General features: G+C 39.8%; 3 protein-coding genes across 7 annotated transcripts; 2 read left to right on the top strand and 1 right to left on the bottom strand.

Annotated features, from left to right (window-relative positions):
* Positions 1–2,231: 2,231 nt before the first annotated feature.
* On the bottom strand, positions 2,232–10,669 carry RAD51AP1 (RAD51 associated protein 1). Of its 3 annotated transcripts, none has more exons than XM_068402014.1 (9): positions 10,582–10,669; positions 9,664–9,713; positions 8,209–8,338; positions 7,304–7,413; positions 6,896–6,970; positions 6,075–6,224; positions 4,849–5,004; positions 3,816–3,929; positions 2,232–2,942 (listed from the first exon to the last, which is right to left on the bottom strand). In XM_068402014.1, the coding sequence occupies exons 1-9, from the start codon at positions 10,599–10,601 to the stop codon at positions 2,815–2,817; spliced, it is 933 nt and encodes a 310-aa protein (XP_068258115.1). In that variant the 5' UTR covers positions 10,602–10,669; the 3' UTR covers positions 2,232–2,814. The 3 variants fall into 3 exon arrangements, with proteins under 3 accessions (XP_068258115.1, XP_068258113.1, XP_068258112.1); XM_068402012.1 differs by having other exon boundaries at positions 3,816–3,950; XM_068402011.1 differs by having other exon boundaries at positions 3,816–3,962.
* Positions 10,670–10,698: 29 nt separating this feature from the next.
* FERRY3 (FERRY endosomal RAB5 effector complex subunit 3) lies at positions 10,699–34,591 on the top strand. 3 transcript variants are annotated; one of them, XM_068402010.1, is made up of 14 exons: positions 10,699–11,014; positions 12,111–12,305; positions 12,581–12,726; positions 14,107–14,288; positions 16,702–16,801; positions 16,896–17,017; positions 19,258–19,364; positions 20,103–20,300; positions 24,023–24,151; positions 25,272–25,340; positions 26,910–27,112; positions 32,050–32,107; positions 33,333–33,400; positions 34,341–34,591. In XM_068402010.1, the coding sequence occupies exons 2-14, from the start codon at positions 12,128–12,130 to the stop codon at positions 34,431–34,433; spliced, it is 1,653 nt and encodes a 550-aa protein (XP_068258111.1). In that variant the 5' UTR covers positions 10,699–11,014; positions 12,111–12,127; the 3' UTR covers positions 34,434–34,591. The 3 variants fall into 3 exon arrangements, with proteins under 3 accessions (XP_068258111.1, XP_068258109.1, XP_068258110.1); XM_068402008.1 differs by having other exon boundaries at positions 10,798–10,882; XM_068402009.1 differs by having other exon boundaries at positions 10,798–10,882; positions 24,023–24,130.
* A 24,784-nt stretch (positions 34,592–59,375) lies between these two features.
* Positions 59,376–67,029, top strand: FGF6 (fibroblast growth factor 6). The gene is made up of 3 exons (XM_068401263.1): positions 59,376–59,893; positions 60,799–60,902; positions 62,949–67,029. The coding sequence occupies exons 1-3, from the start codon at positions 59,554–59,556 to the stop codon at positions 63,123–63,125; spliced, it is 621 nt and encodes a 206-aa protein (XP_068257364.1). The 5' UTR covers positions 59,376–59,553; the 3' UTR covers positions 63,126–67,029.
* The last annotated feature ends 4,364 nt before the right edge of the window (positions 67,030–71,393 follow it).

A 71,393-nucleotide genomic window follows, 5' to 3' on the forward strand; every position in this document is an offset into this window, starting at 1 on the left:
TCCCCATGGGCACAGCAAACGAACCACTCACACAGCCATGCAAAGGCAGCTTTCAACTCCTGTGCAGTTAATTCCACCTCTAGGAATATTCCACAACCAATGCTGGAAACGCCCTCTGCAAGAGGTGATCTCTAGATCAGACAGGGTATCTACCCACAGTAGTGACTTTGAGGGTGTTGGCAACAAAGTCTACATCTACAAACAGCGATCTCTTCTTTAACAATCTTGTTCTTTTTTACTAATACAGATGCGGTTCTGAAACAACAACTATGTGAAAACTGTAAACTCTGACACGCAAACCGACACACTGTCTCATTGCTTTACAAATTGAAATCAAAACGCATTTCATGTCATACCATTGTGCAACTATTGGAGAAATGATGCACGGACAATTCTATGTAGTGTTGTTTAAAATTTAGAGCAACAAGGGAACTGTACATGTTATTTTCAGCAAAAAATTAATTTCCCAAGGTTGAAAGCTGCTGGAATAATACAGTCAACCTTTCTGTCAGTAACAGAAAAAAATAATTCTGTAACAATTACAGCCCCTAGATCAATTTGGCTGCTTTTGGCTGTTCTTTAATAACCCAGGACACAAAGGAAGTCATCTTTTACAAAAATACTCTCCACCCACCAGCAAGATCTGTTTTCTTCAGGTCAGGTACAGAGTAGCTTTGAAACACAGTCAAGAACATTTACTACTTCCCTTTCAAAGACATTTTTTCTAATTGCCTATGTGGAATTTCCATCAAAAAAAAAAAGTAGACAAATACTAGAAAATCCTTATGAACTGGAAACCCACACAAACTTAAGGAGGGGCTCAAGGACAGCTGACAGACTGAAAATGATGTAGTTTTTGAAAGATGCCAAGATTGAAACCAGAGGAACACAAATCTCAAATATATGTTTTGTGGAGAAAAAAAAATGGGATGAAAGGACAGTGGGAGGAAAAAGGGGGTTACTAAATGTATCAGCTATAGAAATATTTTCCTGAAGCACAACGCTGAGAAAATACTTTGCATTGTTACATAAATTTCCCTGTAGCAAGAAAATGTGCAACCACATGAAATCTGTATTTATCCCTGAAAAAAACATAAAAGCAGAACAATTCATGACAGCTTGTTTGTGTGACCACTCCTAGTGGAAAAAAAAAAGGACTGAAGCATGAATGGGGCACAACGGATTGGAATGCTGCAACGAACCACCCTGGGGCTCAAGGGTCTCTGTGCTCACCACTTTGCTGCAGCTGCTTATCCCCTGGACACCTCAGAAAGGGGCTACCTAAGTAAGCACCAAGAAAGGGAATCAAGGAGAGGAGTAACATAACATATGTCTTACATACTAGTTGTCACAAGCATTATTCTTGGATACCTACCTTTGCTCCTCTGGGTACTCCTGCTTCACCCTTGTTTGGAAGCAGTTTCAAGCTCATCAATGGCAACATGCTGCAAACTTCCGGTTTTCTGATGTGCCATTTTAGCAAGCTAAGACAACTCATGAAGCAGTCAGACAAGCACTAGAGACAGCAGGCACATGCCTCCCCTCCTAAACTCTTAGCCCAGCTCACTGGACCACACTTCACTCAGAGCTACATGATTCTGTGCCAGGAGTCAGGCATCCAAAATGCAGATGATGTGAGATTGTATGTCACAATGCTGTTTCCTGGTTTTCGAGAAACAGATTTCTCCTCATTCCTTCCATGAAGCAATATGCATGTTGTTTTTAATAAATATGCAATTATTAGTATCTTGTTTTAATAATATAAGTACTATACAGTTAAAGAGTAATTTGTCATACCATGGCTTTACTTTAGGCAGCACCATGCTTTTGTCTGTGTAATTACACTGAAGAGGGCTATATACTCCTTTGTTAATGCAACTCACTCAATCATGACCAGATCCCTTAAGTAATACGGGGACAAATATATCACTGTGGCATCTGACATAGTCAATATGCTCAGATAGGAAATTATTTATATTGTGGACTAATAGGTTTGAAAGCTCAGTCTCATTACTTGGTAACTATCTCTTCAATGCTTTACAAAATCCAGTAACTATTTATGGTATCATGGTCTTCAATGAAGACCAAGGAGCTCAAAGCAAAATCCTCACCGTCTGCATTTGGCTAATGCTGTTGACTTCCAATAAGAGTATGCACATGCAAAAATATTTGCCAGACTGTACCCAAAATTTAGAAGTGATCTTCAAAATTAATAAAGTCAATTAATATGATTAATTAGTATATATAAAGTATTTTATTTTAGTTTTTTAAAAAATACACCATTCTAAAAACCATTTATATCTATAATACATAAAAATTCATTAAAATCCACATATAAGATATGCAAACATTAACAGATTTTGAGACAGTGGTGACAAACTTTCCAAGAAGGGGGTGGAAGGTGATAACTTCACTCTTCCAAGAAATATTTTTTAAACTGTGACTTTCACTTGTGTTAAGAATCCATTTGAGATATCAAATTCTATAATTGACATAGTGCTGTCTAGACTATTTTAATGCCAAGGGTTTAGATATCAGAGAATTAAAATGATCACAAACCCACATCTCTGAGTATAACACATAAAAGAGCTGGTGACCTAGGTGTCACCTTGATTAAATAATATTATTATTCAGTAGCACTTAAGGATGCCTAGCATTGTGCAGAATAACAAGTCATTATAAAATTAGACACATACAGAAACAACAGTCCTCCAAAATGGACGATGCCATGAAGCTTTCGCTGCCCACCTACTATGTATACGCAAAACACTTTCCAAAGTCTTTTCCTTCGTGTGGCCGCTTGTCACTGACCACTTAACTGCTGGTAGCACTGGGATGCAGTGGTTTGACTCTTGCTAGTCTGGAGAGGCCGAGTCTAAGACACTGAGTAGGTGACTTAACCGAAACATATTTCATAGAGTTATTACTGCTTCCTGATGCAGCTGAAAATAATTTTAAAACAAAAAGAAGGTGTAAGAAGTTTAGAGGGAAAAAAAATCATGTAACTGTTGCCTTTTTATAGCTCTCATAGCAGAACAAAATAAGTATTCTAAAGACATTGCAAAAGGTCTGAACAATATACCACAGAAGCACATGAAAATCAGCATACTCACTGGGAATCAGTTTGGGAGCCACTACAGCAGGTATGGTGCACACTTGTAAGTAACCAGCAACACACTGGAGCAACACTGGACAAGCACATAAAAACTGTTCCCAGTGTACTGTGCGTTTTTGGGTGCTCCACAGAGAATCACACAACTGAACACAATTCTAAACGGGAAAGGAAGGCTTGAAAGAAAGGAGCCAAGCAGAAAGAAATGTGTACAGAAGAGTAAATATGAAGAAAAATTAAAGTAAGAGGCAGAAGTCAGCAGCAGCATGCTCAAACACCATAAGAAAACAAAGCTTCTAAGCATTTGCTTTATTAAAGCAGTTAAAACACTCCAACATTTTTCTAATATTATTTGTTTAGATTAGATAATAATGCAGCATGTACCAGAGATAAAGAAAGCTCTTATTAAGGAGAGAAATGGCCACAAGACAATCTCTTGATTAATATTTGATCCACACTCTGGAAAATATTTTATTAACCTCCTCACATATGGGAGGTAAGGATAATGCTGTAAGAGGAAAAGAAGCAGGGAGATAGGTTTTCTTTCTTTTTTTTTTTTTTAATCTAAGGTCAAACAAATACCTTTCCTTATAAGAAGGCAGTAATTTTTCTGAAACACTGTTTGTTTGTTTGCTTTTAGGAGAGATCGCTAAAAACATAAGTCTATTGAGGTATCTGTTTATAGTTACAATCTTACAGGTACCTGGTGGTATCCATTTAGGCTTCTTCTCTGTTACTGGACTTGATGTATGTAAAGGCCTCCCAACTGGTTCTGAAGAACTGGACATCATCTTCTGTATTGGCTCAGATTTTTGTTCTGTTATCCGTGAAGGAGAAACTACAGGTGATACTTAGTTGGAAAATAAAAGCGACCTTAGAAAGGTACTCTTTAACAGAGAAATCATCACACTGGATAAGATGACAGATCATTGTACGGCACGAGATCTCTGCATTGAGTGAAATAATGAGTATGTTACTAGATTGTCACATCTTTAACAGTACGTATTTATACAGTCAGTCCTGTTATACGCTGGAATTTCAATCCTGGTTTGAAAATAAGCAGTGTACCAATCTCTTCTTGAAGACCTGCTAGATATCGAATTTCTAAGAGGGAAGATTCTTCTGTCAGCTACACAAAGCAAACCATTCCTTGTGATAACTAAAACTAATTTTAAACTAAATTACATGTTGTAAATTCAGGCCTGAAAGTAAAACACATTACTGAGTCAGACACAAGATTAACACCATGATAAGGATTTCCTTAGGCTATTTAAAGTAAATTGTGTTAGCAACACAGTGAACAATTAACTCCGAAGAGCATGCATATTTAATGTTTTTTGCCAAGTGGTTAGTAGAACTAGCATTGTTTATCTGTCCTTGAATTAAAAATTCATAAATGCAACTGCAAGAGGAGGCTCTGAGATTATAATTTAAAAAAAAAAATCCTCAGATCACTCACTGTTATTAACCTCTTCTTAAAAGCTAGATATATGTATATAAAAAGAAATGAACTCTGTCTATTCACTTTTGTCTGCTTTTATTGCAAGGAGTTTATCATAAAGTGTTTTTTCTTTCAGGATTTTTTTCTACTCTCCTACCTTTACTCTGCATATAGTCACTTTCATCATAACCCTGCACAGTCAGTCTATCAGCCAAATTTATCTATTCCTTCAGTGAAAATAAAAAGGAACTTTTATTATAAAGAAGTCTATTTCAAATTCATAGTACAAACTTACCTGCAGTATTAATCCTGGATTTGGGAGTTTTCTTCTCTCTTTCAGCTGGCATCTTTTGCTTGGTTTTCTTTTTATTTCCTCTGGCTGTCTTCTTTTCCATAGCAAAGTCTTCATCATCACCTTCACTATAATCTGAATCTTCTTCTGACTCCTCACCTGCAGCAGGGAAAAGGGATGTAATCTCTTTACAGGAAATACAATTTACTACCACTCCAGGGCCTTCTAAGCATATTCTGGACATAAAGAACCAGGATATCTTAAGGATACAGTAAAACAAATTTGCAGATATTTATATGCTGATCTGAGAAATAGCCTCCATAAACTGCATTTAATAACGATTTTAACAGCAGAATTACCAGCATTCCATGTGTGCAAAATGAAAAAGTTAAAATTATTTGGCAGGGCTTCTGATTTTTACATATTCTTAGTCACGACTATGTAAAGTGGAAAAACGCTATGTTCAATTTCAGCTGTAAGAAAGATTTTATAATTTATTACTAAAAAAACCCCCAGACATTAGCAAATCTGAAAAATAGTTCTCTATCAGGAATATCTGGATTATTCCCCTGATATTTTATTTAATTGACAATTCTAGAAATCTTTTCCAATAAACCTTGCAGTAAGGAATAAAAGAATGGATACAGACACGTTAGCCATTGGGGAATGAGAGAAAGACGTCTATCGTACTCTGCAGGCATTCAATACTGGGCTGCTACCAGAAGCAGAGTATGAGGCTAGGCTGATCTCCAATCAAATGCAGCACGGTATGCTAAGAGTTGAGAACTGGAGGAAGGAAAGAAGGGAGGCAACTTACTTTTTAAATAAGCTTAAACAAAGCCAATACTGAAAGCACTAACACCTGACACTACTCTGGAGTCACTGTTTTGATGCAAACACTAGACAACAACTGGAAAAATTAACAGAGGATCTTTAAGAGACAAAACTTTCCTGGACAAAGAGGGCAGAAGAAATTTGTTCTGACGTACTGCAGCAAATGCAGAGAAGCAGCATCATTTTTGCCAGTTTGGGGAATGTGGATGAATGAGCTCCAATGTTTAGATTTAGTATCAAAGTGCAACTGAGATGCCACTTGTATTAGAAGATAATGCTTCAGTAAGGGAAGATACAGTAGAAACAGTATGCATTTCACTGAAAATATAAACTAAATGTAAGGCATTGCATTCAAAGTGCATCTAAGGAGAGGGTTTTTGTAGAGAAGAACTTACTGGGTACAGTCTCTAGCTCAGAGTCAGTAGCATGCTCTCCGTCATCACTGTCAACAGTCAGTAACTTCTGATGTGCTGGGACTTTTGATGCTGTTGTCCTTCGCCTATAGTCACCCCTAGGTACATCATCATCCATAACCTGATTGAGACCTAGAAAACAGAAGGTGGTCTAATTAATTCAAATTCACAGTGAATCTATTCTCCTACTCAAAAACAAGCAGGTATTTGAGTCCCCAGAATTCATTTTTGTGATTTTGAAGTATACTATACAGAAGCATATTATTGTCACTTGTTTTTGTGTGATTCTCATTTCACTCTTTTAACTGACGAAACTGTACTTTCTGGTTGTGAAAGTTATCAATATTTATCTGTAATCAAGCTAATGAAAGGACAGAAGACCAAAAATAAAACTGGAAAAATGAAACAAAGTTTCCAACGGCACAGCAAATGTTTTGGTTACGTTTATTTGATGCTTAGGCATCATGGACCCATTAAGGAGTGGAGAGTAAGTGTAGCTTCTTGAAGAAGTAAATAAACTCAGCATCTAAAAACATCACATGTCTGTTGCTTTTTTCAACTAACTTCTAGTGATCTGTAACAATCTCATTCAGCAGTCCACAGGTTTTCTCATTTTAAGACTGGGACCAAATTGTTAATGAAAATATTAATGCATCCTTCATCCTTCAGTCTTTGTTTAAGATAAACACTCTTTTTTCCATGTAAGTGAAAAACAGAAACCAATGGAAACAAAGAAGAGATAAGCTACTTAAATGTATCTTGAAATGCTATTTCTGAAAAGACAGAGCATGAGAACAACTTACCTAGAAGTTCACTGTCTACACTGCAGTTGGAAAAAAGGGGTCTCCTGTGTACATTTTCTGATTCAATATTCTTACCTGTTTTAGGACCCAGAAAACAAACAAAAAATAATATAAAATATTAGTATTCAAAAATCAAATTACAAAAAGTCAAGATATGAAGAAATGAAAATAGCTAACATTTTTATCTGTCTCAAATCAAACTATGTTTGGAAGATCTTACAGAAGAGATATTTTTCTCACAGAAAAAAACAAGAACATAAGAAGACAAGGCACTACCTAGAAATTCTCATTTCCTTATCATGACATCTTGAAATAAAACATGACTTTCAACCTATTTCACTGTGAAATAAATTATGTTCAAAATCACTACATATAAATAAACAGTGTTGCATTGAACTGTAAAATAACCTTGTTCTTCTGAATTTTGCACCTCAAGGATATTTGCAGGTTTTTTATTGACAGGTAAGGCTAAGGCAACTTCCAAATCTCTTTGATAAAGTTTGTCATCCGAGAATATCCTAGAAAAAAAAAACACACGATATACTAAATAATAAAACGATGACAGTGTTATATATCTACTTCTGACTCAATGAACTTTTAAAAATTCAAATACTTGTAAAGAGATTAACATTTTTAATTATATTTATAGCATATCATATTATGAATATTACTTCCTAAAAAGATATATAGACAAAGTACACACTAATATTTAAAGCACACTATACTTAAAAAGTATTATGACTGCAAAACATTGTATATATATGAACTAATAACTTGCATTATCACAGAAAAAGGTGAATACACTTGTTTGAAATACACTGAAATGTAACATACATACACAACTTTACCAGAATAATCAGATTTGTTTTTTCATTGACATTGACTTTGTATTTTCTATCAAGCTTTCAGTACATTCTTTTTTAAAGAGTCAAACTTGTCTTTATATTTCTCAGTTTTAGGAGCCCTTAAGTAACTCAGAATTGCTAGTTATTTTGCACTGTAGCGATATCAAGACAAGATCAGACACCAAACCTGTTTCTGAGCCTATGCAGGCCGCTTGCTGGAGTTTTTTAGAGCTGTAACAAAATACACATAGCTCACCCCTGAACTCAGGCAAGTTTTCCTGACTCTATGCATAATTAGATTATTCCTGATTTGCAACTATATGAATAAAGCTGAAAATCTTTATCATACTATATATGTTACTTGTTTATTCTCAGCTACTTAAAACTCCAGGGAAAAAAAGGAAAACACAAACACTATTATTGAAATTCAGCTTTGCACAGAGTTGACCACATTTCAACATTTCGTACCTTTTACTACGTGTCTGCTTTTGTGACGGAGTCAATTCCTGGTGTGGCTTTTTTTGCTTCTCTTTTATCTCCTTCTTTGGTTCCTTGGGCTGTGTTCTGGACTTTTTGCTTGAAGGTGCAAAGTCTTCATCTGTTTGGGAAATGGCAACAAGCTTTAATGAGTTTTCATATATTCTTCTACGTGGCCAAAAGAAGTCATTCAACTTAACTTCATCACACACTGAAAATATACCAAAGATAACCTTTTTTTGTTCTTTTTTTAAAGAACACAACTACAACTATACTATTCTTAAATGTATTTTAAATTAAAATTTAACAAGACCTCTTTTGCACGTACTTTTCTTCAGGAGGCAATTATTTCAATTTTTATTACGAATATAGCAATAAAGCTTCAATGTCCAATGTGTTGACAGATTTTCAGTAACTAGAAGTTCACCTTTTGATATAGTGAACAGCAATCAATTGTAATATAATCACCATCATTAAACAGCTTGAGAGTTCTTGGTGTTTTTGGAATCATTCCCCTTCTTAAAAAATGCCGGCTGCTCCCCTTTTTCTACTATTTTATATTGCCTCTTACCAAATACAATGCATTTCTCCAATTTTCAAAGCAAATTAGAAGGCATGAAAACTGCCTTTCTTCCAACTCAGGACACTACATATCACAGTGCAAAATAAGGAAAAAAATAATAATCTTCAGTATTCTCTAAATGATGGAGAACCTTAGATAAGATCACTCATGTTTCCGAGAATTTACACTTGTCTTTAATACTACAAGCGGTCACCTATAAACTAAGAAAAGTCATGCACTACATCTAAACTAAGAATCTGCATTAATCCATACGATTCACAAGAGACCTTCAACATTATTCACTTTTGCTCTCCCCTTCCCACCAGTTCAAACTGTTCCCTGGATCCTGGAAACAGCATGGGAAAAAAAAACAACATGAAAGCACCAAATTCTGTAAGAAAAATATGTAACACCATTAGGGCTTAGGAGTAAAGGAGGACTGTTGGGAAAACAAATAGCGTGCAATCTATTTTTCTAATCAAGGGAACTCAAAATTCGACTGCTATGTCCTAACCCAAAACCCATGAAGATACAGAGCTGAAGGAAAAACATTAGATCCACATACTGATGGTTCACAGCTCCGTTATATTCTGATTTACAATTGTGTGAACTGATCATCAGGAGGACATGGAGCAAGCAATTAATCCTGAAAACTGAGACAGGGCGAGAAATAGATTTTCCTGCAAGACGACACAATGTATTCTGTGGTTATACTCTGCCTTAGAGCATCGTATTCTTGTTGAATTAGGATATTTAACAGGTGCCCAGATTACTTCCAGTGAAAACAGTGACAGCCTTCTCAATGAACTCATTAAAAACACTCGGATATTTTGGGTGGTTACATTAGCGTTTGGCATTTTTGTTACGTAGAACATGCCACTTACCATCATCTTCCAAATCCCCAAACTGAGAATAATCAACAATTTTCTTGTTCCTGTGGCAAAAAACGATACGCTATTAATCCTTTCAGATTGAGCATCTTGACTTGCTAACACTCAATTTTTGGGTAAGTCACGTTTTACAAGAAAAAAAGGAATGTATATCCAAATGTATGTATAACTAGTGCTATTGTATACAACACGGTTATTAGGAGTAGCTTCTAGATTTTTTTTTAAATCTGAAAATAACAGTGCTTTCTGTTGTCGTTGTGGGAGCACTGTATTCTCCTTGCGTACACACTGCCTTAGAGCTGCTACTGTGCAACCGGAATTATCTCCTGGGTCACCTCTAGGCACTCGAAATGTGTTTTCCGTGCACCTCCCGGGCCGTTTCCCACGCGGCACTGCCGTCGGTGCAGGCGTTACCCTAGCCAGGGCGGGCTGCGGCGGCACTTCCAAGCCCACCCCTCAGCCAGGGATCCACCCGAGGGACGCCACCCGCAGAGGCTGCTCTTCGCAGGCCACAGCCGCCGCCGCCGCTGCCCGCCCCAGGGAGAAGCCCCGCGCTTCCCTCCGGCTGGAAGGGAAACAGCGCCAGGCCCGTCCTCAAGCCCCGCACTAGAACAGGGCCACGGAGAAGCTGGGTCCCGGAGGCGCGGGGCTCTAACGGGCCCGCCCGAACGGCGGCTGCGGCGGTGCGGGGCGGCGGGGTCCCGCCCGCTCCGTCAGCGAGCAACCGCCGGCGGGGCGGCGCGCGCGCGCCCGAGGCTTTCTAGGAAACGTCACGCAGCGCCGCTGGGCGCGAGCTCCCGGCGTCCGCGCGCCTCGGTGCGGGGCGGGGCGGCCCGGCCGGGCGGTGGCGGCGGCGGCGGCGGCAGCGGCGGCTCGCGCCCCTCGCCCCCCACCCCGCGCCGCCCCACGCACCTCCTCACCGGCCGCGCCATCCCCGCTCCCGGCGGTGCGCGGCGGCCCAGGGCCGCGGGGGCGGGGCACACGCGCGGGTGACGACACTGCTGCCCCGCCCCGCCCCGCTCTCTCCTTGAGCCCCGGCCCGGCACATTCGCCACGAGGCGGGCAGGGGCCGAATCTGCGGCTCCGGAGGTTGTAACGGGGAGGCGGGAACCACCCGGCGTCACCGCCTTCCTCAGCGGCCGAGCCCCCCGGTGCCGCCGCCCGCTCACCCGCCGCGCCTCCTCACCTCCCCGCCTGTCTACCCGGGACCCAGGTGAGGGCAGAGGGAGGAGGACGCCGTTCCTGCCCGTCGCGGCGGGGGAGGCGGCCCCGGTTGCTGTGGGCGCTGCCCCGTCCGGGCTCAGGGGCTGTGTTTACCGTGGGGTTTTGGAGCCTTCCTGGGCGGGTAAGGGGGGATGGGATCCTGTAGGCCTTTCCCTCCCGCCGCCAGCTTCGCTTCTGCTTTTTCAGGAACGGGAGTGAATGTCGCCTCTCTTGGCGTGGGCCACCGGGCTGTCACCCCAGAGCCCGCGGTGGGGCTGAGGGCACTAGCGCCGGTTTTGGAAAGGGGGTTCGGCCCTCCCCGCTGGGGCAGAGTGGCTGCTCGGCTGCGCTGGGGTCAATGGCGTTTTATTATTATCGTGAAGCGATTTGTAACTGATTTGTTTCATCCGTTTCCAACATGTAGGTTTGTTCACAAAAACCCCACAAACCTATAAACTGGTCCCATGAATTTTGCTGTGGAAAATACACTTTTTTTTCCTTTCGTTTACTGCTTTTCTTCCCCTTAGACAGTGGGTTTTAGCACTGGGGAGACTTCAGCTGGAGTAATGTGTCCAGCTTTGCAGGTAATGTTCAAAAAAGAGGAATGCAAATGAGTGGAGGTAAAAATGACTGGTAAGAGTATGTGCTCCCATCCTGTATTTTCATCTTGTAGACAGTTCTCTTGCTTTTCTTTTGGCTTATTTTTTAATGGTATTATTTAAAAATAATGACAGTCTATCCTGAAGTAGGTTACAAAATGAGAAAATAAGCTTTTTCTAAAAATGATTGCAAACTTCCTCTCCTTGTCAAGTCTACCACCTGCAGAAAGGAGGAAATAAAATCCTAATGTACCGTGAAAGATTTCAGATTTTGAGACGTGCATGTCAGCAGCTACAGTGTCTCAGTTAAAGTTTGCTGTTTATGAGGATTTCTCCTGTCATGGTTCTGTCTTTAAGTCAGGAGGCTTATACTGTAATTTGAAGAGTAATTACCCATATTGAAATATTGATACACCCAATTACAGTTCATTAGCATTCAGTGTTTTGGAAACCGGTATTTATGCTTCAGTTCCAACCTATGTATTTGGAAGTCAAAATTGAGGTATCTTTGAAAAATTTGAGGTTTTAAGTTTTCCTGACAGAAGCTGTTAATTATTAACAAAGCCAGGTTTTTAGTTAGCATTTTTTACTTATGATTTTACAGGAATGTAACTCCTGTTACTTTCATTTCTAATGCAGGAAATCAACGCAAGAAGATGAAGCCTAATAAAGGAAAGATCTGCACTAGGGAGAGAGACTATGTGTACGAATTCAGTGCTGGAAATCAACATTTAGTGCTTACTGTGCCTCTCAAATTCCCTGTGCAAGAGAATATTAGTCACTTGCATGGACGTCTAATGCTTCTGCACAATCTGCCGTGCTTTATAGAAAATGGTAAGGATTGGTTTCTTAAATTAACGTCATATATCCATGCCCGTAAGTGTCTTACAACCTGCTTTAAGAAGCCAAAAAGGATATTTACTAGAACAGTCTTAAAAAATTTGTTTTTAAAACAGCAAAACATTAAAGAAAATTACTGTCAGTACTAGCAAATAAGGTGCCCAAGTAAAAGGTTTTCAGAAAAACTTTCTTTGTATGTTTGGTAGATGATTATTCATGCTTTCACTGACATGTTTTGTTGATGGACCATTCTCTTCTTGCTATAATAGACCTGAAGCAATCTCTTAATAAGTTCATAGAAGAGGAAACTATAAAAGATTATGATAGAGAAGCTGAAATGGCTCTGGAAGCAGTGAAATCAGGAAAAGTAGACATAAACCAGCTGGCAGATACTTGGGCTAAAGCTTATAAAGAGGTAAGATTAAGGCTGAAAAGTTAATATTCAGGACTTGCTTTGTGAGAGTGTGTGCGCATGTACAGTGAGAATCATATCCGTGAAGATGCAAATTACATTGAAATTCACTTTTACTGATCAATTCGTACAATTTTTCCTTTTATCTGAAAGTGATCATTAAGTCTTCATCCTACAAGTTCTCAGTCACATTTTTCCTGAATTTAGTAGAGTCAAAAGATAAAAAATTGAGGCAAATTGCTAGTGATAAACAAAAAGACCTAAGGGTTATAGTGCATTAAAATCAACGCGAGAGATAATAAAGTGGTACTCCTATCCTAAATCCAAAAATAGCAATGAAGACTCCAAAGAGAGACTGTCTAGTTGCAAGAGACTTTTCAGCTCATTTTCTGAGTTCATGTGACTATTTTACATTATTTAGTGATGATGAGGCTTTAGCTGGAGTAATGCATCCAGTTTTGCATGTGATCTTCAAAAGAGAGGAATGTAAAAGAACTGGAGGGGTCCTAGTGAAGAGAAAAAAAAGAACGACAAACTGCAGCATTAGAGGAAAAGTTTATAGGAATTGAATTTGCTTATCATGGAATACAGAAGAATGTTGTGAAAAATTCCAAAACATACGTATATTATAAAGAGAATTGGAAGCAAATCATCTGTCTTAATGAACATCAACAAAATGAAATTAGCTAAACCTTTAAGAATGAAAAATCTATTGGGTGAGCGTGGGAGTGTGATAAAATGTTGAAAGAGTTTACAGTCTTCTGTGCTAGCGGTTTCTATGAATAGGTTAGCCTGAGTTGCAGGGATTGGGATTAGATCATTTCTTGACATTTCTAGCCTACATTTCAATGATACAATCTCAATTTGTCAGCTGAATCTGGTGGGAATGTAAGGAGTGTTTCAGTATAAAGGAGCCTGCAAAACTGGCATCTTTGGGCCATTCTCTGTTCAATAAAAATTGCTTTTCTTAAATCAGTGTTGGTGATCAAATTCTAGTGACATCAGAGGTTACCCATCCTTTCTAGGAAAACATTTTTATTTGCACAGCTGGTGTTTTGGGCCCTTATCCAAAATTAATTGATTGCAAATACTGTTGTAGATATTATTGTTCTTTCCAAGTTGGTGATGGCTGAAAATCCTCACTGTAGTCAAAATGTTAATGTTTCTGCTGTTGGTTGGTTTGAAAGAGAAAGAATATGGAAAGGGAGAAAATGTTAAATCTAAAGCAGAATACAAAAAAGCTCAAATGAGGAAAGACAATTCATGTATGTGGAAGGTTATACAACAGTACACATGCCCAGCTGGTTTTGCCCCACCATTGTGGATGGATCCTTATATGTCCTAAAAGGTACTATATGGTTTAAAATCTCTTATAATTTTTAGACAACATTAGAATATGCAAAACCTGAAGAAACCAGCTGGGATGAAGATTTTGCCGATGTTTATCATGATCTGATACATTCTCCAGCTTCTGAAATGCTGTTAAACCTGGAACACAATTATTTTGTTAGTATCTCAGAATTAATAAGTGAAAGAGATGTGGAACTGAAAAAACTACGAGAAAGGTATTCCTTCTTTTTTTTTTTTTTCTATCTTATTAAGTAGGAGTGTATGCCACTGGGTGTATACAGCTCATAGGACAATGTGTGTCGACTTGTTCTTTGTGAGCCCTGTTTTAGTTTTATGTTTACCTCTTGTCAAGGTTTAAAGCTGGGCTGGCTATTAAACAGATGGCAGATGCTCTCTATTAACTCTTTCCTTCCCCCCTCTGGGGAGGAAGGAAAAGAGGGGGAGAGACTTATGGGTTGGAAAGTTAAAACAGTTTTCATAAACTATAACAATGAAAAAGAGTATAATAATAATAATGGAAATAATTAAATATGTACAAAACCAAGATCGAGCTCCCCAGATGATGACCAGGTCACCCCTGGCGCTGCAGGGCAGGCCCTGGGAAGTCCCAGACTGGACTCAGTGTCAGACAGGAACTGGATTCGGGAACGCACCGATTGGGATCGGGGGCGGGAGAAAAATGGACAGAGTCCTCTTTGGACGCTGGCCATAGAAGAAAAGTGAACTTCTAGTGATCCCTCAGCTTTAAACTGAGAATGACGTGTATGGGATGGAATACCTCGTTGGTCAATTTTGGGTCACCTTTCCTGTCCGCTCCTCCCCGGAGGTGTGACTTGTACAGCCCTTCACTTGTGGACTATGGGCAGTTTAGCAGTGACCTTGGTTTCTATAGGAATAAGTCTAAGCAAGAGCCTTTCTGCCTACCATTCCTACCGTTACCTTAGTAATAACCATAAACTTCAAGCATTATCAATCCTAGAAGCAGACACTGTCTGAAAAACATGTAGTTAGCTTCAGAAAGTGCAGTTACTTAGAAGAAACTTAATGGAAAGGAAAAATTACTGAAAGGAAAATTGGTTCTGTTCTAGTCCAAACCAGGACAGCTCTTTAAAGTCATATAGTACTTAGCCTATATTGTTAGGGTCACCTATCTTATATTGTCCTCAGTCACTGAAAATACTAAAAGCTAAGGCCATCAAAGTAATATAAGGTTTGATTTCCATTGTTCTATCTGCGTTTTAAGTGGTACAGCAATGTAAAATGCTTGGTATATCTAGGAAAATAAAGTATATGTACGTACCATGTTTTGCCTCTGTTATGATGTAATTTAAATGAAAAATTGGAAGTTCCATGGGGTGAAAAGATGAGCAAAAGACTTGAACCAATTTTAAATCAGAAACTGTTGAATTTGAAATTTAGGAAAGTCTGGGATCCTGAGTTTCTGAATAGGCTTGAATAGCTGCAGGTGGCTGCTTTGTCCACAAGAGGGAACACATACAATGCAGAGTTCTCTTTTTCTTTTCGAGACTTAGTACGTTAAGGAAAATGAATGCACACAAGTATAGATATAGTATAGCTACTAAATGCTAGGGATGCTTGTGAGATGCCAGAATATTCTAAGTAGGTATGTTTTAGCATTCTAAGTGGCAATATTCCTCTTGAGTTGTGTTTGTTTAAGCTCACATCATATCATGCATACCTGTTTATATAGTTTCTTCTAGACCGAATATTGTGTATCTCTACTTTGGGGATAAATGTTGCCAGTAACGTCTTAGCAAAACTTTTTGCAGCTTATTAACTCTTCTCATGTATCTAGAAGAATGAGCACTTAATCCTAAGAGCAGTAATCTTGTAGTGCTCTAGTGTGATATAGACTCCAGAGGAATTTATCTTATCTATTTGTCATCATCAAGAAACTCCGTATGTCGGTGGCAGCTATCCCAGATGAGTGCAGGTAGTGTTCTGTTTACACAGGAGCTGACTTGGAATCCCTGACCCTCAACTCAATTTTTTTTTTTTTTTTTTTTGTGGATATTCATTTTTAAATCTGAGCTAGGGTAAATTGATTCCTTACTGAAGAAAGGACTGAATGTGAAAGACTAAGTGAAGCCAGGGGTTAAGAAGACTAAGGAGGGATGAGGCATGGGATGAACTAATGATAGCAGGGCAGTCCTTCAACTCCAGGTCCCCTTGTTGAATGTAATTTGAGCTGGAAGCTCATCTGACTGTTAAAAATAGGTGTGTTTAGCCTACCTCCTGGTGTTTACCTGTCTGCATCATCTGCGGTTGGGGCGGGAGGAAAGCAAGGGATGGAGTAGGTCCATTTCAAAAAATCTTCTAATGATAAGGATAGTGAAGTGCTATATTCAAGTATCTGGAGATACTGTTATACCTTCTTTTGAATATCTGTGAGGGCAGACTTTAAACGTATGAATTCCAATTCCAAAATGAGCAGATGGACAAAATACTGCATGACATATCTCAGGTATATCTCTGCTTGTGATGAGCATTGACCAGCTGAACAATGCAGCTGATCATTGTATCAGTAACTGTATCAACAACAACGGGTGTTCTGCCAGTTTTTTGCAAGTGTTGTTTGTTGCAAATCTACGTGTGCTTCTCTTTCAGACAAGGAGCTGAAATGGATAAGGTGATGCAGGAGCTAGGGAAATCGCTAACGGACCAAGATGTAAATTCATTAGCAGCTCAGCATTTTGAATCTCAGCAGGTAAACTAATTTCAGTGAACTAGAATACATAATGCAACTAATTGTCTTGAAAAGAAAGCCCAAAACACTCAAATTATCACTGTCATCTTGTTAGGATTTGGAGAACAAATGGACCAATGAATTAAAACAGTCTACTGCTATTCAGAAGCAGGAATATCAGGAGTGGGTGATAAAGCTTCATCATGACCTAAAGAATCCCAACAACAGCTCAATCAGGTATTTAATTCCTATGTGATGCTTACTTCCATCTGTAATAGTTGAAAGAACTTACTTTATATATTCTTTATTTCAGATTAGCCATTTAACTAGAATAATCAAAGAAAATCAAAGGCAAATAAACCATCATAATTAACTACTTATATTTTTAGAAGTTTCTTTGCTGTGTGATGTTATAACCTTTCTGTACCATAAAGTGTTCTAATGCACTGAACTACAACTTAGGCTGAATGGGGTTTCCTCCTATTTTGCCTTTATTTACAACATCTATCTTTAACACTATTTCACAAGGCTTTCTGTTACCACTTCAGGATGTTCTGCGGAATAATGGTAGCTTAATAAATGGTAACAGTATCACCAATTTTGAATTAATAAGCCTTTTTTTGTTTGTTTTATGTATACATCACTGGACAACTAAAAAAGAATTTTTTAGTGTGAACACTTATGGTGAGAGTTGAATGAAAAGCTTTCTGATAATGAAATAGCAGGGAAATCAGAATTTGTAACTTGTGGAGATCCTTATTCTTTATCATTAGTAACTACCACCTTTGCTACTAATATGAAAATAGGAGTAAAACCTGATGCTTTCTCATGCCTCACGTTAGTAGAATAGCCTGTCTGAGTAGATTTAGGTGGATGCAGTAAGGAATATATGGGAAACACACCACCTTTGAACAAAGTGGATGCCATCGATAAGACAAGACAGGCATGGATCATAACGCCTGAAATGCTTAATCACTTTCTTTTAAGTGCTTCCTTTTGGGATAAGGAAGCCAAGTGTATGGAACATGACAGGGGAGAGAGAGAGGAGGGGAAATATATTGGAAGATGATGCTGTATGTTTAGATTTCTCACTACTTTCCTCAGGATTTGTTGTCTGTGAATTTATATTTTGGAAGTCTTTTGCAGTTCTCAGGTTAGCCTCAGAATGTCCTAGGACTGCATAGCTCGCAAGCAAGCTGGCCTCTTTCTAACCTAGTGACTGGTCACTGCAGTAGAATCACTGCAGTAATGACAGTCTGCTCAAGCTCTAAGCCCAATGCTAAAATATTTTTCCACAGAGTTTTCATGTTAGCTTTGTTGATTATTTCCATGAGGCTTTAAAGTTAAAGATTATTCGTACTTACCACTGTGAACCTCTTCCCACGTTCTGGCCTTCTGCTGCTGTAAAATAAGACCAAGGTGAAGTTGCTTAGAGCTGAAAGCTAGAAGAAATGGACTGCTAGAGGTCCAGAGGCAATTACCTCTGAGAGACAGTAAGGATGTTTTGGCTTTATAATCTTGGACGATGATAACAGATGCAAAGTGATAGTATTTTAATCATTGCACTCGCATACACTAGTAGAAAGTGTGATCTCTCTGCTTGTGTTGAGTCTTGAAAACTATAGGTCCCTAATGCATTTGAAAATAATGCACAGGAAGTCTATAGTAGAGCAACTAGAAGCTTAAAGAGAGAGGAAAAAAAAATGTGTGTTACACACATATATACACATATATATATATTTATACTTCTGGATGCTTATATGTGTGTGTATATATATTTATTAACGGTGTATCTCAGTTCTACTTCATCATTTGGCATTTGCAATTAGTGGAATTGCTTGCAAGTTTATAAAACAGTCCTTTATGAAACACCTTTTGAAGATTAGACACTTTGAAAATAAAGAGAAACAAATTGGAGAGATGTTCATCTTTCATGTAGCAGAAACTTGTACTTCTTGTATCACTTACTACCAGATCGTTGACTTTAGGAAAAAAATTTGAACTGATATCTGAAGTCTTTCCTGCTAGTTTGAAAACTGTGGAGCATTTGATTTAGCTTTTTTTTAACCTCCCATTTTGTGTGTGGGGAAAAAAATGTTTTATATAGTAACTTCATAAGTAAGGTTTTGGCTATTATAAATAGGCTGAGAAGAATTAATTTTTTCCTTTTATTCTTATGTTCTTATTATATTGTAACTAGGTGTTGTGATTTGTTTTTATTTTTCAATCTCAGAATGCTTTACAAATGAGCTAGGTAATGTAAATCTAACAGTGGAGTCTACTCTTCCTGCTGGTATGCACACGGAGTATCGCATGCCAGAAAGGCAAAACCTCAGATGAGTAGACTTCATTCAAATAGGTTTAGTCTCTTGGTTTCCACAGACTAGCTGAGAAAACTTTGGATAGCTTTCATAAAATATTTCTGGTCTTGAACAAAAATTAGGATAAAATTTTCAGTATGTTTCTCATTATTTTAGTGATGAAATTAAGGTTCAGCCCAGCCAACTGAGAGAATCTGTAGAAGGAAATGGAAGAATTTATGAAGAGCAAAGGCTTTTAGAAGAAAGTTTTACCATTCACTTGGGTAAGTAAACTGACACCAAAACCAAACATAGTAACAGATGCTAATAAATGATGTATCTAAGCTATGTATTATTTACAGTATTTACTGTCAATGTGTATAATATATACAGTTTGTAATCATTTTGTATTTGTTCTTTAAATATGTAACAGAAGTACAGTATGGTATAAACTGTATCAAACAGTATCTAGCTACCTGAAATATACTTAATGGAAAACATTCTAGAAGCAAGTTTTTATCCACTCTAGCAAGGTGACTAGTGTAGAAAAGCACACTAACATCAGAACACATAGCGGTTAAAAAATTTATTTTAACTTTTCTTGTTTGGTAAGAAAATGTGGGTATTAAATTGAATTCCCACAATAAATTAACAGAAAAATAGGTACTTAAAATTTTTACATTTTGTTTATGCAATAGAGACTTCTTACGCTGTCTGTTTTGACTGCATTAGTATTTCATCCATAGCCTTGTAATAGGGAACAAGGCTAATTTCAGGTATAGGTAAGCCTTGCGTTGTGGCAGTATGTGAAAATATTGCAGTTTTACTCATATTTTCTAAATGTCTGATATGTATGTAAAGCTGAATATATGGTTAAGAACTTTGAGTATTATTGATTATATTTCCCTTATAGGTCTTTTTTTCACAAAATGTAGGGGACCACTTTGATCCCTTGCATTTTAATAACAATCCTGAGTTCCCTCTTTTACTGTATGTATTAAAATCATTTATATTCCGCACAGGAGCTCAGTTGAAGACGATGCATAATTTGAGATTACTGAGAGCTGATATGCTGGATTTCTGTAAACATAAGCGCAATCATCGAAGTGGAGTAAAACTTCACAGACTTCAAACTGCAATGTCTCTCTATTCAACTTCTCTCTGTGGCCTGGTTTTATTGGTAGATAACCGCATCAGTTCATATAGCGGCATCAAAAGAGGTGAGTCCTCTAATGGGGTATGTTGTGTCGTAAAAATGAATGTCACTTAAAAACTTGCGGTCTTCTCTCACAAAAAATATTCCCTGTAAAATTAAAATTTGCTGGAGACCCTAGTGTTTTGGACATGATATTGCAAAAAGGTAACAAATGCAAAAAGAGATGTAGATAAGGGTGGGGACAGAGTTGTGCTCTGATACGCTGTTATCTCTGTCATCTCTTTCCTAGGTTTTGTGTTTGAGTAAGGAACGTGTTAGAGTGAACACTTCAGTGTTGATTTCCCTGCCTTAGATTGGCTTATTATCAGTAGAGGCCTCTAACTCTAAGATGTGAGCTTAGCATACTGAAACATATTTGCAAAGATGAAAATGAAATATGCTAAGATTTTAAATTGATAAGTAAATGTATAAAAATACCATGTACTTTACATATCAGCAGCGCTATGAATTCTATTAAAAATGAACAATAGGAATATTGCTTACTCCTGGAAAGCTTGATAGTAGCCTTTTTAAGTGCATGTCTTTTGAGTGACTGGACACTATGATGAATGTGTTTTGTATCAAGGTTAACCAATGAAACGTGTTCGTTCCTGTTCCAATTTTGGTCACCGAGGCTTTCTCTGAACCACATTATTGACTTTCCCACTTTCCTCTTGAAGTTTAACACCAGAATACTTACACTTGAAATGTCTTTTTGGCTGGAGCTGCTATTACTTGTCATTATTCTAGTGTGCCGGAAAAAAAATAGACTTTGGTGGTTGATACTCTCTGAAAACAGTGTGGAATCAGGCTTGTAGCAAGAAGGAAAGGGAAGTGTACCAGTTAAAACTGCAGTTGCATTTGTGCTGTTTATGGTTTCCAAGATGCTTAATTTTGACAGTATTATTTCATACTTGTACTCATTTTCAGTTAGTTTTTTTACTGCTTAAATATTTAAAGGAATAACAGAGATTTGTTTTTATGTTAAAACTTAGGTGATAAGAGAAGGCTGATGTTTAAGTCATATCGTTAAACACAAAATTGCATTTTCTAGTCACCAGTTAGGTCTTGTAGCCACAGTAGAGGGGGAAAATAAGGGACTGTAGCACAGTCTGTAAAATATAATCCTCAATAAATTTTGATTTCTTTGAGTTACGAAGGGATTTTGGCGAACTTAACTGTGGGCATGTTCCACAGCTGTCTGCACCACCATTCTTTTTAAAAATGTTTCAGAAATGAATGTGTGTCATGTCTCAGCTCCTCTGACCTAGTCAGATATATTATTTTAAACCATCAGTGAACATCTGGTTGTACTGAGACCCCTAACCGCTAGAGGTGGCAACTGAGGTTTGAGTGCATTTCTTTAAAGCCACTCTGTGGTGAGAGTGGTAGCTTCTGGCAGAAGAGCAGTAATAAACACCTTTGAGAGGAGGCGTTGCTCTTAAACTGTTAAAGCTGTTTGTTGCAAGAGCACTAGCTAGAACCAATTCTCCTTCCTAAAATGCTCTTTAAGAAATAAATACACTGGGGGATTCACAAGTTCATAAAATTGCTATATAGAAGACCTTTAAATAACACATTGATGCTATTGTTTATATGGAGGGTAGTGGCTTGGGCAGTCTAAATTTCTGCGTTACAGAAATGCAGAAACAATTTTCTGCTTCCGTTTTAAAGCTGGGGTAAAATACAAACCTGATAGCCTTTATTTTGTGATAGGCTAGAAGCTCCCTCAAATCTTTTTACAAGGGCATGTAGTGACAGGACAAGGGATAAAGGCTTTACACTGAAAGCGGATAGATTGAGATTAGAGATTAGGAAGAAATTCTTTACTGTGAGGGTGGTGAGACACTGGAACAGGTTGCCCAGAGAAGCTGTGGATGCCCCTCCCTGGCAGCGTTCAGGGGTTCCCTGGCTGGATGGGGCTTTGAGCAACCTGGTCTAGTGGAAAGGTGTCCCTGCCTGTGGCAGGGGGGTTGGAACTAGATGATCTTTAAGGTCCCTTCCAACCCAAACCATTCTATGATTCTATGACTTTCAAAGGTAGTTGGAGTAAATGAGCTTCATGTAAGCATGATGTTTATCCAAGCATTTTACATTGTTTGGAGCAACACCAGTCACTCAGCAAGCACTAAATGAAGAGGGGCTCCAGTTGTATGAAGTCCTGCAACTTACTTGGTTGACTTTGTTTGTTTAGCTCTATCTTGAGGAAGCTTAAGGATGTCGTTCGTTTAGTGTACTTTGTTAGTTCTGTTGCAATATTTTGATGTTGCATCTTTGTTAAATCTGTTATCCAAAAATGACTCAATTTGTCTCAAAATTGAGGATGTATGTGAGGTATTTGCAAGACTGAAAACCATGACTGCAGTGTTTTCTGTATTTCTAACAATGTGTAAATGGCAACTAGCAAAATATACCTTTGAAATCAGATTTGTACACATCTCTAGAAAACAGCCTTGAACAGAAAATTGAACTTACGTATGAACTTCTAACATGCTAATTTCATTCAGACTATTTTTTTCTTAAGCTAGATGAGTAGTTTCTTTATATACTTTATATTTATGCATTGCATAGCTGAAGTCTCTTATATTAGGACTTTGTAGGGCTACTGTGACTCAGGTTTTAAGTAGGTGTAGCACACTCAGGCAAAGGAGAAACTAAAATTAAAGTTAATTTTACTTTGAATACAAGAGATTTTTCATTTGTTTGTTTCAAATAAAATGTCTTGTGACCTTCTTTTATCTTGATACACACAGAAGACATAATCTTTTGGAATATGAGCTTCTTCCTCCCCTGATTTTGGACACTAGAAATTTAATAAAACCTTTTGAAAATAGATTTTTATGATGGAGACTTCATGTAAAAAGATGAAATACATTAAGATTTTTCTCTCTATCCTGCATGTTCCTGTCGCAGCCTGTTCACAGGAGTATATGGTGCTCTCCAGATAGGCAATCAGAGTACATTAAGAACTTTAAGGAGGATTAGAGCAGGTACCTCAAAACGGGAAATAAGTAGCAGTTGCTTAGGATAGTCCAGCTCCTTGCTAATAGCTTGTTTTGGCTCCCATTGACTTGCTTGGGGAGATCGCTGGACATACAGATAAGGAGCTTAGAATACCGGTCACAGAGGCGGTATGTTGTGATCCTAACTATCAGTATAATATTTCCAAGTCTGACATAATACTTGCTTATCATGAAAAGGAACTTGCAGCATTTTTCAACTGATGATACTTTTCCTTAGATTTCATATCTGTGTTTTGAGAACTAAAAGGAAAGAACTGTAGTTCCAGCTTTCCAGGTACACTGTTGATGAATTTCATTAATAGCTCTCATTTTTTGCTGTTGTTGCTATTGGAAATATCTGTTATGTATGTTTTAATAAATTATCACATTAAAGGACTGTTAGTAATAAGACATAATTTTTAAAGCACAATTACATTTAATGCACATACATTATTGCTGTTATTTTGGGATTTTTTGTTTTGTATGCTTTTGTTTGAAGAGCAACAGCACTCAAAGATTTTTTTTTTTTTTTTTTTCCCCTCAAGCAATTAATTTCTTTCAAAAAATATTGTGTCTCTGCCATAATTTTTTTAGAACTTAGAGGAGCAGAGCAGCACTTTGTCTGGTTTTGGGGGGGGGGGGTTGCCTTTGTAACTGGCCTTACTTGAACAGTAGAGCAGAATTGCGTAATGTACAAAGTACAGCCTTATGACATGGATTTTATCTTTTTTTTTTTTTTTCCTAGATTTTGCAACTGTTTGCCAAGAATGCACGGATTTTCATTTTCCTGGAATTCAAGAACAGCTTGAAATTGTCCAGAAGGTTGTGCTTAAGGCCAGAGCACAGCGTAGCAGTAAGTCGAAAAGACATCATGGTCAGTGACAACCAAAATTACTTTCCTTGAAATAGAATAGTGGTCAGCTGAATGTTTGTGGTTATGGGCAAGTTAATTTCACTCTTCTTCAGTTACCTGATCTATAAAATGGAATGTTCTAGTTTACTGATAAACTGTGAGAAGTCTGCATGAAGTTCTCTCTTCACAGACAGCATCTTGACATGATGTCTTTGCTGCCATAACAGACATACCTTAACAAAAAAAAAAAAAAAAAAAAAAAGTCCTTAAGTTCTGATCACACTGTAACAGCGTGGGACATGTATGGAGCTGTTGTGCTTTCCTCTGCAGTTTAAACTGCATGTAGCAACACAGACTTTATCTGACTTGACTTTTTTATTTCTATTTAAAGGGAAGGCTTTAAAAATTGCAGAAGAGGAGTTATGACTGTTTTCCTTTCTTATACATGAACACTAAAAACTGAATAATAAATTGACTAAATATGTATACTTTTTAGTGCTGACCAAATCCTTGTGAATGGTTTACTTTACAGTTATATTTACAAATGTCTGTGAAATTTTCTGACCACATGGTGTTAAGACAGTACTTGTACATCGTGAAACTGCTTTTCTTGAAGAGAACTACTTATGTGGTTTAAATACATCAGTAACATGAATAGATTCATAAGAGTACACAGAGAAACAAGTTTTCTTAGGAACCTGCGTACTGCTGTAGTCTTGAGGAAAATACTGAAAGCTGTTTTTGTACTGCAGATTTATGTAAATGTCTTTAAAACTTTTCTTGTCATACTAGGAACAAATGCTTTTTAAAAAGTTACATTATTTAAAAAGCAATAGCAAGGTACTATGTAGTTGTGGGGGCAATTTGGAAAGTGTAGTATCATGTTTGAGAATATTGTGTCTTCTTTTGTCCAAATTAAGAGGTATCGTATGATGATTAATAAGAAAGCTAATGATTTGAGATAGGATTCAGTTCAGTGTCTATTGAAGGCAGCAAAAACACTTCCTGTCCATCCCTCTGCTTTTGGGGGACTTTATGGTAAAAATTCAAGACAGATGTTATGTCACTATATCAAACTTCCATGCTGAAGCATAATTAATGGATGATATGTTTACTATTTGTGCTATGTATTTATATACAGAAAACAAAAGTAGTGGAAATGAAGATAAATTAAAGAATATTGAACGAAACCAGTCAAATATTTTGCCAGGTGAGTTCCATTGCATTTTCCCCCTCTTCTTAAAGCAAATTGTGTTTGCACATTTTTAGCTCTAAAGTCAGAATATAAATTATAAACTAAACCTGAGTTGACCTCAATCAGAGGAGAAGGATGTTCTTGTGGCTAAGGCAGAGAACTGGGTGTCAGGACATCTGGTTTCTATTCCCAGCTTTGCTACTGCATCATGTGACTTGGGGCAAATCACTTAACTTCTCTATGCCTAAAATTTCTTTTCAGAATTTGAGGGTGAAAAAAAACTCTCTGAGCACCTTGTGAAAAGGTGAAACCTAAATACTAGCAACTAATTTTATTTTTGAAAATAATTATATATATGTCACTGTTTTGATACAGTAAAGCATTTTAGAATGTATTTTTTTAACTTTGAGAACGTACTTCCTCTTTGAGAGAAATGGATTTGCATCTTCTGTATATATTGTGAATTATAGTAAGGAAAGCTTCGTTGGAATTTGAAGATGAATATACGGTTGGAGGAGGGAGGAGTTAAATCCATACAACCCATGGTTGAATAAGAGGGCTTCTTAAAATTGCTTTCATGATTGTCTTAGATCTTGTTGGTATAAGTGGTTCATAAATCAGCTTGGGTCCTTAACAGATAAATCTGGATGAATCTTCCTGCAGTACCTTGTGTATTACTACTCTTAGATAGTCATTGCTGGGGATTACTACCTCCTTAGCAGTCATCAGAAAGGAGTACATACCTGTTCTTCAGTTGTCCCAGTACAAAGGTAGTATCTTAACTTAAATGACCAGTGAAAATAGGTTTGAAGAAACATTACTATCTGTTGACTGAAATAGGAGGGGTATTGCATACCTGCTTTTCTGTTGACTCTAGTATAGACTTTTGATCTCTAGCAGAAAGGTAAGATGGAGAGAACTGCATTTCACTGCCCCTTACTCTTTCTTCTTTCTCTACCTTTGATAAATGAATACTAAGTCTAAAAATACCCCCAACATGAGGTCTTGGTAACTTTTTGAAAACAACTCTGTAACTAATCTTCCCATTACTATGAATTATTTTAAATTCTGATGATCACTGATACCTTTGTCTTCCAGTACATATCTCAGTTGTTACGTAATCCCCTATCTTTTTCCACAGACGTTTTGCATCCTTTATTTTAACACATCCGTTTTTGGTATTTCCGCCTCCCACATCTGTCTGCAATTCAGTGCTTACGTTATACGTTTTGAGTATTACACCTCCTCTGTGTTTGTTTTTCTGTTTCGTACTATATATAGATCATATCCGCCTGTACTGGCACTGTTATGTCTTATTACACCAGGTATCTGTGATGCCAGTGAAACCCATCAAAGCAGGGAAGTGAGTGTAGGATGAATGCAGAACAATCATATTCCAAGAGATTTTAGACCAATTCGTTTCTAACTTTTTTTATCTCCTCATGTATGTGTTCTGATCTCTGTTGTATATTTGTATTTGCCTTTTGTCTTAACTGACCCTGTCCTTAACATTGTGTAACAATTATATTTCAGTACAGATCACTACCATGATATCTTGCCTTCTTGGTTTATCTTATTCTGTAGGAGAATTCTACATCACGCGCCACTCAAATCTTTCTGAAATCCATGTCGCTTTTCACCTCTGTGTGGATGATAATGTAAGATCCGGTAACATAACTGCTCGGGATCCTGCAATCATGGGACTCAGAAACATTCTCAAAGTTTGCTGCACACATGACATTACTACCATTAGTATCCCTCTCCTATTGGTGCACGATATGTCAGAGGTAAGTAAATGTAAAGATTGGGTTTGTTTTTATTGTCTAGGATGCAACAAAAGTGATTTTTGCAAAGGGTATGTTTCATGCTGGTTTAAGTCAAATGGGACAGTTTATCCTAGTCACATGCTCCTGCCACATCATTGTGCTGGCACTCATATCTATATGGTGACACAAATCAAGGAACTGAACCAGTTAAAAATGTTTCAGCCAGCTGAATCACTTTGGCTTTTTATTCCCACTCTGCATTTTGGCCACTTTACTTCCTTGATCCAGCTCATTGCACAAGTATTAATGAAAGATGGGACTTACATGCCTGGTAGTCTTCTGGCAACGGCTCTTGCTTAGAAACCATACCTTCAGAGTCGCTAATGCAATAGTGATACCAGATCCCCAGTTTTAATTGTTGCTAGTTAGAAAACCTTAAAACTAAGTTTTATGTGCAGCAGAACTAGCAAAGCTTGGCTTCGAGTTCTGTATTGCTAAACACCACCTCAGCCCTACGCAGCAGCAACCAGATTTCACCTTTGCTGTGAACTGTCTCCTTCTTCACTGTCTAATCACTTACATCCTTAGTTTCTGTATATGTTTCCTATCTAAGTCCCCCAAATACCAGGTGGGCAAGAAGCAGCATATTGCTGAGGCTCTTTGTAGATACAAGTATGCTTACTTATTGTGGTGAGCTTTTGTATTCCCTTCTTCAGTGGGACACTAATGTGTAGGACTTGTCCCTTACTCAGCTGTAACTTTTCACAGTGCATAGTAATTTAATACCATTGACAACCTCTTTCCTCTGTCACATTTGGCTCGCAGGATAGTGGCAGAGAAGAAAAGGGGATGGGGAGGCAGGGAGAGAGCCAGTGGACAGGCAGTACAGCTATATGCCTCACCTTAGGAGGTGAAAAGCTTATAAACCTAGAGAAATGAGAAGAATAAGGTAATGCTGCCATTACTGATACCTTTGCATGGATAAGAAGTCTGTGTTTGTTTTGTTTTTTTTTTAAATAACCCTTTGATTTTTCACTTGCAAATTTCAATACTGCCTTTCCTTCTTTGAGAGTGCCTGACTCATAGCAAGATAAAGGCTCACCAGTGGATTACCTTTAACAGTGACTTTTTTTTAAACAGAATTTAATTGGAATGCAGTGTAGCAGTGGACCCTTTTGCATGGTCAGGGTCTATTATTGTGAAAGTGCAGGAAATGCAAAAGCTAAAAAAGTCTAATAACAAAGCTTCTAAAGGATATACTTCCATACATAAAAGCAGACTTTAGGGACAGATGATATTATTTCTGAAATTTTTCATCTCTGCTATCAAGACCTTTTTTTGGGCACAAATGCAAGTAATCAACTTGGAAGACAGCAGCCTGGGTTACTCACAGGACCTAGTTACTGTGTTTTCATAAATTTATTGACTTTTTTTCTTAATCAAGTTGCCATGTGACTGTATTCTTTTTACACTGTTAGTTTTAGCTTTCATTTGTATATCTGTATTTTAAAATACAAATAAAGCAAAAGACCAAGTGTTCAACATGCTGAGAGTGTGTTGTTGTTTGGATGTGTGAAACTGAAGAATTATCTTCATGTCTAGTGCTGGATTCTTAAAAGGTACTGGTAAAACAATTTACCTTTTATATTAAGTTTTCAGTCTATGCAGAGTAAGCAAAAGTGACCTGTATGGTAAGTGTATGTTTAGCGAAAGCTGCATTGTGTGAATTGCATTGCTCATTACAGTGCTTTGCAGCTGGCTGACCTCATTTGAAACACACACATATGTAACTTGTTTTTGAGGGTAAAGTGAATAATAACAGATTTCTGAAAGTTAACCTGAACTTGGTGCCTTCAGCAGCCCCAGTTTTGAATCTGTGTTTACCACCTACATAAAAACATTTTTGTAAAGTGGTTAACCAAGAGCACAGCTGCAGAGATGTTTGCATGCTTCACTGTGACAGGCATTCATCATGAGTTTTCTCTGTGCTTTTCCCAAAAGTTTTCTTCTTTTATGGGTGGAAGAGTGGTGTTTATAACCTTACAGAAGTAATGAGTATATTGATCTCAGTGAAGCCATTACATTTCATTATTATTAGACCTTCATATAAAGCTAATTATTTTTTCCTATGAAAAAAGAACTTAGGAATTCTGTTTTTCTTAGTTTTTTCTTATCACAAAACCAACAAAAACAGATTTATCTGTTCCAATCATTAAGTTAAATGAAGGAAAGAAACTGGGTTTGATACTTGAGAAAGGCAAAAGCGGACAAGTTCAAATTCAGGACAACTGAGGCGTTATTGTCTGATCACTGTTCTGAATCTAATATAAATTGATATATAAACTGGGTCAATGACATGGCCCCAATAGCATGGCATGGGTAAAAATCTAGAGCTAGCACACTTCCTTGGTAGTTTTCAACGTAGGAGACCATTGCTGCTGTCCACACAGCAACACTGAGAGAAATGTGACTCTTCAGAGATCTCGGGCAGCTGTCCTCTATTACCATAAGTTAAGGAGAAAATGTTTTGGAAAAAAGTAGAAATGAAGGGAGTGTAAGCTGTGTAGCAAATGTTTACGAATGTGGTTTATGTATATAGAGAGATTATTGATAAACGTGTTAACCTCAAGTGTTTCTCGTCTGAATTTCCTGCCTTTAAATGTAGAGCTGCTCATACAGCGTTTAGGATTTGCATAGATATAGTTTGAGTAAACATATTTCTAATTCTTAACTTACTAAAATAAACCATTGAAATGTGGTTTGAAATCTTTGTCCCACAAGACAGTTATGGACTTCAGTGTTTTCATTACCTGGTTATGACATTGTTCTGCAAAGGCACAAGCCCTTAGCTTTATAAAAGTGGCAGCCACATGTAGTGAGTCTGTCACAAATTTGTTTTAAACAAAAAAGTTTTGCAGCATATCTTTCTAATCAGTGAAGTTGGCCTCTTTTTTTTTAATAAGCAGAAGAAATCTTAATTTGACAACAAATCATGGCCTCCTAAAAAGGAGTGAGGTGTGGTCTCTGCTAGTGAACAAAACCAAAAGTCCCAGGTGTTTTTTACGGTGTTTTTTTACTTGCTTGGATGCTATTGACCAAAACTCACTATAGGAGATGGAGTGTTTGCTTTTTTTTTTTTTTTTTTTCCCCTATCCTCTGCATTGGATTTTGAATTGGTACTTAGCCAATGCTTCATCATTTCCACAACTGTTACTTAGTTTGCATATAGAGAAAAATCCTGATAACATGGCAAAATCATGGGAGCTTACATTTTTAAAGATGGATTAGAATTGAATCACTACTGCATCATTTTCAGTTCTTGTGGCTTGCACTCAGTGACATTCTGGATTCAACCTGTTATTTCCCTGAGTGCCCACAAGATTTAACATCTATGTTCCTCTGAAATAGTCCAAGGAATAGTGTCATATCCTGTTGTTCTGATCAGTCCTCTTAAGGCTAGTTCCCTTTATTGATTGTGAAAGGTACTCTTGAATTGCCTTCAGAGCAACAGGACCTTTCTTTTTAAACACTTGTTTTTTACGTAAGCCAAAATAGCGATCAAAACTAACAATGAACAAGTACATTACTTGTGACAGAAAGCACGCATTAGAAATGAGAAAAAAAAAAAGTTGTCCAGCATTGTTCTGTTAATGTGTTGTATACCCTAAAAGCAGCATCTATTAATGCAGTGATTTACAATGTGAAAGAAAGTTTTCTGAAAAGTCATTTCTAGCTTATGCCTTTTTTAATGTATTACATATTTTTGAGGATGACAGGAGATACTCCCACCTAAGTAGGAACTTTGGCTTTCAGTAGTTGTTTAATGCAGCCACATTCAGTATACTGTTTTTATTTTTATCAGTTGGCATGCTTAGATAGCCTTGGTTCTCAAATAACTTTTTTTAAATCCTGAAATTAAGCTTTTTGAAAATTACAAATTGCACAGTGTTTGGCATTGCAAAATAAAGGCTGGCTTTACTGAACAGGAAATTATGTAAAGCATAAATTTGAAAAGATGCATAGAATGATAAAGTTGTTTCCACATCTATATTCCTGCATTCAGACTAGAAAGTGCTCATGTTGATGTTGAAGAGTACATCAGAACAAATAGGTACTATTTTCCTTCTGAGAAGTGTTTACAGTGCCAGTCATTCTGTCTCTGACTAGGAATGTTCATCTCGATATAATTCACTTTGTAGTGTACAGCCAAAGAATGTTTAATGTACGAAAGCATTTGAACTGTTATTTAAGTTATTTAGACCAGTGCTTGTAGCCATGTCTTACGATATCTTAAAGCAGTATGGTTTTCATATCCCATGTAACTTTAGGTAAGAATTTGCTCTCTGTATCTGAAACTCGTCCATCAGATGAAGATGGATTTTGTTTGTTTTAACATAAATGCATCTATAGGGGAGAACGGCTTCTTCCAGTTCCAGTATTAGAGAGAAGGTTTTTACTGAAGGTGGTGGGTGTGCAAGTAAACTTTAACCAGAATCATTAAGAATAGCTAGGAATCATCAGTTACTGTGGTTAAGATGTGGTCAGGAGCCTGTCTCTGGCTAGCTGAAGCACAAATCTGGCAGTTTTCCGTGGGATGATATACACTTTTCTGAAGCTCCACAAGAAAATTAAATAGACCTATTTCCAATTACATTGACAGGATTGTCAGCAATATTTTTATTCAACATCTCAGCTTAAAAATGTGTAGGTTGTTCTGACACTGGGCTCTCCTACCAATAAGCAGTTGCAGTGCTTTTATGATCACCTGTAAGGTGTATACCACCTGCCTAGAATACTCTGGAAAACTGAGTCCCTCTTCATCACCCATAATGCTGCTTGGATACTTGATGGGGAAAATGTGGTTCTGTGGTGAAAATGTATTATTTTTAGTAACTTCCCTGCTACTCTTGTTGGTTAGATCCATTGGGCATTGAGGCTTTTCATTTATTAATTTTTAGGAAATGACCATTCCATGGTGCTTAAAGAGGGCAGAGCTTGTGTTCAAGTGCGTCAAAGGTATGTTAGTGAATGCTTCAGCTGTTTGTTGTTTTTTTTTTTTGTGCATTGCATTTGGTGACATCCAGCCTTGGCTCAGGCTGTACATCTTCCACAAAAAAGTGTTTTTCAATAATTTATCATTTGTTAAAATATACACTTATATTGCCTCTTTAAAATTATTAACTGGCCTTGCAGGAAATAGTCGGAGACACTTAGAATGGAAACTAAAAATGTTTCGAAAGTATCTTTACAACTTAAACATAGACAGTAGAAGAAAAAACACTTACTGCTGCTTTGAGCAATCTCTGAAGGAGGGCAAGAGCTGGTGATTCTCTATAGTATAATTTCCAGTGTCTTTTGGTATTTTGATTGCCTCAAAAAATGAGGACTTCCCTCATTTTTCCAAGACTAGTTTATACGCTAATTCATCTCTTTGCTGGAATGTCCTCATGACTCAATTTGGTTTTCTGTTTTTCCAAGCGGTATTATTTACTGCATTCTATTGCGTTGCACTTAAATACTTGAACCAGTCATTTAGAGTATTTAAAATGCTAATAACGTTAATGTTCTTTCTGCCACCTACTTGAGGAACCTTTTCCTATTGTGACCTTTAGTAATTCACAATGGGATATCATCCACATAGCCACTTTCATTAATAAATTATTTTTCTGAGTATCGTTATTTGCCACTAATGTCTTCCTGTGGACCTTGTAGTTCATTTGTAAGGAAATGTGAGCATAAAAATGCTGTATTGTAACTTGAGCAGTAAAGGAGTGCTGAGCTTTTTCCATATAAGTAAGTCCAGGTAGCTTCTGTTGCTGCCAGGTTGTCAGTGTACTTTTGGCAACAGGTTTGTACTCATTGATGTGGATGTGATCACATCAGAGCTAAAGGAAGGAGCTATTTCTCAATGAAAGCAAGCCATTGAAAAAAACTCATAACATGCATACTTGGAGAAACCTCTCACTTCTGCTGGCTGGCACTCTGTGGTACAGTAGGACTGGTTATTCTGCTGTACAAGAGTATATTGATTTTCTCCATAACTCCTCATTAGATTTTCCAGTTAAAGCAGATTTCAGTCAGGAGATTGGCCAAGTCTGATTTAAATGTGATTAATGACATCCCTAGTTAAGGCAGTTAAAATCCTAATTGTATGAGAAATCTCCCTCACTGCTTGATAACCATGTAATTGATGGGGAAGATTGCGTAGGTTAATGCATACAGTATGAATGCTGTTTTTTAGGTTTCATGATGGAAATGGCCTCGTGGGATGGAGGAATATCTCGAACTGTACAATTCTTGGTACCACAGGTAGGTTAAACCAAGTTAATAGCCACCTAGGAGACTTGGAACAAGAAGTTAAATGTCAGAGAAGAAGTTTTGATTTCTTTTCTATACCCTGCTCTTTTTGTGAGAGCTTAAATTAATCACTGTGGTTTTGGTCCCTTGCCTATAGAACAGGAATAAGAGGGGTTTATATTTTTTGATATCCTGTAGTATCTTCCGAGGACGCTAAAATTTCAGACTGGGAAGCTCACCTTTACAAACAGTGAATACATCACCTTTGAAAAAGATAGTTTTTGCTATTATTTACTCTGAAGAGATGGGCTAACCTTGCATTACATAAGGCATTTGTTAGTCATATTGTCTAACAATATGCACTGAGTTCAATCATGCTTCCACAGACTCATACTCTAGGTATTTGAAGTTAAGTGTAATTAAGATTCTGAAATTATTTAATTTGGAGTTCTAGCTGATCTTCAGAAACAGGAAGTTTTCCAAAGATGGCCAGCACCAAGTTTTGTTTGTTCTAAAAAGCGGTACTGGAAGTAATATAAAAGTCAGTTATATTAGGAAAGAAATAATATGTATTTCTTGACAGAGTAGGAAATGGCTGAGCAAGGAAGAAGCCAAGAATAAACTAAATAGTGAAGTTGAATCTAGTTCTGAAATTCAGAGAGCAGGAGTCCTGTAGATAACAAACAGCACTGTCTTGCTTATGCTAGGCAGAAATAATTGATTACTGGAACAAGAAATCTGCTGGAAACAGATACGTCACATAAACATACAAACAGTATTTTTAGGTCAGTCTTTTCCTTTTGATTGAATTAAATAGAGTTATAACACATAGTTTGAAAATTACCTTCATCGTCTTCTGAAAAACAATTCTCTTAATGAGAGAGACTTAATTCTTCCAAACGACAGCAAAAAGCCAGAGCTTACTGGTGTATTTTTAATTTTTTTTTTCCAGACGATTTCTGAGGAAATGTTTTACCAACTGAGTAATATGCTTCCGCAGATCTTCAGAGTATCCTCTACACTGACTCTGACCTCTAAGCACTGAATTTTGTGCAGCAGTAAGATGTATCCTGTTGACAAAGGATGAGATTACAGAGATTCTGGAATGGAATGTCCCTTTTCTGAGGGATAATGACCCTGAAGTGGTATTTGTTGCAATTTCAAGAATCATGTTGTCATAATAAAAGATAAATGCTGTCTGTACTTGGGTGTTAGCGTTGATTTTTGTCTCTTATTTTCTGTTTCAGCAGCATATCAATGTTGAATTCCTCACCATTATCTGAAAGATGTTCAATGTAACTTACTGTACGTAATCTACAGAAATATAAATGATTCTCATACTTAAGTGGTAGGAATAAGAGCTTATGGTGGGAATACAATCTTCTGCGTGGGCTTCAAGTTGTTGAGTTTTAAAAACACTTCCTGAATTTTCTCAGTGATATTTTAAAAAACATGAACAATATCAGGTGTCTACTTTGGAATAACTTTGACATAATTCATCAGAGTTGTTTTTCCAGGGTTACAGTGACCACAAAATAAAATGTATTACTGCCTCATTTTCCCAATTTATTGTTGGGAAGACAAAATGAAAGACATGAAACAAGCGTTTAAACTGCTGCATTTTGTAAAGCAAGAAGTTGTTTTAAAAAAAATCAGAATAATATCCCTGTGACAATAATTAGAATTTTTAATTATTATTTCTTAATTTTTTTTAGTATGTTAAGTTTTTGCTTTATTTCAAGATTTCACGTTGACAAGTCTGTCACATGAACAACTTAAAAGGAACACTATAGTATTCTGAACTCTGTTGTACAGGTGTATTTTTCTGCTTATTAGTTGTTAATGTTTTATGACTAAATAATCTGATCAGAAATGCTGAGGAGACAGCTCAAGATGCAGCTATGGAATTTCTTGGGATAAACTTGAATCCTGTCCAAAAAAAAAAAAAGCCCACACCCTGCTGCCTCCCCATGATGTGGGGCAGAGGGGAGGTTGGGAACTGCTTTTCCCCCATCTTGGGTAGTCAAGGTTTTTGAACTCAGTGGTGGACCCAGGCAGCTGGAAGCAAACCTGTGATGCAGAGACTGGCCCAATGGAAAGTCCTATCTGAAACTGGGATTCTTGGGGCTGACAGAAGAGTCAGGCTCACAGCAAAGCAGGTGGGGTGTTGAAGGTCCCAGGTACCTTCCTGAAGTCCACAGTTCTATTACGTAGGAAGCATGGGATCCTGGCAGAACTGGCTTTGAATCTGAAATCTCTATGTATTGTTCAAATTCTGCACTTGACAACTGGAGATCTTGGAAGTCAACTAAAAGTAAAGTTATTTTATATTTTCAGTGTGATTTTTTTAAAAATTATTATTACTACCATTTAGTTTGATAAATGTGAAGATTGCAAAGCTCGGTTCTGGGGAAACTGCATAATTTAAAATTCTCACAGAGAATCAAAGGAATATTCATCAGTTCATGATGTTTTTAAAGTCTCCGTGTAATTAACGAACTCTTAGCTTAGTATTTTTATGGAGTCCTGCATGCTGTACAGAAGCCATGGAAGTGACCTAGCAAACATCTATTGCTGAACTGTCAAATGCTTTATTTTCCTCTGCCAGCAACTTCTAAAGAAGAATCATGCAGGTAATGTGCCCTAATTTGGTGTTCTAGAAAAGAAGGATGTAAATTCATCTAGAAGGAGCTGGATTAATCCTGTTACAGCTCATTTTACATTGCTGGCCTTAAGCTGAAATCAAACTCTAGTCCCAGAAAAGCAAGTGCTCTAACCTCTGTTCTGTTTGTGAAAGATGCAGTAGTATAAGTATTCCTTCTTATAAGTTGTGAGACTTATCTGTGTTATGAAAAAGGTCTGTGTTATGTACTTGGTACTTTTATAATTTTTTTTCTTCAGTCAGTACATCTACCAACAAGTAACCGGTAGAACACCAGAAATTCCTGAGGAAATCATCTTGCTTAGACTCTTTGTTAATACAGATTATGCCTGAATTCTCCTGTTATTTTGGCAAAACATTAAGACACCATTTCATTTAGTACCACCTGTGTGAAACTGCCAGTAATTTCTAAGAAAATAAATAAGCTTTTTGCCTTTCATTTTTTGAATCTGTGTGTTTTCAGTCCTCAGCATCTTACATATGAACTTTTCAGCATTGGTCTTTGATATGCAAAAGAACAAACAAGCTCTAGTGGTGAGGTTTTGGAAAACCAAAGTGGTAGGAATGACACGGGAAAACTATTAGTTCTGCTTAAAATTGTACTGAAGCCTGGCCCTTGTAAATGCTGAATTGGCCTGCCGAACTGAATCTTTTTCGAAAGGACTCTTGATACAACATCTATTATTCCTGTTTCTCATATCTGTTCCCAAGGAAGGAGTGCTGACAGAAGACTTCTACTTGTCTTTGTTGAAAAACAGAATGTAGAGATGGGATGGCCTAAACTGTACTTTCTGTTTGATCTGTATCTGGCACCCGTACAGAACGGTAGCGTACAGACTGCAATTTATGGAGTAAAGCCATGTGAGAAATCCTGTTTGGGTCATGCGAAGCTATTTGAGATTAAGAGGAAAAAGACTTAATAGGCATGAGGTGTTGTATTTGTATACGCAGTGCAGCATTCCTTGGAAGGATGACAGTGTTTAATGGTTGAAAATGTTGTGTAGAATTGTACATGTAGCTTGTATTGAATAAATTGTTCTTGCCACTAAGAAGTGAGGAACAAATGCCATTGTTCAGCTTTTTTTAACCTGCTAGTGGTGACCAGTATAAACTTAAGGTGCCCTTCACAGAATCTGAACCGAGGTTATTACAAGAAAAAGGAATTGTAGAGAGTCTGTTTGTCAAGGACATAGCTAACTGACCTTCAGCCTGTTATCTTCAGCTATATGATCTGTGTCCATTTGCTTACATGGTGGCTGATGACAAACAGGAGCAGAAGGATGCAGATAGTTGAGAAACAGATTTATAGACCTCGTCCTGACCAGACTGCTTTTACCCTGCTGGAATTCCAGAAATTTCACTGTTAGTAGATATCACTGCCTGGAGAAGCAAGTCGCATCTGAGGTCTTTCCCTCTGCAATAGTTCACTCTGGATAGTGGAATCTAAGTTAATGAAGCACAGCTGAAAGATGTTATAATTTTTCCTGTTCTGTGAGGAATGAGTGAAGCCACAGAAGGTGATGATGGAGAGGGAGTATAATTTAAAGGAGCAAATTATGACTGAGATTATGAGTTCTAACCCAGTTCTGTTATTTCTGTGAGCTTAAAAGTTGATCAGTTCATTTGATCTGTACCTCATTTTCCCCTCATTAGAGGAATGTTTAATTTATGCTTGTGTAGTATTTGGAACATTAGTCTTGCATGCCACGTTTACACTTATTTCTTGCCTGTACTATATCCAAAAAGACAGTACTGTTCCCTGGTATTCACACCGGGTCAGAAGTGTAAAGAGATGTCCATCCTCTTCTTGTATCTTTGCCTCATTGAGGTATCAGGACAGACCATCAGTGGTGCATAAAAATAAAACTATTACTTCATACCGTATACTGGATGTGGTAGAAGTCAGCAGCAATCTCATGGGACCACAGAATTAGAAGAATATACTATTATGCACAAGTACAAGCAACCTTATTTCTTGTGTAAGTTCGAGAGCTTGACTTTATGCTATAATAGCATTTAAACACGAAGTTGTAATCTCACCCCAATGTTTAGAAGCAAGTGGAACAAAGCAAACATGCATCACAAGGAACACCACTCACAGACCAGTCACCACAGTCACCAGAAGCAAAACAGTGATGAGCTGAGTACCCTGGTAAAACTTGCTACACTACAGAGAAAGAAGAAACTACCTCCAGGAATAGGGTGGTATTCTGTATGTGAAGGAGTCCTTAGCAGAGCAGATTCTGTCCTGCTAATGGCTTAAGCTATTTGTTAGCAAAATTCCTTTGGAAAGCTGGATGAAACCCAGGAGGCAAAGAAGTCTACCAGTCACAGGTAGCATGGTCAGCAGATGGGGTCAGTGCATCTGTCATAAGCTGTGCTCGCCCTCGTGCTTGCTGGCAAAACAGGAACCAGGCAGCTCCCACAGGCCAGATGGGGCAATACCCCTCGATTGGTAAAGTGGCTTTAAGTCCCCTCAAATAGAAAAGCAAATTGAACTGTGGTGTTGAACGTGCTGAGCAAGTGCTAAAATGGGTGGGCTTTTATGTTAATTGAGGACCTTCATACGATGGCAGCATTTGCCAGATGCACATCACAGACTCAGAGCATCTACCAGAGCATGTATAGTGAAGACAACCTAACAGATAATCTGAATGAGCTCAGGCATAGCCAGTTGCCGATACGCTTGTTATTCTTGAAATGGAGATGAATTTATGAATGCTTGGAAGCAGAGCATTTAAGTTCCCAGGAAAATTTACATTCCCATGCTTCAGGACCAAGTACTTCCATAGACGCTCAATGGCTAAGCATGGGTGGCAGTCTCACAGCTTCTGAATTAGGCATATAAATTAAATCTTAATTCCCATTTGGAATGCGCTAACTTCTTTTTTTTTGCACATGATACAGGCTGTCCTGGTGATTTTGGGCTACAGAGGAAGCCATAAGAAGCCTGTAAAGCCTCTTTTTAAGATTAGTTCCTGGAGATTAGGCCAGATTCTGGGTAAAGAAAAGTGGTTCATGGTTCTTTATTTCCATTCCTACATCTGTCAGAATAACCTGCTGTGCTGGTTTTGGCTGGGATAGAGTTAGTTTTCTCCATAGTAGATAGCATGGGGCTGTGTTTTGGATTTGTGCTGAAAACAGTGTTGATTGATAATGCAGAGATGTTTTAGTTCCTGCTAAGCAGTGCTCACATAGGGTCAAGGCCTTTTCTGCTTCTCACACCACCCCGCCAGCGAGGAGGCTGGGAGTTCACAAGAAGTTGGGAGGGGACACAGCCGGGACAGCTGACCCAAACTGACCAAAAGGATATTCCACGCCATAGGACATCATGCTCAGCATATAAAGCTGGGGGAAGAAGAAAGAAGGGGGGGGATGTTCAGAGAGATGGTGTTTTGTCTTCCCAAGTAACCATTACACATGATGGAGCCCTGCTTTCCTGGAGGTGGCTGCCGATGGGAAGTGGTGCATGAACTCCGTGTTTTGCTTTGTTGTGTGTGTGGCTTTTGCTTTACCTATTAAACTGTCTATATCTCAACCCACAAGTTTTCTCGCTTTCACTTTTCTGATTCTCTCCCCCATCCCATCGGGGTGGAGCAAGCAAGCGGCTGTGTGGTGCTTAGTTGCCGACTGGGGTTAAACTACAACACCTGCAAAGGAAGAAAAACAATTCTCGTCCTTTATAATAAAGGTTCCAAAAGATAAAAGCTGTTGAAACTAGTCAACATAAGATGTGAAGTAAGTCTCGCAAGTTCTGCCTCATTATATAAGCTGTCCCATACCAAGTGTCATGTCCAAAGTCCATTGCTTAGGAGGGCCTACCAACAGTATCATTATAGACAATGCTGCATACAGTGGGAGTAGAAGAATACAGCAGGAGTGACCCACCCATTAGCTCAGATCTATATCAGTGTACCCTAGGTAAGAAAAAAGATGTTTAGTCTGGTTGCCTGTGTCCCATTGAACAAGCATGAGGAAGGTGGCTGCTGTCTGTGGAGGAGGAGAAAACCTCTACCAGTCTCCTGGGAGGCAGTCCCTGTCATTAGGCCTGTGGGAAGGCTGGGCAAGTGGATGATCTGCAGAGGTGATGGCAGTTCATACAGCAACAGGCATCATACCTGAAATAGCTGGGCCGAGTGGACGAGAAATGGAGGGCACCCACTAATCCTATCTAATAAAAGTATTGGAGGGCAAAGCATAAGGAAAATAAACTGAGTGGAAGAATGCAGTGTAAAATAGCCCAGAGAAACTTCTTGTCAGTGAATAGTCAGCTCTCTTTTTTTGCTAAATTTAATAATGCCTTTCAACCAGGAAAAACATTGACCACATTGACAATCTCTAATGTGGCTGTGACCACAGGAAGAGTGACAGTAAAAGGAAGTTAGCTGGAACAGCAAGACAATTTAGACAAGGCCAAAGAATATGGCTGGGAAATAACTGGTGTAATTTTGCAGACCATGAAACATTCACTATATGCTTAGTAGAATATAGTAGAACAAAATGAGCAGGCCACAAAAAAGACTGCAGAGGTGGTAGAAGACAGTATAAAGAGTGGGGTGGCAAGTGCAGCTTGGGGAAGATGAGATAGCTTTAGCAAGCAAAGCTTCCTTCGGGCACTTTCTTCCCACATGAAGTATTTTTTTTTCATTGGAAAATGCACTATGGACTTAAGTACATGATGCATAGTTCTCGTCTCACTGCCAGTTTCTCTGCTTTCAGAAATGACACGGAATGGTGCTTTTAACCAGGTTTATGCAGGCCTGAGAAAAAGCAGAGAAATTTTCTCTAGCAGGGATAATTATCAGTGCCCATAGGGAAGAAAAAGCCACAGAACAAAAGCAAGGCGTCATATATGTAACACATAAATATGAAGTATCTAGTATCAAATATTCTATGTAACATAGAAAAAAACCCAAAGCTAACAGTATTAAATCATAAAAGAACTCGGCATGGACTAGCACGTAATGATGTGCTATATGTGCACTTCTCAGAAGAGCCATGGAGGATACTGGCACGTTTCAGATGGCTGTTGCAGTTCACAGTGTCTCCTAAATCTTCGTTCCAGTCACTGGGAATGCAGCAAAACACTCTGTTGTAGAAAAGCCACCAACCTTGTGCAGTCCAGGGGCCCAGAGGATGTGATGTTATTTCTGATTGTCTTCCTAGTGTTTATTTTGCAGTCACCTTTATTTAGGAGTCACCTTTTGCTCTGCATTTTGCAGGTGTAAATTCAAAGTCTACTAAAGTTCACTGACTTAGTCCAAAATTACACAGATGTAACTGAGAGCAGAATTTGGCCTTGTGTGCCCTTCCAAGGGTGCTAAGTTTGAAGAGATACAGAGTAACACTGGCTAAATGACAACTGAAGGGGAATATGAAAACCATCTGTAAATATTTAAAGGGTGAAAAGATTAAAGAGGAGGCAGGTTTGTACTGCATGTTCCGAGAAGGGTTTTAACTTAACTAACAGGGATAAAACTGAGCAAAGAAAAATATGTAAGAATTAGAGAAGCAATATTTCTAAAAACTTAGAAATCAATATCATAATGTACAAAAATTTATCTGAGAATGGAGAGATATCCACTGTGTAATTTGCAAAATGGAGGAGGATACAGCTATGCCTTTGTGTTATAAAGTACTCTTAAGCTGCCTGGGAGATGGCAAGACAGGGCTCCATGTCTGCCTTTCTGATTGCTCAGCTGAAACGGATTGATTTCTCCCTCCTGCTGTTCCATCTTTGGGAAGCACATGCACGACCATCTGGATCCAGACAGACACGGTTTTTCCCAGTTGGCTTAATACGTTGATTGGTTTTAAATCTGCATGAAGCAGCATGATGTGGAGAAAAAACTCTCCATTCGTTCAAAACATAGTTTTTGTGAAAGACAAAACCTTGGGGGGAAAAAAATCCTTTCATTAAATTATTTCAGGTTTGGGTATGAGGTATAGAAAGTTATATGCTACATGACATTGTCAGCTCTTTCCTAATGGGCATTGGTTCATTTATAACCGTGTCAAATATCATCAGAGCATCTTTGAGACCAAGTGGTTGCAACAGGCGTTCAAAGCCCTTGGCCCCCATGCAGGAATGGACCCTGTACCTATAAATTTAGGAGCGTCTTGAACTGGGAAGTTACCAGAGTTGAAGCTGGTTTGGTTGTCTCCCAAAAGTCTTATTTTAAGTGGCTTAAACTGAACCATAACAGCTCCTGCCCGGCATAAATTATAATCCTCCAAAAGGCTCTGTACTCAATCATGCAAGTCATTTATAGTGACTGTTTCAACTTTGTTCCAAAGAACACTTTCAAATCCCGGCAGAAATAGCATTGCTCCACAAACAGGGGCCTGCGTCCTTCCACCACTCCTCATGTGTGCAGCATCCACGTTATCAGTCTTCTGCGTGCCTATTTCTGCAGCGGAAATCCTACCAGCACAAGCCAGCCAAGCCTCCTTTTTTGAGAAATGAATCTTTCCTCACTGACCAATAAAAGGTGGAAATTGCAGTGGGTCAGTGACAGGAGCTTGGCCTCAAGCTTGACCAGCTACACAAGAGGATGTGAGTGCTTCTGTTGAGTAGTTGTTTGGAAACCGCTGCCTGACCACCAGTTGTTATCTTGGGTATGTTTTTAGCCATTTTGGGCAATTCTCCCTGCCCATGGAAGTGGTTCTTTCTTTCAAGCAGTCCATAAATTATGGGCAAGTCTTGCAAGCTGATGTTACTACATGCAAAATGGTACACACCACTCTTGCGTTGATAGCTAGTCCTGCTCAGCTCTTTTTATGGAGCCTTCCTGTCAAGAAATACAAACTGCAGATAAAAATATGTTGCTGGCAATTGCTGCATCTTTCTGAAGTTCGCTTGATTTCTAAACCTTCAAAATAATTCAGGGAAGTGCCGCCTAACAGTGCGGGCCACTGCTTCTTCAGTTCTGTCTTTAGTAATGGACGTGCTTTGGAGTCCTCAAGGAAGTTTCCCCATAACACATTTCTTATTTGTTGTGTTTGTGAATCAGTTGGTAGCTGACAGTTATCATGAGTCTCGACAGAGATGAACAATGTGCAGGCAAAGCTGAATGATGGATGAGGCACTCATCATGAGTGGCATAAAAACTGGATATTCGGCCCACGGCACGTGGCACACGAGTGACCACGGCAGTACAGAAGGCAAAGCTTCATGTTCTCATTACCGTAGCCTTAATGGGAATTAGCTGCCTCACTCTGAAGTACCCAACACCCATGAAAGTCAAACTCCCTATCTTTCAAATTATCTAGTCCTTTTAAAACTCCTGTCATTGGATCGAACAATTTATTCTACTAAGTTGATTCAAAAATGGAAGAACTGAAGTGACTGAATGATTGAATGATTGATATGGTTGACAGTCGCACAGAAGACAGGCAGCAGACTTGGAAAGTTTTTGTTGTTAGCACTGAAACTACAAACTGAGTGCCAGTTAATGGTAGGATAAATTACAAAGAGATAAAATGTAGTTGATCAGGAAAACTTTACTAACTGAGAACATTATCACGATATAGAAAAGTTAAAATAATTTAAAATCACCTGGGGGTTAAAAATCACCTGGACAGTGGATGGAATGTTCTATTACACAGAGATTGGAGCAACCTTCCTGCCTGTAAAACACAGAGTCCACTCCTCCTTCCCGTAGATTTCTCTCCAGCCTTAGGTTCACATCAACCCCACCACAAGCACCCTGAGCAGAAAGGAAGCTTGCTTGTTTCTTTTGTGTTTGTTGGTTGGTTGTTCTTACCGTTTCATTCACTGTTTGCAGGACATCAAGTTCTGTGAGAACAGACCCCGTTACATACTCCAGGACACCCAAGTCCTAACTCAAAGGTTACTGGAATTAGTGAAAATTAAAAGACAATGACTCGAGAGCACTGGAGATCTCCAGATCAGATCCTAGGAGATTTGATCCCTTTATTATTAAACGAATTTCTGTCTGGCCAGAGTTTCCTCACAGCCTTGGTCTTTTATGCCTCTGTAGCCAAAAGCACCAGCAATCCCAGATGTTCAGACCATCATGGTCTGCGGTGGGTTAAGTAACATGCCTAAACTCTGATAAGGCCTCAGAAGAAAATACCAGCACCCACAGGTTAGTTGAAGCTAATTACTTATAATTGCCATCCCATACCAGAAAAAAGACCACTACAAGGGTCTTCCAGCCAGACCAATGTATGTAAGGAGCCACATTCTCTACCCCTGAAAACAGCAGAATTTGAACTGGAGTGGCTCAGTTGTTCTGCCAATGCTGTTACCTATAAGCTATCAGATTAACTACATTTCAGTTCATGAGCCTGTCTTAATTCTCACACATGTAAAATACTATCTAGGGGAATTTAACAGGCTTTTCCTCCTCAAAAAAATAGAAAAACATAGTGAAGACAAGAAAACTCTCTGCTGATCAACTGAATAATGCAGATAAAAATAAAATACTATGTTCAAGAGGAAGACTCAAACCAATGCTAAGAGAATACTTTCAAGTAACTTTTACTTAATGTGATGTGAGTGATGAAGCCAGAGATTAATCTTTCCAGACATTTTCTAGAAAATCTCTGCCCATCTGTTTAAATTTATTTGGTCTGTAAAGAGCACCATGAAGGCTGTTTACAGTGAAACTACAGAAAGTGAAAAACTAAAGTGCAAAAAATGCATATGATGAATCTTTGCTGGATACCATTATACAGACTGACTTTACAGTCAGTCTCCTCCACTCGGTTGCATGCCTAAGCCAAATTCAGGGCTTTTTTCGACAAGGTAACGTTAAATACTAGCCCTACTGAACTTTGTGGGAGTTTTGCTATTGGCTGCAATGGGCCCAAGATTTCACTTCCCAGCATATCTCTAGCAGTATGTAAAGGTTAAATAAGAAGATGAACGTGTGCAAAATATGCAAGACATCATATCTTTGCAACTCTTCTAAACAAAATATTGTTTAGCAGCCAGATCTAAAGGCTCAAAATCCAGACTGGGCATCAGAAGATGACTCACTTCCTTGGTGTCACCAATGCCTCATGGCATCTTTAGCTAAGGTATCCCCTTTCAACTACTCATTTGAAAACCATGGGTTATGAAACTCACCCTTGCAAAATTGAGATACACAGTACAGGAGTGCTGGACAAGTGTCACAATATACTTAAATCACCAGTGGGCAGATGGTTTTCCAGTAACAATACATACAGCTCCTCATCATTCAAAGATATACTTCCCAAAGCCCCTTTGTTAGCAGTGTATCAGTGTAGATCACGTAAATCTCATGAAAAAGGAAATAAATTAATAGCCCCTTACACATTTCACTCACATCAGTAATGCTATTCAGATGCTTATGTTTCCACAAGATCTGGTCTCTTGCAGAAAAAGAGAAAGCTCTGAACATTTAACTTGCAGTTTAAAAAAATTAGACAGACAGAAAGAGAAAACTGCATTGCAAAAGGTCTTTGCAATAAATTGAATCAGATACCATCCAGTGTATTCAAACGATCACCCTAGTCAGAGAATTATTCTTAGCCCTATAGTAATCATCATATGTTAAGTTAGATGGATCTCTCTCTATGGCTGGAAATGAGGCATGAAGGTCAGCCATGGCTTGATCTTTTCTAGAGTTGGCAAAAGTCCCACTTTAAGTGGGAGGTTAGACTAGATGACTTCCAGAGGTCCCTTCCAACCAACATTTCTATGATACCATGATCTCACGCCTGTATTGCAATTAAAGGGACTGTGTTAATTTTTAAAAAAATCTTTGGGATATGCAGAGCTCATTAAAGGTACTCATATATAAAGAGTTTAAAGGAAGGCACTTTCAGTCACGTTGATTCTTTATCTGTGTACACCACACTTTAGGCAACAGTATATCTTACTTTTGCTTACAGTGGGAAATAATTTGCTGAAAGCAGACAATGATATTTTCTACCTTTTCTTCTCCCCATATTTTTTTTACTGTAAGTAGGTATTTACTGATGAGGATGATCACCCTATTGTCTGGGTGTGAGACCCACAAGGTGAGTCAGCTGGCGAGGCTCTCTCCACATCACTTGACAGACTGAGGGGAGTTACTGCCTACAGGGGTATGGGACTCAATAGGGCATGCTGGGGAAAAAGCCTTTTGGGATTGCAGAAGACATATTATGGGATGTTTAAGGGAAGGACCGGAGGTGGGGAGGGAGGGATCAAGGTGGACTGGGGAGAAACAAGCATGGAAAAACAGAGGGATAAGGGGTGAAAAGGGGACAGTTGCATGTAAACAGGTTGCTGGTCAGTTCGCTTGTCTGGCTATGCCCTGTACCTGGTCACTGCAGTCTCTCCTGTCTTCTTATTAAACTCTGTTCCTGACTATTTTCATTCATCTCTTATTCCAGCTAAGCCTGGCTTCTTAACACACTCTTTCCCCTTGACGGTCAAGCCATTCTCAGGAGAGAGCTGGATTTGAACATCTTCAGGACAAAGTGGGCCTGTAATCTGAGTTTCCTGATTCAAAGAGATTGATATAGTCTTATGTACTGGCAAATATATACAAATACAGGACATCCTGCCGTGGCAGAAAAAAGCAGGCTGACCTTGCTTCCTCTTTGGTGCCTAACCTCAAAAAAGTGTTTGGGGTTACAAATCCAGACCTGAGAGAAAGGCCTGAATCCGGTGGCCTTTGCAGGCACGCTTTAGTATTCCCTTACAACTACAGCAGATGGTACTTCCACAGTCTGCTGGCTGCTGTCATTCCCCAGGGACTAATCCTCCTCTGCTGCTGTCCGGGAGCCTGCGTGGGCTCTGGATTCACCCCGCGGGAAGTTAAGTGCTACAGTGCTGAGCATAAGCATGGGAGTGAGTGCATCAGGAGTGGGAAAGTGGCTTTACCTAGGGAGGCTGGAAAACGGGAGGAGCTCTGAACCCTCCTTGTTCTCCAGCTGCAGCTCTGCATGCTGAGAGGGTAACTGCCCACAGCTGGTCACCCTGGCTGGCTCCCTCTCTGCTGAAGGTTGCCACCTCCACTGGGTGAAATGCTCCCCAAATGCTCCCTGAGCCTCTGTACGCAAAATGACGGTGGCTCAGAAGAGCTCCTTGGTTGCCCTCTATAAACTGACCCACCTCTGAGTGAAAGACAGCAGCAATGAGCAGCAGTAGGTGATAATCTTTCAGCTGATGTCATGGCAGTGGGAAGAAAACTCGATCAAGGCTGAAGTATTTATTTGAGCAGGGCAGTGGAGACAGCACCCTAATTCCTGTGAGAGGATTAAAAAAAAAAAAAAAGCCTTTGGGTCTTTCCTGACTGCCCTTCCCATTCACCAGGGTTTTCATCTTCCTCCCAAAAAAGGCCTCAAGAATGTGGCAGTGCAGGCTGCATACAATACATGCTGGCTCCATCTAATTTGTGTATTTTCTGCATTTTTATGGAGAAAAATGCATTCAGTTGTAATTTTTGGGAATGTCAGGCCATGCACATAAAGGGAAGCTCTCTCCTGGCTATCCCAGCACCAAGCAATGTCTTCATTTTTGAGTATCCAAACTAAGGCAGCTTAAGCAAGTTGGCTTTCAGATGGGGGATATTCAGCACTTTCTGAAAGCCAGGCTCACATGTCTGAAGTTTAACACACCTCATAAATAGGGGTACTTGGAATTGCAAACCATCTGGGAAAGCCTTGGTCTGCACGCAGTGCAATGCCACACTAAAAGGGCACAATCTGGCTGTTTCCCTGTGGTTTACTCACACTGATGGCAGTGCTTGCTATCACAAGTAGCTCTGTAAAGAAGCATTCTACCCAGTAATATCTGCCTGCTAGATCACCTACTTGCTGCATAAACCATCTTAATTTTTACAGTGGAGTAATACAGAGGCCAGACCTGCCAGACACTTAGAAAAACAGAGCAGAACAAGAACAAAGGTGGCAAACACAAAGCAACCGAAGAGAGGTAAGGGTGGGTCAAGGTGGAGATGGCAACAGGATTCAGCAGAAGATGCTGTAAGAGGCTTTAACCTCCTGTGTTTTTTGTCAAGCAGACAGTAATAAAGTACAGCAATCCAGGACCCATTAATATGCACTCCTGTGGCCGGTTCTTAAACCAGTTTCTCAAGAATGATTTTATTGTGCCATGAGCACAATTATTTTTCACAACATTGTTTTCATGAGAGGTTATTACACATTAAATTACAGCATTCCCATGCCTTCAGGCTTTTTGTAACAGTAGGAGAAACGGTGGGCTGGAGAAGACAGCTGGGTTTGCACGGGGTGTATGTCAGTTTACTTAAGCAGAACCATTTTACTGCTGCTGGAGGAATGCAGCAAAAGGTCAGTGCTGAAAATCCACTAAAGTAAGTTGAGCACACATTCCAGCTGTGAGCATATGCTCACTACTTGCTTGATCAAAAAGGAAATTTCAGAGCTCTGCTACATGCTTGCCTTGACCCTGCTCCATACCGCCTGTCTAGAGTGCATCAGACAAACTGTTCTTTAATCCTGCATGGAATACGCATTCTGGTTAAAGGATGCTTGGAATAGTTGCATATCATCATTAGCAGCGTAATCTTAAACTGAGCCCATGCATGTGGAGAAGTGCACGACAATATGGAGAGGGATGTCAAGAGGAGAAGTGTTACATGAAAGCATGAAATGTGTGTTCTTACTTCTTAGTCCTGTGTGCCCACCACAACCTGACCCTGTCCAAATGAGACTCGTCTTTGGAGGTGAAAAATAAATGCAACATTATTATTCAGCTCTTGCATTTTCCTTGCCTGTGTCTTCTTCAAATGTTTAATATTTTAGAGTCTGACTGATCTGGTCAGTGTCAGAGGAAGAATTATGTGCTAACAAAATGCACAAAGAAGTTATATCAACTTAACTGGGCTGTTAAAAATTGCAGAAGTGAAGCTCTTATTGCTACAAGAGCTTTTGGCTGATTTAGAACATGCTCTCATAACATCACTTGATAAAAATAAGACTCTGACTTTTTAATAGAACAAATTACTTAGGTTTTATATTTAACCACAGTCACTGTTAAAGCTATAACTGGTTTTCAAAATATTTTAGGAATCTGATCTTGATCTTCCATATGTTAAAAACCATCACAACAAATACCTTACATTGTGGTTCCTGATGAAGAAATAACAAGGTGGCTGCAGCCTTAAATACAAAGCGTTTATTTTGTGCTCAGATTTGCTACTTTTATTTCAGAGTATCAGAAATTATCATTTCAAGGCAAGGAAGGAGGCAGTCTTGAACCAGAGAAACTTGTAAACCTGCCTGATATTTGGAGAGAGGGCACTGATGTTCTAGTTACCCACAGTCAGATCTTCAACAGCTCCCAGACTCCAATGTGAAAAATGGCACTAGTATTGAGAACCCCTCAATGCACTGGGAGCAGAGGATATTTTGACAGAGAGAGGTGGGTTCCTTTCTGAAAATGGGATTTTCAGGCTTTATTACTCAATGACCATTGTAATCAACGAGATTAAAACTGGGTTTACTGATCTCACCTTCTCTTTCGGTTGTGGCTTAGGGGTAAGCTTCAGTCAGTTTAGCTTTATTGTACAGTCATGGATTAGTAGCAAAACATCTAGAATCACACACAGATTAGAAAGAGGGTGTTAAAAATATGAGGTTAAAGAATGAGGTCTTTTCTGAGGGGGGAAAAAAAAGCAAATCTTTTTTTAATATTGTTTTTTACTATTGGTACTATGTGGGATGACCACATAGTACAAAATCACAATGAATAATAATTTGGAGAGTGGAAACAACATACTGCATAAATGTAGTAAGCATTTGAGGAAGAATTGATCACTAGTACCGGACTAGTTTATTATCACTAACTCAGCAAGTTTGCAGTTGGCAACAATAAACTGTAGGAAAAGCTGATACAATGAGAGTGGGGCTGGCATCCCGATGGACCCTGAAAATCTATAGTAATGGGTTGACAGGACTCTCATGCAGTCTGGCATTGACAAATGCAAAGCCCTGGCCCTGGGAAGACATTATTCCTGGCAATAGTACAGGCTGGGCTGTACTGACAGTACTGACTGGTGGGGGAGCAGCTTTGCTTTTAGAAGAGGCTGGGGATCCTGGTGGAGAGTGAGCCGAACCTAAATCGGTAGTTGTGGTGAGGAACGCCAACCTCATACTGGGCTGTATTAGCAAGAATGTAGCCAGGAGGTCGAGGGTTGAGGGAAGCAATTATTTCTCTGTAGCTAGCACTGGTGAGGCCACATCTGGTGTGCTATGTCCAGTTTTGGGCATCCCAGCACAAGAGAGAGGTCAACAGATCAGAGTGAGTCCAGTGGAGAGCCACTAGGATGCTCAGGGGACTGAAAGACATGGAAGATATTCAAGGAAAGGCTGAAGGTATTCTCAGCAATTGACCAAGGATCAAGGTATTACCAAGCTGTTTGTAGCATTTTAGAGCTTTAGCCTCCTATCAAAGGAAAAATATTTTAGTTTGTCTCAGAAAAATGCCTTTTGAATAAGGTCCTGGATATCATCAGGGAAATTATTCTGTCATCCTCTGTAGAGAATTCACAAAATTTGAATGCTGCAGGCATGTCATAAATGCATCCCTTCTTCAAGCACAGAAGATACCAACAGAGCACAACTCTAGCAGCTTTCCGCAGGAACTGTACAGGTGTCATAGAATGACCAGAGCTCATATTGTGGTTCAGTTCCACTTTTTTAATTCCATATTTTAGCTTTTCCATGTTTCTTTTTACAATCTCTTTACTAAACCTGTTAATGCAGTGAGATATAGGCTGTCTTGTCTCCTTCACCTCTTCTCTAATACTGATACCAAAAAGAGGTTCACTAACTCTGCTTATTTTACACCCTCTGCTCCTTAATGCTCTAATCTTAAAACTACTTCTATCTTTGCTGCTGTAAGTCAGGCCATTTCAGCAATCTGCAGCAGCATGTGCCTAATTTTGAGTGTGTGAACAGTCCCAGGTTCCACAGGAGCCAACGACCACAGAATCCAAAAGTGCAACTTGCTAAAAGTTAGGTACTGTTTGATCCCAGCCACCTGCCACATATCTTTGGTCCTTGATGATGTCAGCCACAATACTTACTGTCTATTCTCCATATATTTTTTAGTGTTTGCTCTGTACTTTAACCATTTCTATTTTTTCCTGTATGCCCCTGCAGATCTGATGTGCTCCTCACAATTAAATCCTCCAATATAAATTTTCATGCATATGCCTGCAAAATTCCTTCCAGTCTCTTTTGGTACCTTTGAATACCACATCATCGCTTTTCTGTCTCAGAATGATGTGATTTTGCTATTCTCCTCCCTTTTTCTCCATTTCCTGAATGGACTTTTTCCCTTAATCTTTCTTTGCAGAACTAAGTCTTATCAGTTATATTGCCTTAAACAGGTCACTGCCTTGCATTCCTGGTCGCTTGTAAGGTCTGTACAAATTTGGGGCTCCTCAATATGCTGTGGCATAGCTTGAGCCCCTTTTGCTGTACTACTCACCCTGCTGTTGAGGAGCTAAAAATTACCCTATTCTCTTTCCCCTATTCAGAAAAGGAGCTATAGGAACAAAACCTGAATTACTGCCTTTATATATGAAAACTTATCCTGTTTGCTTTAGCCTGCAAACCTGGCCAGAATGTAGATCACTTCTGACATGGCCCCATTTCTTCATTTAGCCAATGAACTTTCTCTTTGGCTGAATTTCTGGTGACTAACTGAGCTTTAGCCACCCATCTAGGTAGCTTCCTGAGAATGCAGCCTGCAGCTTTACTAGACCTCTGGTGATGAGAACAGGATATAGTTTTATATACACATTTTCAAAGAGGGAATGAAAAATCTATGGTTACTCTTATGGATCCAGTTTAACCTCAGGTCCCATTTAATCAGTCCTGGGAATAAACTTATTTATACTAAATATCAAAGAAATGAAACTCCCGTACCTTCCCACTCTCGATTGCCTATTTATAGAGGCTCACATAAAGAGCAACATGAAAGGAAAACATCAGCTCCATCTTTAAGCTAAAATGACATTTTGGAGCCATCGAAAAGTTCAAGCTGACAGCTGTCTGATTCATGCTCCCAGGGACTGAAGGCAGAGCATCGAACCTTTTGGACAATTTTAATGACAAAGTTCTAAAAGGAAAAAAATATTTACCCTTAAGAGTCGTGCAGCACCAGAATGGGCAGCCAGGGAGGGCAGGGAATCTCCTGTCTTTCAGGGTAGTTTGTCAGAGCCCTGAGTGCACCAGGTGGCTGTAATTACTCCGTGCAGACCCATCTATGCCCTCCAAACTGCACCCTCTGCCCATTGCTCCAGGAGCTCCCCTTAAGCTCAGGGCTGCACCTTCAGTCCTGGCCTAAGCTACAGCATAGGTGTTTCTGTTCCCACCTGGTTCCCAGGGCTTCCTGTGCTGTTGTTTGGATATCCTGGTTTGACCTGGGACCTGACTTGCTACCTTGCCTTTGTGTGCTGAGCACAGTACTGTCGATAGGACCTGTTAGTATCAGCACCCCTGCTCTGCCTACCCAATTTGGGTGCTGATGAGGACCTGGGACTGTGCCCTGGCTTAAGGCATTGCCACTGCCCATGCTGCAGTCACCCTCAGCTGCTGGCTTGCCTTCCCTTGCGGAGCAGTCCTGTTCTTGCCACTGCCTGATGAGATTAAGGATTTGACTGGGCAACCTGCTCTTGCTTTGGAGTTAGCACTGCTTGGAGCAGGAGGTTGAACTTGATAAACTCTGCAGGTCCCTTCTAATGTAAATCTTTCTGTGAGTCTGACTCACTAGTTACTCAGGGAGAAAGGAATCAGAACGAAGTTTAATGGGGAAGGGCAGGAGAAGACATGATGACTTCTTCAGTAATATCATTGACAGTCTAAATCCCTCCCTGTAGGAGCTATTACATGGTTGCTCTTTTGTGCATCCAACACCGTGATGGGCACATTGCAGAACAATATTGAAACCAAATAAATGAAATACCCAAGAAACAAGGTATTTCTGCAATGGGCAGGATAAGGCTGAGCCTGCGAAACATGCCATGGGTGTGACAGGGCAGAAATAGGGAGATGGAATTCCCTGGCTCCTGCAATTTTATTTCAGAAACATAAAGGATTTGGAGAACCTATTTTTCTTGCTCTGGTTCCACAAAGTATTCAGAGCATGACCCAGCTTTTGGGAGGTGGCTGGTGAGACTTGTGTCCCTGAACTCCTGCTAGCTAGGTAGCCCTAGGGGGCTTAATCACATGGAAACCACATGCAGCTGATGACAGAAGCCAGGGGTTTCTAAAACCCTGCATGGGTCATTTAGCTCAGTCTGGAGTTTTGATGACCTTTAAAAAGTTCTCCCAACTGCAGATCTGGATGCAAGCAGGGTGAGGATGAGGCATATTGTGCTGCCACTCTCCACCCACCCTTACGTAGCTGAGAGTCTGCAAATGCTCTAGCACAAAACAAAGGAACATGGTCTTTGAAACACCCTCCAGCCTGGAAAACACCCAGAATACTGCATCCAGGTTACTGAGACACCCACCTGATGCAAGCATGTGTGAAGAGTCAGCAGGGCTTCAGATTCTGGACTTGAGATTGCTTTTCAGACTTTGATTGAGACACATGTCTGTGCCATTGCGAGAGACGTGCAAGAAGTTTCCAAGCAGACACTGTCACTGCAGGTGCTGCTGGATCCAACATCAGTCCACACACCTTTACCTGCAGTCTGCTGCTCCATTGCTGCTGGGCGCTGGGCAAGGGATTCATCTCCGGAGTAAAAGACTTCCATTTAGTCTCAGCTCCTGTGAAACATAGACCTTGTCAATGAAGGTAGTGGAGTCCTGGAGGAGATGTCAAAGACAGGATCCTGTCTATAGAAATTAAAAAACAAATCGCAATGGCTCTCAAAGCTGGATTACAAGCTTTAGACCCTCCGTGTTGCCCACCCTGCAGGACTGAAGCTTGACAAAACCAGGAAAAAGCTCAGATGACTGCAAAAAAGGCCCAGGATTCAGACTCCTCTGAAATTTGAGGAGAGATCCAGACCAACAGATGAAGAACTGACATGCAAGAGAAAGTCCTCAGCTGAGCTAATGATACACAACACAAGGAAGACAGTTACCTGGCAATTGGCAGAAATTGCCTTTAACCTCCTATACTGGATTACAGCAAATAATCTGAATGGCTTCCACAGTCAGGAATCACCCAGACATCTGGCCAGTTGGCCTCTTGGACAAAACCTCATAATCACCACCAACAAAAACAAGTTATTTTTGCTTTCCTATTAACAATGCTACCTAAATAGGGCATTTAACATCCCTGTTCCTGCAGTGTCCCTGTTCCTGCTGTAATGAGAAAACCATACACATAACAAACTAAAACCAAATTAAACAAGTCCCATGTCATTCCACTCTTCTAATAAACAACACCGAACAGATCTCTGTGGGGGTTGGCGGCTGTCACTTTTTTTTAAGCTCAGCATTTTGCCCTCGGACTGTCTGTCCTTGCAGAGTGGGAACAGCTGAGGAGATGATGAGAGAGGCAGTGTGGGTTGGTGTGCAGAACACCAGCTTGGGAACCCACAGGTTTGCTGTGGAGTCACCACTCTGTGTTATGACAGTCATTTCAACCTAAGCTATTTGGAGGCAGACATGGCCACCTCAGAACTGTTCTTGGTGAGATTTTATTGTGCCACAAATGGAGAAGGATCAGAAAGTCAGCTGCACTAAAATACATCTCTCACTGACAGCTCTGCACCACAGAAGGATTTTTCTGCACTTCCAGAGAGCTTCAAATCTCCAAGTCTCCTTCAGCCTACACTGGCAAGAGCTCCACAGGGGAGTCAGTGCAATCACCAGCAGCTTTGGCTGTTCCCCTTCCTACTCAGTGTCAGCTGCTTCTGCAGGCTATGTGGGCTACCTTCTTCTCCCAGACCCTAGTACAGAAGAGAAGTTGAAACACAATTTCCTTTCCCAGAGGTCTTCCTGCCTCTGGGTTTCTATGCCAAGCTTTACACAGGCATAAGCCTAGGACAGATCTTGTGCAGAAAACGGTAAAGATAACAGATGCAAGTTCTGCTCTGTTAAATCATGGGATATCAATAACAGCTCTGCTGCAAGAAGGAATTTGTGGTCATGTCATTAAGGGCAAGATTTGCCCATAACCCTGTCTGTGTGCAAACACAGCAAAGTTACTCTGTGTCCCTATGAACTAGCTTCTGTGGTAACTCCTCAGGAGAAAAAGATGGGTATGTTTGATATATCTGCTTGACATACCCTCTTCGGAATATGAATTTAGCATGAACAAGCAGTAAAACAAGATTTTTCCCAAGCAAGCTAGCTTTTCTTTTTCCCTTTTCCCTCCAAAAGAATAGCAGGAATGTGTTCTGTCATTTGTGCCTACCTGTAGGAAATTAGCATGTGAAAACTCAGTGACAGCCCTTGTGGCAGAATGGGAAGATAATTATTTTAAATTACTAAGTTGTTTAACTTACCCACTCATAACCCATGTATGCACATGCACCAAGATGCATGTGCCCAAGTGGCCTGTGTGGACATGAAGGATGAGGGAAGCCCCCTATTAAGTCTTCCCTGTGTATCTTAGGTTCCTTTTGACTGGTGGTGACAAACTGGGTTTGAACAGGTCTTTTATATGCTTTAGGAATCAGCAGTTGTAATGAGGTGATACTTCTGATTCAGAAGCTTGCTTGTTTCAGCCTTCAACAGTCTTAGGCAAAGTTTGCTGTCCATTGTCGTCTTTATTCATTTTGGGTATCTGTATGCTGTGGCCCTAATCCAATCTAGTCTTGATGCCAACAACACACTCCTCAGTATTTACCAGTTTTATGGCTATCAGTCAGGTCCTTGGATATCATGCTCTATTATTTTTTTTCTGCTGCTTTCATACTGTGATTCGTACTTTATTCAGAATAGTCCTAGTATTTGTGTTACAAATCTCTACATGCTGGCCAACAAACCCCGTTAGCCTAAAGATGGTCTGATGGGGCTCCATGGTCACACTTGGGCTAACAGAGTTTTATGCAAGTTATCCAGAGCCTGCAGTACTTGCCCTGCCACAACAGTTAGATTTGTCACCTGGAAATCTCCCTTCTCCTCTGTTCCACCACCTGTCTGGGTCTTCAACACAGGCAAGGTAAATTATTTCAGTCTGTCCTTCTGTGTTTGAATGAGGGATTGCTCTTTCCAGGCCTTAAAATAGGGGGAGACTTTTAAGAGATTTTAAAATGGAACTTAGGACTCTAAGTCATCATGCATTTTTGAAAGACGTGCTCTGCATCCATATCATGTTTCTGCTCAGCTGCGTGGCTTTTCCTAGACTATCTGAAAGTGGATCTGTACTGCTGTGTTCCAAAGGGGGGTTATTTTAATATTGTACTAAAACACTGACAATGAAAACTTGTTACTTTAATTAGGTGGTAAGCACTGTCATCCCGGGTCTTAAGAGTTTGGGTAAGCAGATGTTGATTGCTGAAGTAAATTTTTACCATTTTGGAGTTCACAGGATTTATTTTACTGAAAATGCTATTGGTGTCTCCCTTGATGCCTTCCAAATTTCACTGGGCACATGAAGCCAGAACAACATGCTATCTGAAAAATCAGAACGTTACAGTGTGTTTTCTGGAAACAGTCACTTCATGAGCCAAGAGGACAAGTTTAACCAGAATGAGACATATTTTAGAGGAGACAAGTCTTGCCTAATTGAATCAGAAGCTCCAGAATTTACATGGCAGATCATCTTCAGACCACTTTGCTAATACACAGAAGCTCTGCTGGCCACAGATCAGACTACAGAATGGTTCAAGAATCATTTCAGCTCCAATGCAGAATTGCTGAGCAGTACAAGACTACAGTAATCACTTCATCTCCCAGCTGCACACCATTTGGTCTTAGGCCAGATACCAAGTCTCTTGGTCTTATGAGGGCCAGGTGTCCCAGTGAAATCACAATTTTTAGGCTATTTGTTTTGGTTTCCAGATCAAGCAACAGAAGTTCTGATTTTTCCAAGCAAGCAATCTGGCCACCCTTTCCATAGAGTATGCTGTACTTAATCAGCAAGAAACTGCAGGTGGGAAGCTGTCCCCTGGTCTAGCTACTCTAGCCCACCACAGCTCTCAGCAGTCACTTTCCAGCCGGGCTGACTAAAAGCCAAAGCAATGCATCCCATAGACTGGGCAGAATTTACACCAGTTTTTCATACTATCATCTAGTATTCATTCTAGGATCGAGAGTACTGGGATGTGACAGGGTGCATCCCACAAAATGTTCCTTAGCTCTTTTAGCCCATGCCTTGGCTTTGCTATGAGAAACCTGACAAAGGAGACACAAAGATGCAAAGGTGATCAAAAGCCAGTTGTGGAAAGCCAGCTCTGCACCCTCCTCCCTCAGCCCATCAAACCACCAAATGTTGTTTTGCCTCCTGATTGGCACCTGTGTTCTGATTTCCCTCCTAGGACATTGACCATGAGCAAACTTCAAAATTACACTTGAAACATTCTCTAGGGGGAAAAATAATCAATTTGAAAGAAAATATTACAATGTATATTTTACAGACAATGACGCCTCTGAGATTAGGCAACGTTTCCAGGGATCACATGCATTGGGAATGGGCAGGTCTTCAGACTGTAAGCGTAAGACAACCTTGGAAAACAACGCTCCATTCCTATAACACTGACCCTGGACTTTGTTTCCCACTGATGCTGACCTCTCAAAAAGACTGCAGCTATGTGAGGGGGTGTAAAATGCTAGTATTATTCCTTGCTAAAAATTATATATGCACTTTGCATAGCTGAAAAATCATGAGATGAAGCAGAAGGCAGGAGAGAAACGGGTCTGAAGATTTTCATTGTGAGCAAAAGGCAGAAGATATTCTGAGTGCTGCTTCTGCAAAAGCAGAAAGGCTTTGAAACGCCACCTAGCACAAACCAGGGTCTAGTCCAATGGTTCCCAGTCTTTTTATAGCTGAGCTTCTCTCAAGAGAATAACCAGTATTTCATACGTCACTGAATCTAACTGCTCACTTGCTTCGGGGCTGCCATCGCCTCCCCTTCGCTCAGGGTGCTCCTGCTTGAGTGTCTGCAATATCCAAGGCCTCATATTACACCCCTGTTAATGTGAAACTGTATGTCATGCTGGGTGTGCTCAATTCAATTGTGCTTCCAGGTACTCTCCTTACAAACGTGCAGGCATCTCAAATGACATAGATGATGCAAGTTCTGTGCTGTGAAAAGCTAACAGACATATTGACAAAAACATTTGCATAAATCTCAGCCATTTTCCTCCCATTAAGGTGTTAATAAGTCCCGTGAAACTAATAAAGATAAAAGTCTCATCTGTCCAGCTCCGCAGAAGCTGAAACAGCATTAGTGCAAAATGAGGGGAACAAGTAAGACAGTCTGAGTAAATGGAAGGAGAGGAAAATTAAGATGCTCATACGTTATTAACAAAAAAGAGAATATTTGGGCTTGTGGAAAAGGGACAGTGTAACAGTAGGGACGTGTGGCCATTTCCCTTTCTCCTCTTTTTTAATGCATTGTCTAAGTCCTTGTCTTGAAAGCATAAATACAATTTCACCCGTGCAAGAGGCACACACCCTCCCCAAATAAATGTGGTCATTTGGAAGTCACCTCAGTGAAAAACACGAACACTTAACATATCAATGTCCCCAGCTGTGTGTAACTGCAAGATCAATGCTCCAGCCTGCATGCCCAGGTCAGCAGAATTGCCACTGCCAGCAGCAGAAATGTGCTTGCATAAAAACCGTAGGAGTAAGCCCCAGGCTTTCCTCTCCCTTGAACATGGCTTACCTTTCTGTTAACCAGTCAGGAGCACTCCTTTTAGAGGTACAGACAAGCTGTTAGTGCATGGGCCGCTGTAGTAAAAGGTGCCTTGGATTTGCTGGATATGTACAAAAAGAGCAATAGCCACTTCAAGCCAGTTCTCCCCAAATATTGAGCTGCCCTGATGTACACCCAGTGATCGTGCCATCAAGGAAGTGACTGCAAAGTTTTCATTGCTCACTGATGAGGTCCATAACTGTTTTTACACCTTCTTCTCTAAATAAGGAAGCCGCCTGTGAGGCCTCCAACTGCCCGACCAATTTGACTCCTTTGCTTTCAACAGCCAATGAAACCCCACTCCTGCCTCCAGTCTTGGGTGACAGCATTCATCAAACCTCAGCCAGCCTGGGAGGGCAGCAGGTTAGTGTTACAGCCGTGGCAGGCTTACCTTTGTCAAGCTGTTGATGTCAGAGTGATGATGTGGGGAGGGACAGCCTCTGCACTATAAAGATGGGTCAATCAAATATAACTGAGGCTGCCCACCAGAGAGCAAGATCTACAAAACATGGTCCCAACCAGTTTGAGTCCTGCTGGCCTGTCTCTGCTTCCAACCCAACTGCTATCGGGCTTTAGTTTCATGTCAGCAATCTCTATTTGCTTTCCAAAAATAAGCCTCTGCCACCATGCTGAAGGGAGAAAAACAAGAAGGGCGGTATTTTTAGGGCCATTAATTCTGACCACGTGCCCAGGAGGTGAACCGGATGGCCACTGCACAAAGACTTCTCATCACTATGTCCTGCGAAGCCAGCATTCACTGGACGTTGCCTGCTTTTGTTCTCCTGGGTTTTCTATCTGGGATTGCTTCAACACATCCAGTTGTAAGCAGAACTAATGGCACATTGCTGGAAAGAGGATGGCAGTCTCTGTTGTCCAGGTCCATTGCTGGGATGTCAGGGGAGAAGTCAGATGTGAACTGGGAGAGTGACTATTTGCTAGGAATCAAGAGGCAGCGGAGGCTTTACTGCAACGTGGGCATCGGGTTTCACCTTCAAATCCTCCCAGACGGAAAGATAAGCGGAGTTCACAATGAAAACCAATACAGTGAGTTGCATCCAGAAATGAAATAGAATAGATGTCACTTAATTGCTGTGAACTCTAGTAACTACCCTTCATAGAATGCAAATGTTATTACTTGATATTATTAATCTGTGCTACATCTGTTGCCTTTTAAAAGTCTCTGGGATCAATAAACATTAGAACGCTCCAGGCTGAAACATGTCACAAATTATTACACAGATTTAGATACAATTTATTTTTACTCTGCTTTACTGCACAGATGAGAAGAGACAAACCAGGTTGAAAACTGTCTGTCTGTTGCATTTGCTCACTCTTCACCTTCTCATTTACCTTCTGAATTCGGGGGGTTGTTGCTGAGCTCAGAGTGTGAAAGCATGATTTTTGAATCCTAGCCCACTAGTACTTTTGGGACACTCAGTCATGGAAGGGGCTTGCTGGTCCTGATTTGCTTGTTCTTGTGGGTGCTGTTCTGTAAGCGTAAAATTAAAAGAAAAGCATTAGCCCTATGGATTTGAATTTCCTGTGGAGGGTAGTTGCTAAAATCTTCTGCAGCTAAGATATGGGTGACTTCAAAATGCAAGCCACACTTCTCTAAAGCTCAATAACAAACACTCTGTAATTATAGCATATTAGTTAAAAATAATTTACTTATTAGAAAGCCCAAGTGTTTGACAGATCAAAAGAGTTTGATAGATCATAAGGATTATACAGCATGTGACAGTTCCAGAATTATTGTAAAATCCTACTGCATGTAGGAAAAAACAAGATCTTTTCTGTCTGTTTTTATCATGCTGGTCTAAGGAGATAATTCTAATAAAGAAAATATGACGTGTTCATTAGAGTTTTGAAATAAATCAATTATATCTGAATTGCATTTGATTAGTTATAAATTCTGTGATAACACTTCTATTGAACTTCTTATTTTTTAGGTCTTTTTGAAATATCCACTGTAGAGAGAGGTGTTGTTAGCCTGTTTGGTGCGAAAAGTGCTCTCTTCATTGCAATGAACAACAAGGGGAAGCTATATGGAACGGTAAGTACAAGTGCAAATAGTTTTTCAAGGCTTAAACAAAGGCTGCAAAGGTTTTGTGGGGGTTTTTTTTCTTCTTCTTGAAATCTCTGATTACAAGCAGAGAAAATAGCCTTTCAGTTACAGGGAGCCTGCCCAGCCTGGTGTCACCAGTATTATTTAGTGCAACAAGCAGCGTGGCTGCTACAGGTCTGTTATTTTAAAGCTTTCCAATAAGATTGTACAGGGAGCAGCCTAGGAAAATGAATGTATTCTGCAAATAGTATGAATGAATTAGATGGTTCCTTCTAAGGGCTCTGCATGCAAACACGTTCTAGTAAGACTGAACCCTGTTGATTCCCTTTTGCATCGCATCGTGTGTAAAGCAAAAGGGTGTGCTCTGGAAAAACCCATAAGAGGTAAAGCATGTGTGTATGTCCGTGAGTGCATGTGTATGTGATTGCATGCATATGTGTGCATACAGGTGTGTGTAAGAGAGGTACAATTAGAGGTGTCTATACTAGCTACCATTAGTAAAATCATGACCACATGCCTCCCCCTAACAAAACCAACCCCACCATGAAGAATAAATAGGACGTCTACCCTACAAAGTCAACATATGTGCCTGGGGTTATTTTAAGGACCAGTTTTGTGAGATCAGTCCCAAAGGGTAAGAAAACAATAACAGCTATTAACAACGGTACGCAAGTCATACCGAAACACCATCACCATCATCCTCATCTAGAAAGTGCTAGCCATGCCATCTTAATGCAATTTAATCTCTGAGGCCTAAGCAAGGCATCTCCAGTCTCAATATTCAGCAGAAAAGGCGCTTGTTAGGAAGTGCATTTGAAAGAGGCTGTCTCTGGGCAATAGGCAAAAGCAGTCCTTCTCAAAGCAATGAAAGGCACTGGTTGCATTCATCTTTTTTCTCAAGAAACAACAAAGTCATTTTCTTTGCAAGAGCTGTAATTTCCACAAAGCATTTCCGTTGCTTAACAAAATACCAACTGTTATGAAGGACCTGTAGCCATTACTAATCTGACAGATTCCTTCTCACACAGATAATGAGAGTGGGACATTTTAAGGTTCATGTCTAATATCAAGCACCTAAAAAGTGCCACAAGCCCAGCTGCTTTGCTTGACTAGGTCTTTCTAAAGAAGTGCAAGGTCTGGCTTCAGAGCTCCTTTTGACTTTTTTTTCCCAGTTCAATCCAGTCTTGTTTATTTTCAAAGACATTTTTAAAAGCTGTGAGAGATGTGCATTTTCCCTTGCACAATACAATGCCCTAAGTTAAACTCTTACAAACTTTGAATGGTGTTATTACAAAGATGTCCAAATAGAACAGCACTGATTGTGTCTCATGTGCCAGACGTTTGATGTCAGGGAATTATTCTGCTTTCTCTTTTAATTTTCTCGGTGCTCTGTGTTTGTCCCCCGCTTTTCCTTGCACCTCCTCTCCCAGATAACTCCCTCTCATTGGATTTATGATGTGATGGGACATGAAGAAATATAAAACTTTTCCTGCTGCATATCTCACTATCAGTTAAATACGTATCACTAATGATATAAAAAAAGAAAAGATTTAGTGCTGATCTGAGGTCTTATTCAAATATCTTATTCAAGCAAATAGTTCTCCCTGGACATTGCTGTTTGCAAGAGAACTGAAAGTTTTGACAGCCAGCATATCATTCTTCTATAAATTACAGGACCTCTTGCAGAGGAGAGGTGTGAAATAAAGCTACATCATTTGGGCAAAAGGCCATGATGCTGACAGAAATTATTGCTTGCAAATAAAATTAATAAATCCACGATTTATGATGAATTAACTTGATCTGTCGCAGGAAGTACACAGTCCATTATCTGGACAGGTGGCATCTGAGTTCATCTGACACCAAATTAGCACTGAGGAGGGAGATTTATTGTTGGATGCAGTCACCTCGGCACCACCTGTTGCACATTGTAACAAGTTCTTCTGTAAAAACTATAGTAAGAAAAATTACTTGAGTCTTTGTGAAATATTTATTGTACCTGCTTTGTTCTTCCCCCTACCCCTTCCTATTCTTTAGGCTGTTTTCCAAGATGAGTGCAAATTCAAAGAAACCTTGCTGCCCAATAACTACAATGCATATGAATCAAACGCTTACCATGGTGCTTACATAGCCCTCAGCAAACATGGCAGAGTGAAGAGAGGAAATAAGGTTTCTCCTGCTATGACAGTGACCCACTTTTTACCGAGAATATGAACATGAGCAAAGCAGAAGATTAAATCCCAGGAAAAACTGTTTCATTTTGCACATGGGAATAATCTCCCAGGTAAAGTTTATATACTGTTCATTGCAAAAAAATCTATGTATGTATGTGTATATTTGGATAAAAATATTTGTCCTAGATTCATCACATATAGCATATGTAATACCATGCTGCTTCTCTTCTACTCTGTACAAATTTTACGTGGCTGTGTGCCTCCTTTGGTGCTGAACAGAGCAAAATGCAAGCTGGAGTGCAAAGGAAAAAAAAGTATCTGGAAGATATAGAATGGCTGTGGATAGTCATCTAATCAATCATGGGTTATTTACTAATTAATATTAATTACCTCAGATAATAACCTTTCATGGTGAGCTGTTTACATATCATGGGCCAAATCATCAGATTACTTTGCTTCACCAGAGCTTCAAGCAGTTCACTCCATCCGAATATCTGCCTGCACCTCCTGTTCTACACACTGTGTCCTGTCTCGTAAAGTCCTCAATCTATTTTAATCATTAGGATGACAATTCCACAACCATTTCTACACAAGCAAACTGCTTACATCCAGAGCCCGTCTCTCTCTGAAGGGATTCTCCAGTGTCTCCTCACATGGACTTGTTTGTGAAATGAAGACCTACAATCAATTTCACCTAGGAAGAGCCACAGGATAAATCATAGATGGGTCCCAAATGCAAAATATATTTTTGTAGCTGAGTATTTTGAATGTCACCCCCTTGGCGTTTTGTAAGCTTAGTTTAGATCCACCTCAAATATAGATGTGCACATCTTTAATATAAATATATGTGTATATATATAGACATGGGATGTGTGAGTGTGTATCCATGTAGTTACATACTTCTAATGAATCAATCACCCCAGACTCTAGATGTCCAGGTGCCTTTATACATGTACACATGTAAAAGAATATAAACGTTTAAAGGCACTGTATTTCATTTAGGCTGAACCTTTTTAATCTCTAAGAACTAGAACTGGTCTGCAGGATGCATTTTATAAAATGTATGAAATTCATGAATCCTTCCAGCAAAAGGTTATTTTAGAAAACTTCTCTGTTTTGAATTTTCTTCTATTTACTGCTTTAATTATATTTGGTTCTTCTCTATCATGCCTCACTGAGGTATGAAGGACAGAGGAAGAAGGTTATCCAAGCATGCCGTCCTGGGTTGAAGCAGAGGAATTTGTGCCATAATTCCAATTTCTGTCACTTGCAAAGCATCAGTTTCAAAGACAACACAGCAAGCTGTACAAAATACTCTCCAAAGGTCTACTAGGAGCCCTACAAATAGTGCCTAACCTTGCCTTACTATTTTGACAACCTTTTTCCAGATCACCAATGAAGCTACATTCTCTATGCCTTTGAAAGAGTATTTTAAGAGGCCCTAAGTCAATAGTCACTATAAATGTCAGTTACCAGAAGCCTTGGGATTCCTGCATTGATGGCATGCTCCTAAATTTGGAACTAGATTCATTGCAATGTCAGAGCATGAGCATTTTCAGCATAGATGGACCATGCTGCTGCAGAAGTGAACATCTGAGTGCAAGATTATCTCCCACGTCCAGCCAAAATGTGGCTATGTCCAGCCTTGACATGCCATTCTATTTGCAGGGGGTGTCTATTCATGATGAATTTGAGCCTTCTAACATGCATGAAAAACACTGTCAGGGCCAGATCCTCAGTTGGAGTAAACCAGCCTAGTAAGAATATCAGTTTATAGCTGCAGAAGATTTGGCCCAAAGAGCACACCTACAAGGATGTATCTACAGCCATGCTTTCTGAAAAATTGTCAAGACAATTGTTTTGTGAACAAGATAGAGTTTTCCAGCTCCTTTTGTGTGATTTAGACTTGAATTTATTTTGCTCAAATGTAAGTGGTGATCACAGTGTAAATGAAGAGAAAAAAGAATGGAATACTGCTTACAGTACGCAAACGGGAGGCTTTGGATATGGCAAAGGAAAGGAGTTACTCTTCATTTTCTGGTCTTGCAGTATGTAGAGAGAAGACAAGTTGGCACATTTTGTTAATCCACAATGTGTGCAGCAGTTTGCTTTGGGAAAATGTACATTTTAAGAGAAAAAGCAGGATATTTTGAGTGGGGAGAGCGGGTCAGGGAAAAGTTTGGAGGATATCAGACAGTTATGTCAACCTGGAGTCCCTAGAGGTGCAGATACGAAGACTACAGCTGTGCTGATATACATTAGCTGGCAACCTGTATCCTTGTGTTATATCCCTAATTGTCCTTGAAATGAAGTTTGAAGAAGGATGGAAGAGTACATGGATGTAGAAGAAATCATAGTTTGAATGCTGACACACAGTTTTCTGATTACAGCTTAAACCAAAGTCCTTAGGATAGGATGAATTCTGTTCCCTCTAAAATCAGTGCAGTCTAGAGTAATTTATTGTTGCCAGTACTGATAAATAATGGAATAGCTGACATAAAAGGTGAGATTCAGACTCACTGACTCCATTTTGCACATACTGGTCAACAGTGAGAACAAACTGTAGACCAGGTCACAAGAAGTCTGTTTGGATGCAGACTGATGAGCTGAGCTTGTTCTTAAGAACTGCAGGCCCGTGCAGATGCAGTTTTGGTGGGCATTTGAAAAGCCCCACCAGTCACTCTGCTGAGTTACTCTTTACACCACTGCTTTTTCTTCATTACATATCAATGCCAGCCAGATCAACATTGAAGTCAACACTGAAATCAAAAAACTTCTCCCAGTGCCAGGAATCCTGACTAATATGAGAGTGAATCATGTCATTGTCAGAAACGACAATGAAGCACGCCATTATAAGGAGTGACAATTGTGGCAGGAAACTCCTTCAGCACAAATGGTGCAGTACTGAAGCTTTGTGGAGTTTTAGACTAGTTGGATATGATACTTTGACAGAGGTACTTCTTAAGTGAACACATGGCTACGTTAAAGAGAGGAGTCAAGGCACATGTTGACATTGCTGCAGATGTGCGAGCAGTCCAGGGGCAGCTCATGGTAGCAGAATGGCCTGGGGCAGTGTTCAAGAAGTTACACAACTTGCCTGGGAAATGGCCTGTTCCTCTTCTGCCTCATGCTTGATTAGCTAAATTCCACTTCCTCCTCCTCAGGCCATTACCACCTGCATGGGAGAAGGAGGATTTAGGAAGACCACCACTCTTTTTACAGACCTTAGGATAAATTTGTTGAGCTGGCACAGAGGGGAAAAAAAAAAAAAAACCTGACCATTTTTAAACTGAATGTACATAATACAGAGGCTATGGAGAGATTATGGGCATAGTCTGGCAAATGCTCAAGCAAAACATGCTTTGAAAGAATAGTTCCATGGATATGTGACTATGTAAAGAAAACTCATGAAAGTAAAGGAGTTTCCCAAAGCAGGGCCAGATTAGGAACCTATTATTGACAGTTCTTGCGGTGGTCCCTTTCAAAGCATAGCTCATCTCAGTGTGCATTAATAGAGAGTCATGAAATGAGCTACAAGCATTGAAAGCATTGCTGTGAATGTCCCACACCAGCATGTCTTGCCCATATTTTGCACATGGGATTCCCCTGTGGAGTTGATACCTATTTTCAAGGTTTATTCTTGCATAGGCAAATCCCATAATAATTTAAGACCTAATCCACCTCCATTAGAAAACATTCTTGACTGGAACTGAATCATGTTCTTAAATAATCTAATTTTCCCCAAATATGCAGAGATGCAGACACACACAGTGGAAAAGCAGAGTCATTTTTGTATACCTCACTAACTATTCCAATTCCAAGATTTTATTTTGCACAGTAAAATGGTGCCAAAGTTCTCACATTTTTTTTTTCACTAAAATATACCTCATATTCTGACTCAATATGGACTCACAATTGAGACTGTAAATTTGCAAGAAACACAAAACTGTTCAATCAATTGTTTGTGAAATTGGTTCTATTTTTATGTGTATGTGCTGCGCACAATAGTTTAATGTATTCATAAAATAAACTTTTATACATTTTTGGTAGTGTTTTGACTCCAAATCCCTCTTAACATTTGTTTTTTTCCTTGCTTCAGAGCCGCTGTATTAAGACTCCCCATCCCCCCAGTTTTTATTCACCCCTAGAACCAGAGGATGTGTTGGTACACTTAAAATTGTGGTAGACTTTTGTGTTCTTCAGACTCCTTGCCTGGGAAGTCATAAGAGAGTCATGCGTGTTGTAGAGAATCTGGGAGTTTCATAGAAGAAAAGGAAAATAAAACTGCAATCTGGTTAAAGATGAGCTGTCATAGTCACCTGTCTAAATTCCAATGCTTTTACCTGGGAAGGTTCTAGTGCTGCTCTCCTGTTGGTAGTGCTCTTCAGCGTATAACTTCCCATGCATATACCTTGCCTTAATAAACAAGAAAGGCTTTTTTTTTTTAATGGTTTTTTCATCTTGCTTGGGACTAACTTGGGAAAGCAGCTTCCTGGAACCATGTCTGAAGGTTTTTTTGCCTCACTATGCCTCAAAGTTGAGTACTTTGGAAGAACTGCTACATTTCAGTAATTTGGTAAGGTTTGCATTCCATCCCTCCACTCCCAAGCTGTCACTTAATCAGTTCTGTTATGTGATTGCAGACCTCTCCCAGTCTGGGGACCCAAACTAAAGTATTAGAATCTGCCCTCCACTTTTTGGTTCAAGGGCGCTGTTTAATCTATACCAGCATGATACTGCAGAGCAGACAGGTCTTTAAGGCTCTGATTGCTGGTGGCCCTTCTCCGGAGCGTAGGAACATCAGCACCACCACACTGGCTAAACGCCATTCTCTGCATTTGTGTTTCGGCTGCCTACGCTCCCCCGTAGTAACTTCCTTTGCTTACCAGACATCATAAATCCTTGCATATCATTGCTCTGCATATATGCCACATTTCACCTAAGAAATGTTCCACTGGTGGGTTAAGCAATGCTCCTGTCTGCTGTAGAAGTGCCTTGTTTACAGCTCTGAAGGACAGTCACTGTAGGCGGAAGTGGGAACAGGAGAAGATGCACAGACCACACACAGTGACTGGAAACAATGGGACAAACTGGCAGCTGATGTAAACCAACCTAGCCCAAGCAAAACAGAAACAGAAATGATCTGGTAAGGAGTCATCTGCAAAGGTTAGGAAAAGGCTACACGTGGCCAGCTCACAAAACACCCCCTCAGACATAGGCTAGTTTCTGCTCCCTGTATTGCAGTTTGCCCTTTGAAAGGTGATGCTGGCCAGACACACCTAGGAGAGTGCCCAGGTGCCCTGAGAGGCACGGATGGTTCTCATGCTCCCTTCCCACTGTGTGCTCTCAGCTCAGGGGATGAAAAATCTTCAGGAAACTTGGAGAACAAGAGATGGTGGCTAAGCCCCACACCTTTATGCACAGCAGGAAAAATTTTGGCTGAACTTTGCTCAGTTTACATCATTTTCTGCTTCCTCCCAGGTCATTTGAAACTTAATGGTGCACCTGTTCCTACAGGTACGGCTGCAACATGGTAACCTTATCCTTCTCGTCACCACTTCAACTTGCGTTCCTGCCTCATCAGCTCTCCACTGCTCATTCCAGGCTCTGTTCCCAAGACTGTAAAGCTGTGGGGTGCTTGTCAGGGAAGGAGAAGCTTTAATAGACAAGGGAAAAATGCAGTTTAAACAAAAAATCAATCAAATGGCTTAAAAAGGGACCTCTCCTAGCTCCCTGCACTAATCCTGTCCCTCTTCTTTCTTCCATGTCTTTTTCTCTGACCTGTCACTGAAAATATAACTGCTCCTCTGAAAAGTCTCTGCACCCAGAGCAGAGCAGAGGAGTATCCCAGCATGTCCCTTCTCTCCCCCCTCCCCCAAGTCAACATGCCCTCTGTGTCCCCTGGCCTGAAGCCATTGACAGAGACCCATAATCTGTCCACTTACTCAGGCTCTGGCTTTTCTGATAACCCACCATCTATATGAGGCAGCAGGTGCTGTTTTCATTAGCTCAATGAGCCTGGCTTGTCAATAGCTCCTGATAGACATGCCACCCGCTCCAACAACCCCTGTGATAGCCTCATGATTCATTAAGCTCTGGATGAAACTCTGGGTAGCAACTCAAAACGGATCAATCACAGAGAAATGTCTCAAAGGGGTCACCAGCACAGCTTGTGCTTTGCTGGAAGACAGTCTAAGAGCTGATGCCATCTTCCTAGATGACAAGGAACATCTGTCCTGTGCACCAAGCAGAAAATGACTTTCCTACTGGAACTCACCCCTACCAACACAAATGACTGTAGAAGTCATCTGAAGGATTCAGTCCCCTGAAGCGGAAAAAAAGGCTTTCTGTCAGCTCAGGGATGCAAAGCTACCTCAGTCGTAGGTACACAAGATTTGGGAGGAGACACGGGTACAACAATTGCGTGGCTTCAGTGCAACCCCAGACCACTTTCTGGAAAAAGAGCAGCAGCAGTGCTAATCCGAAATCTGAATGCCACCTAATGCCTGCTTAGACACAGGCAGAAAGAGTATGACCTCCTGAGGCTGATTACTGAACTTTTTTTTAATATGCTGTGATTATTATTGCCCTCTGGTGGTTATTCTGTTATTTAGCATCTCAATGTCAGAGACCGAGCATGGGTTCTGTACCATGGGCCTGGGCACAAGGGGAAAAGGAAGCTACCACTTTATGGCTGTGGTTGGATACAAGCTTCAGGTCCCTCGGTGTGTTAGTATCATCTGTTGCACCCTTATACAGGAAAGTCACAATTTTAACTGGGGAGCCACAGAACACAGTAGCTGAGATTCAGGTGTCTTCTTCATGAGCAACTTTTCTTAACACTAGGTAGGTAAATTGATCATGAAAACTACTTTGGTTTTACTCCATATTTTCCAACCTAAAGATTTGCCAAGGTTTTTGCAAACATAAGACCTGAGGCTATGCATCAAAAGCAGTGCCACAAGGAAAGACTTAAAGGACATAAAATGACAAGGCTCATTGAATCCTTCCGCTGTTCCTCCTGACACCTATGGCAGGAAATACTGTTTAGGAGCATGAAGCACCTTGAGTGGGAAAGAAGAAAGCAGAAGCCTTTTCCAGATTATACTGAAACCATCAATTTTAAAGCATGTTAAGAAGTCTTTTTTTTTTCCCATTACCTCACTGAGCACATTATTACAAATAGCTCTGTGGGACCATAAGTGTTCACAAATGACACAGTCTCCAGTTCACCGACTACCAGAGATGCTCTTTGCAGGAGCAGGAGCCCCGGGGAATATGCTGGTGCTCTGGCTACCAGGGGGCACTGTGCCACCTGCAGAAACCAAAATTCAAAGTGGGGGAAAAAATAACGGGGGGGGGGAAATAAGAGAAGGAAAAAAATACAGGAGGGGTCACCACACACTTAGAAATAAGCATGTTGTTAAGAAATTTACTGAACAGTGATTTACTTCACCAGCAAAATGTAGAGCATCATACAAATGCTATAGCCACTTTTCCATCAACTGCTGAGCTAGCAGAGCTTTTCTAGAAGAGTGGCAGCTACTGTACTAGTTTCATGAAAAAATGTAGTCAGACCTGTCCTCAAAGGAAAAAAAAATAGGCTTTCAACTCAGTAAAAAAAAAAAACTTTCAGATGAGTTGTTTACTTTCTTAGAACATGAAAACAGGTACATCAGAAAAATGATAACTGAAAACATTTTGATTTTCAGAAGTTTTCACCCATTTCTTTTTTAGATCAAGAAAGTTTATGGCAGAAAACATCAAATTCTATTTGCTAGGTCCTTATGTTCTGTGTTGTAGGAAAAGAAAAAAATTCTCCCTAGTTTAAATGATAGATAGATATGTGAGACATCTTAGCATTAATATATTTTTCTTTCTTTTAAAAGTGAATCTACTGGGAAGTAATAGGCCGACACAGTCTGAGATCAAAAGGCCAGTCTGTACGTTATGTACATAAATGTCACCTGACATAAAGAAGGTAGGAAGCACATCCAGGCTTGCCCAGTGTATTTAATCTAAGCCTCCAATCCAGTCTCTGTGAGCTCCTGCGCAGGATCTCAACACCGATCCTAGGAGTGGGAGAAGCGGTTGGGATGCAATGTTGAAATCTCATGGGGACCTGAGGATCTAATTGCCTCCAGGTCCTTTTCTCCTTATTGAAACTTGCTGTTGCATGGAGGAGACCGCAGCATGGACATCACAGGGTCTCCAGGAGCTCTGGAAAGCTTGTCTTTTAGGAACAACAGTGACAAGCCACAGCAAAGGTGAGAGCTGGGCCCAGTTTGTATGTCACCTAAAGTCAGCC

The sequence above is a fragment of the Nyctibius grandis genome, chromosome 5 (genome assembly GCF_013368605.1).
Source record: "Nyctibius grandis isolate bNycGra1 chromosome 5, bNycGra1.pri, whole genome shotgun sequence".
Classification (NCBI taxonomy): domain Eukaryota; kingdom Metazoa; phylum Chordata; class Aves; order Nyctibiiformes; family Nyctibiidae; genus Nyctibius; species Nyctibius grandis.

Bases quoted from the DNA above. Each gene is read 5' to 3' on its own strand.
- FGF6 (XM_068401263.1), top strand. From the start codon at position 59,554: ATGGCCACTGCACAAAGACTTCTCATCACTATGTCCTGCGAAGCCAGC. The intron at 59,894-60,798 runs GTGAGTTGCATC...CTTATTTTTTAG, and splicing joins TCACAATGAAAACCAATACA to GTCTTTTTGAAATATCCACT. The intron at 60,903-62,948 runs GTAAGTACAAGT...CCTATTCTTTAG, and splicing joins AGGGGAAGCTATATGGAACG to GCTGTTTTCCAAGATGAGTG.
- RAD51AP1 (XM_068402011.1), bottom strand. From the start codon at position 10,601: ATGGCGCGGCCGGTGAGGAG. The intron at 6,971-7,303 runs GTTATTTTACAG...GTCCTAAAACAG, and splicing joins GCAAAATTCAGAAGAACAAG to GTAAGAATATTGAATCAGAA. The intron at 2,943-3,815 runs GTACCTGTAAGA...AATTATTTTCAG, and splicing joins GCCTAAATGGATACCACCAG to CTGCATCAGGAAGCAGTAAT.
- FERRY3 (XM_068402010.1), top strand. From the start codon at position 12,128: ATGAAGCCTAATAAAGGAAAGATCTGCACTAGGGAGAGAGACTATGTG. The intron at 19,365-20,102 runs GTAAGTAAACTG...TATTCCGCACAG, and splicing joins AAGTTTTACCATTCACTTGG to GAGCTCAGTTGAAGACGATG. The intron at 27,113-32,049 runs GTAAGTAAATGT...ATTAATTTTTAG, and splicing joins TGGTGCACGATATGTCAGAG to GAAATGACCATTCCATGGTG.